The sequence below is a fragment of the Pyrus communis genome, chromosome 8 (assembly GCF_041283825.1).
Source record: "Pyrus communis isolate YQ-2024b chromosome 8, ASM4128382v1, whole genome shotgun sequence".
Classification (NCBI taxonomy): domain Eukaryota; kingdom Viridiplantae; phylum Streptophyta; class Magnoliopsida; order Rosales; family Rosaceae; genus Pyrus; species Pyrus communis.
In genome coordinates this window covers 15,516,706-15,584,919 of record NC_142572.1, presented here as the reverse complement: position 1 = coordinate 15,584,919, position 68,214 = coordinate 15,516,706, and the positions used below count along the sequence as shown (strand labels likewise).

The following is a 68,214-nucleotide window of genomic DNA, read 5'->3' as shown; positions in this document are numbered from 1 at the left end:
AAAAATACACTTATTGGATTGGAGGTTGACCAAGGGGTGAGACCAAGAATTGGAATACACTTATTGGATTTGTCTTTTTATTTTTTTAGCTTTCTTGTCCCTATATTTGTTTTTCTTCATGTAGTTAAATTTCCATGAAATGATTTGGTAATTTGTCCAACTGTAATGGTTGGATACTTGATTTAGAATTTTCCAAATCAATTTACAGCTCATTTGGAAGTGTTTTTAAATGGTTCAAAACTTTTTTATGAAATTGTTTTTGGAATCAATTCTTAGTAAAAAGGCAAGTAAATCGTAAAAAATCACTCAAAGCGCTTCCTGGAATAAGCACATAACTACTGTTTCTTGCAGAGCAGACAGCACTTCATGTGCTTTTGGAACCCAAAAACATTTTCTTTAAAAACGTTTTCAATCATTTTAAAAGTATTTACAAACGATCCCCTAGTCAGTAAGTAATGATGCATATTTCTCTCTAGCTGCTTACTTTTCAATTTTTTTCATAGTATACATTATTTAACTAAAAATAATCGTAACACACTTCAATTTTTTTCTGATGCAACACACTTTTATTTACTTAAGGATTTAATAAGATTAAAATAGCATTACCTTACATTATTTGCTACTAAATGCCAAGAAATACATGGATCCGACAGCAAGAGGAGGATCAGATGATATTCATTTTCATACAGAAGGTACTGGACATACACATTGATCAATCAACATCTCGATGTTTGCATGTCATGGCGTTCCTCCCGAAGTCGATGTCTCCACTAATTTCCTATGAACTTTACCTCGGTACTATTCTTTGATCTTTGAACACGATGATATATAATTTGCATGCCAATTATAAGCCAAAGTCTGTTTCATTTCGGTCTAAAATTATTACTTGGATCAATAGTTTTGTTGACTTAGACCATCGGTTAAATGAGATATAATCGATTAAAATAGTTTGAATACGTAAACCGAAGATTTATAGATAATTTGGTTAGAAGATGCGATTATGAGACGGAGACTTAGGGTAAAAGGAATAGAAGAAGACCGATGAAGACTTTGAAAGAGATTATAAGAAAAATACGGAGTACTTGAAGCTAACGAAAGACTTGATGCATATGAGCGCAGTAGTTCTAAAATTCATACAATCAATCCTACGTAGTGAAATAAAGCTTGATTGTTATTGTTGTAGACCACATTCAATTTTGCTGAGGGTTATCAGCTGGAGATGGATATACTTACGTACCACCTAGTAAGGCGATAAAAGCATTCAACAAATTTATAATGTAATGACTGTCTTATGGGACGAGCCATTATTGGCATAACCTGAAGAACTTAGCTCTATTAATTGCTAAGTATTGTACTTAAAGAGAAGAGACTTGTGCAGTTTTTTATGGCTTTCGGGGATGATTTTGAATCGCTTCGTAGTTTTATTTTGCATCGCATTCCACTTTCTTCTGTTTGTTTTGTGCTTCATAGTTACAAACTAAAGAAGTTCATTTGCAGTCACATGCTAGAACTAGGCTCTATTCATGGACAGATCAAAAACATGGATTTCAAGCATGACAAACTTCTAAAACTGCAATTGTTTCTTCTGCTTGATCGGTAGAAGAATAGAGCCTAGTTTCAAGCAATTAATTGCAAATGAACTTTTTCGGCTTGTAACTCATGAAACACATAACTAACAAAAGGGTTGCTTGAAAGAAAAAAAAAATGTAAAGAAGGGCAGAGTGAAAGTACAATATTGAAGAAAGGATTCTCCAGGTTCAAAAAGAAGTTTTGTTACTGGGCTTAGAAGAAAACTTACAAAACACATTTAATTGACTGAAAATACCTGAACCGTAAAAAAAATGAGTTTATGCACTTATAAGTTGGCCTTCTAGGATCAATCATGAATGGCCAAGTCCTCTGCCAACCAAACTACGAATTCTCATTTCTTTGACCGATAGGAACCTCTTTATGTGATATTGCACTAGAAAAATAAAATATCTCTTATAGGATGGGTAGCATTCATAGGAGAGAGAATGTGGGTAGCAAAAATGCGATCCTGTCTTTTAGGCATTCCTCAAAGATCATGTCTACAAAAAATCATTCAAATTCGAAATTATATGATCGTTGAATTAAATGATTGTCATTTTAGTGTTTCTTTCGAAAACCGTATTCTTTCATTTTCTTCACTAAAGATGAATTTTTTAATAATTTTGGATTTGTCTAATTTTTTACAAGGATAATCTATAAATGATGAATTGAAATATATACGGCTTTAATTCTTAAAAAGAAGTACATAACGGGCCCTACAAAATATGATATATATATATATATATATGTATGTATGTATGTATGTATGTATAATTGTGTGTGTGTGTGTGTGTGTATTGGGGAATTTAAATTTTGGTATTGTGTTTTTGCTCTTTTGAACATGTGTGTATTCCTACTTTCATTTTCATCAATTTAGAGCATAACTTTTCAAAATTCGTCAATCAGGTGCAGTCATCAGTTCGCCGGTCAATAAGGAGATAATTCTTAACGTGGTACGCGCTGGAGGATTTTTTTAGCGTATTGAGAATACGGCCCGATACATCAAGTATCATAATGCAATTAGTTGAAATTTTTTTTAAGTGTCTAACCAATTGTATTATCACTTGATGTATCGAATTATGTTTTCAGCACATTGAAAAAATCTCTCTACACGCACGGCTCACCTCCTTATTTTATCTTTTTCCCTTTGATCTCCCGCCCAAACTCATTTGCCACACAGCACAGAGCCCATTTTATGACGAGTTTGGACAGGCGAAATAACAAGGTCATGGAATTTTGACTCTCATAAGTCATAACATCAGTTCCTAAGTAAAATTTTAAACAAAAAATTTGAATCTCCAGTTTTGTGTGTAGAAAGTAGAAACTGAAGAAAGATATGCAAATTAACCAGAATTATATGAGATTCAGAAATCACTTGTGTGTGGGTAGGTGTGTAGAGAGAGAGAGAGAGAGATGTGCTCATCTCTTTCAAGTGCTTGATAGAGATGAGGCAAAATCTTATTCTCAAATCACTCACATAACAGCAGCATGCATAGTCTTCTTTCACATGTTTTGGCAACTACAGAAATTACAATTTCAAGTTTTATCCATGAAAATAACTCACCAGTACGAAAGCCATCTTGTCATTGCGAAAGTATGACCCCGAAAAACAATAACAAGATTTGATACAAAATCAACAGCACGGGCAGGTCAAGACATATGAAGGCTATATACAGGCCTTAACCTCCACCCAGTATGACTGCTATAAACTCCGCTTCCCAGCTTCCGAGTCTCTGACTAATATCAGCTTACGACTACAACTTGGATCCTCTGTGAACCTTATTTTGCGGTAGCTAGCTGGGAAAATCTTCGCCTGTTAAAATAAAACAAATTAACCCCAACTGATAAATTTGTGAATTAGACACGCAATAAGAAAACATTGTATACCAGGCAGCTGAGCAAAGAGTTCTGGTTCGAGCACTTTAGCTAATAAAGGATTATACAATACTACAAGTAAAGATATATCAGGAACCTCATCAAACTCATTGTTGTGCGCGTCCTTTTCCTGTAGTCTGTTTCCTCTTCTTCAGCTGCTTGTTCTGATCTACTTGCACGAGGCCGTGCCTCTGCTTCCCAACTTTTAAGTCTTTCCCGCTAATCATGTACTCATTGCCATCTTCTGGCAAGCTAAACTCAGCTGGGTTTTTGTTTATAGTGCAGATTAAAGAATTGGGACTGCTCCTTGGAGGCCTCATGGCCCCATTAGCTTTATGAGTATCCAATTTCTGCAGCATTGGATATTCAGTGTTGTGGTGGTCCTGGGGAAACATCGTAGAATCAGCCAGCGTAGAGAGTCCTTTGTGCATAACAGGGATAGTTCCGTGATTTTTGCCCAAAACACCACCTTTAAATGCAGAATTCTGGGATCTGGAGCCTCTATTTTCTACGGCAGCCCTTTTGAATCCTTTAGGATAAGAAGAGGTAGATGTACCACCAGGATTCATAGGAAAAAGGTCAAGAGACCTCTCAAAAATGTGATTTTTGCCGCAACAACTGGATGATTGGTGCTTCATGGTATCAGTAACCTTATAACCACCAGCATCCACCACAGAATACTCCTTGGAGTAAAAATCAATGGGCCTCTTGGAAAATTTCGGGTTTCCAGCAATGCTGAAGGGCGGACTTGACTGCATACCTGCATCCATGAGGCTGAGCAAATGCATTGCTGGTATGGTTTCATTGGAATATAGATCAAAAGAACCCGCTGAACTCTTAGGAGGCTCAGTCCCATTACGTTTGCCAGTGAATGAGTACTCTGCATTTGTTCTGCTGAAAGGTTCAGAACCAACACCTTCACTATGCTTTTCCAGGTTGGTAGCATTTAAATTAAATAATTTCAGGCCATAATCACCATGGAAATTCCCCTTATGCAGCGAGCCTGGAGGGTGTGAAAGCATATCGACATTAGACGGCTGAGCTGCACACTTTTGAGGATTGTAATGCGTTAAGGGAGTTTGAGCTGGCATTGCAGGTGACCATAAGCGAGCTGCTTCTTCCTTTGATTGTGGAACAGACGGACGCAAGCTAGAATTTGACAACCCATGGCTCATCATATCTCCATTCCATTTGCAATTTTGAGCACAACTACAGCTGCTGTAACCAACAGCAGGAAATTGCTCTCGAGTACTCATCTTCTTTTTAGGCTGACTGAATGCATTAAACCCTGTCGGGCAATGCATTTGGTCAAGACGAAATGTGTCTTTTTCGGGGATATAAGTAGAAAAGTCAACTAACTTTTGTTTGGAAGGTCCCACATTTTTTCTTGCTGTTGCACCATCTTTTGCCTTTCTTGCCTGAGGTTTTCGTTTCTCACCAGTTTCCTCTAATATTCTTAAGTTTCCAAAGCCATAACTATGCACCTGAACATTCCTTGAATTAATGCCTGCTTCCAAAGCTTTCTGATTTCTCTCATAATGATTTTTTGCCATGAATTCAACAATTTCCATCGGTATGTCATCTGCAGCTCCCTTATGAGACGTCTTTTCAGCTCTATGGTTGCTATCTTTCCTACTAACAGTCACAGCTGAATTTTTCGGAACCTCAATGATTTTGTCCTTGTTTCTTGCATGAGAAATATCCTGAAAAGGAAAATGAATCATCATAGAAAGAAATTGCAAAACAAAACTAGAACTAGAAAAGATAATTACGCATATTAGCGTTTACAAATTTACTACAGATATGAGAAACGTGCAATATGATTCTAAGGGCTAGCTAATATGCACATTATCAACATAGGCAACGGAAATACAAGGATAATGGACTTGCTTCCTTATTTCTTTGAACTTGAGCAATGCTGCTAATTTTAGCATATCAGCATAGGCAACTAAAAATAGGAAAACAAATTATTTAGACATAACACCAATCAGCAGGGTTCAAAGAAAAAAAAAAAAAAACTTACTAGTTTCCACAACTTAACTGTGTCAGTAATAATTTGAGACAGATGAGTGATTTATGATATCACAACAATTTTATAACAGCACAGTTGCATATAATAAGCCTTAGAAACAGAAGAAACATGCATTTGCTGCGGACATATATCATGCAACCATCAAGATGAAGACATTCATCCAGGGAATTGTAAAAAGAGAGTAAAGCTCTTACCATTTGCTGCAACAAACTCCCTTCAACCTGGGAGCGATAGTTTTGCTTCTCATTCGGGATAGGCATGCTGTAGGTGAAAAAATTACTACTGCGATCATCATGTCCTATTTTCCCAGAAAATGCATTTGAAACAGGTTTAGGAAGTCTGTTCAGATTTGCGTTGGCTTCCGCATTTTTCCTAATAAACTCATCTAGTTTGCCGGTGCCATCTTTCCGAGTTGACCAGGAAGGAAATCCATCTTCAGATTGAGGAATAGATTTCCTGTCATCTCTTTGAGCAGACAAATAGCTGTTAAGAGAAAGATCCAACCCTTTTTCAGCGGGTGAGTCCTCTGCCCGATGAAATGGATGCCCAGTTTGCATGAATTCTGCATCTTTCCTTGTATTTGGGCCTTTCGTGGGCCAAGGAAATAGAGAAGCCAGTCCATTATCAACTTCTGGCATCTTGTCTTTCCGCTTACAGGAACCAGACTTTCTACCTGCTTTTGGGGCAGGCAAAGAAATTTGATCTTTCTCTCTAACTGTGGATGCATCATACGCAGGAATGGAAAAAGCAATTGTAGTAGCATTACCTTTACTTGAACTTCCAACTTTGTCTAGCGCTTCTATTGGCGAAACATCTTTGGGTGGGACTAAGGATGAACATACACCAATATCATTGGATTTCATAATTTTCTTCTTACCAACAGCCAGGATTCGTTCAATTTCAGATCTATTCCAGTTGCTCCTCATATCTGCCTGCAAAGATATTCTGGCAACTGCATCTTCTTCTAATTCAGAATCCTCAACGCGTCTGGTGGTTTCTTCATCTCTCTTGGAAGTCCTAACTTTTCTATTCAAACTTTTTGGAAGGCTCGTCCCTTGGCTTCTCTGTTCCTCTTCCTCAGGCAATTTCCTTTTGTTATTCTCACCAAGATCCACTCTAGCACTTTCTTGGACAGACACCTGACCTTGGGAAACAGTTCCTGCCCCAGATGTTTTACTAATTCTGTTGGATGGAGAATCTTCTGTCCTGAAGCAATCAGGCTTTGCATCACCCAACTCACTCAGCAGACGCATACGCACCTTCCTACCATTCTTACGATTCAAACTACTTGACTTATCAAGATTTTCAGATGATGCATAATCACACTCATGCAGAGGATGATTAATGTTGGTCTGGTCCTTGGTAGCATCACCTGCCCTGTCAACAGTTCCGACTATCTTACATGTCCCAGAGGCATTCATTGACTCCTTGTGATTTTCTTCTGCAGATGGTCGGTGCTCGGCTTCACTAGTCTGGGTGAGGTTCTTATTCCAGAATAATTTGTTGTTCGAGAAATGGAGCTTAATGTTGGTATCATCACGAATTTCACATCCTGATTTCCAGACTTCAACAGATCCATTGCCCTCCAAATTTACTGCTTCTGCTTCAGAAATCAAAGACATTATGATTGTGAGATACCATATGGAGTAAGTTGTACTGTAATTTTGTTGTTTTTTCTTTGCAAAGTAAATTTACCTGTGGAAATTACAGATAAACTTTTTCAATCACAGATTCTTATTTTATAATTTTTAACAAAGGGAAAGAAAACCTGTGTTACCTTTATGTCTCTCCTGCGTCCTTTTTGGGTCAACTTCTGCCTCAACAGAATTGAGTCTCGGCATTTCATGACTCGCATAATCATCTAAGACATTCTTATTCACTGGATGAAGCACAAAAAGTAAATTAATCAAAAGACTATAACATAGCCAACAGTCTATTTAGTTGAATTGAGCTTGACTTTAAGTATACCTGTGATGGCAGTGGGTGCAACTTCATGCCTCCCTTCTTTCTTATCAAAAGGAGATGACGAACGATGTTGCTCATTGACAATTCCATCGACAGAAACATGAGCTTCAACTCTTTTTCCATCAACAGTTTTTGAAATTGAACCTTGCTCAGAATCTAACAGAAGCAGTGGAGCATCACTGTGGTGTGGGACCTGAGCATACTTGTTATTGGAATCAGATCCAATACGAATGTCTGTACCATGATCTCTTGCAATACTCTCAGAACCACTTTCCAGCACGCAATTCTGGCAAGACCACCTTCTGAATTTTGGAGGATCCAAAGGAGGAAGCAAGGATGTTGGCTCCTGATCAAACTTGTCCAACTCACCATCCAGAGGAAATGGACAACAAAGCTTCCAATTCTTTTTGCGAACTTCAGCTACATAACCACTACATCCAAAACATAAAACAGAAGTTTCAATAAATAAATAAAAAAAAGAAAAAAGATCCATGCGTGAGGTAGAAGTCAATTATTTACTACATACAATTTACTCTTGAAAAATAATGCTCTACACACACACACACACACATCCTCCCCATTGTTTATGCACTTATGTCTTTTCAGACACTATCTTGTTAAATTAGCAACACGCATACTAGCTAGGTAGTATGCCATATGATTGCTGATGAAAACCTTTGCTGCATCAAAGAGTCCAATCCCAACAAGTGTGATATTACAGTGAACTAAAAAGTAAAGAGGATATACTTCTCTAACCATATATAATATACTGCTGCAAAATAGCATAATATATTACCTTTAAAGATCAATCTATATCCAAATTAGAGCTTGAAAATTGAGCCAAAATAAATGACAGCTTCCAACATTGAATATGAAGAAATATAAATCAGTTAATATCAGTAGCAAAAGATTCACATTAGTTTATTATGAACAAGTGAGTAATTAACAGCACATAGACATTGAGAAGGATAGGTAATTTCCCTCAAGGGGGTACCAATTAGCAAGGCTCCAAGGCTTACCGTATAGTGAAATGCTCGCAGTTTCCCGCATGGCTGCTACTCTTGTCATTAGCATCAGGAAGATCTATAGATATTGAATCAATTTTAACAAATGATCCCACCGTCTTGGAAGCAATAATAGGATCATTCCTCTTATGATTATTGTCGATCAGAAGACCCTTCTCCATGTTATAGCATCTATCCAGATCACAGTGTTCTTAATACAGTACTTCCTATATTCAAACAAATGAAACAATTAATTGAGTGATATCATTATCGTATGATAATTAGAATAGCAAAGAAAGCACCATGGAGGGAGAAAAACCGAGGAAAGTGTAAAGAAAGCATTGACCTATACCATGCGAGAGAAAATCTTTGTCCAAGTAAAAAAAAAATTATTAGGGTTATACTCAACCGCCAACAATTCTCATGCGCAACGAATTATCCAGTGTCAAAATTATCATAGAAATAAATGACAAGGTGCAACAACTCATCCTACACTGACATTGCACATAAAATAACAACCTCCATTGATGTACAAGCATAGATATATACATGTACAGCAACCCAACGAAAGAAATTACAAACCCTAGCATTCCATGAATCAATATAAAGGAGGATGGCAGCTAAATGTATTACGATCGATGAAATTATTCGCACAGCTAAACTCACTAATAAAGATGCAAACTCAATCACAAAAATAGGAACAATAAAGCTAAACCACATATTAGGGTTTTGTTTCAATTAGAGCAATCTAGGTCGAATGAATATTCCAAAATAGCAACAATCGTACAAACCCATTTCAGGCTCGCCCTCGGAAACTCCGAATTGGAAAATAAAAGCATGCCAATCAACCAACTTAATAGAAAAAAAATTAGGGTTCTTTCATTATATGCCTTGTATAAATTCACAGTCACTAGACAATTAACTGAGTCCAAGCACATCAAAACGACATGAATAACACCTTAAACGCATAAAATTGTTTATGCTGAGCATACCAGCAAACCCCAGGAAATGAAATGGAAAGTAAAGCCCAAAACTTGACGTACTATACACAGTAAAACCCAGCTCAGAAAAATATTTTTTTTTAAAATATAAAAATTATTAAGCAGCTGAAAAAAATCAGCTCAAAGCTTCAAACTTTATACTAATTAAATCCAAAAAATCATCGATTTCAAAAACCCAATTGAACAAAAGAGTAAATCGAGCAGATAAAAAAAAAGACCTGAAACCTCAAGGCAAATCGACAACCACCGGAAACGACGTCGTAAGAAGCTCAGCTCTCGATTCTCCACGGCGCGTAATGAGCACGACACTGGCGGATAGAGCGGCGGAGGGGGAAGATCGGGAGGCGATTTTTTAGCTGAGATTCGAAGCTGGATGAGTGGAATTTGAGTGCGAACAATCGTAAAACCCTAGAGAGAGAAAAAGGGCGAGAAGAGGTTTCGAAAATGTAGAGAGAGATCTTCACCAAAAAAAAAATGTAGGAGAGAGAGAGAGAGAGTGAGTGAGGGTAGGAGGAGAGAGAGAGGGAGGGTTTTAATCTTTCTTTTGTCGTCGAATGTACTTAAAAAAACATCACCATACATGTTACATGTCATGTCCAAACACACACATTTTGTACAATAAATTACTTCAAGATACGGTGCCGGAGCAATCCCGTTTCCGCCACGTGGCGCAGTGTGCGTCACTTATCCCTTCGACAAGGAAAAGGAAACCCTAGCGTGGGTTAAAAAAAGCTACTGTTTCCCTCGCGTGTTATGTACGCTCTGGTTCAGGTGAGGGGGGAATAGTTTATTTATACCTGTCGTGTCAAGGAGGGCCAAAGATGCCTTTGCACATTAGTGGATTCTGATCGGTTCGTGTTGCTCAGGTGAGTCGTTGGAGAGTGTGAGTGCGGTCCAATATGAAACCCTAGGTTTTTCTTGCGGGTAATCAAAGGGCATCTATGTATCTTAACCCTAGCTAGCAACAATTCGATGATTCACGAAAAGCGGGGGAAATAAAAATGGGAAAGAGGGAGATGGAGGAAAATGTTTGGGGTTTGATTTTTTTTTTTTTTTTTTTGGTGCAAATATTAATGGAAAATAAATTAAGTATTATAGGTGTTATGTCCTGCCGTATTAATTGGACTTACGCTAATGACATGTATTAGCTAAGAAATCTAATTTCCTTATGATATAGATTTTGTACAATTAATAATTTTGAATGAGGAACAACTGGTTTCGATGTGTAATGCATGATACACTCGTGTCTCATTCTGTGGACGGACACAAATTATATTAGCTGGTTTCAGACGGTATACACGTTTTAAACAATGGGCTAATTAAAATTTTACCTTTGTGGAGCTTCGTTACATATGCGTCTTAAATTTTTCAAACTTGCAGAATTAGAATTTTACTTTTGTGGGGAATTGGATAAGTTATCTAGTGGGCGGACCTCGAATTTTACTTTTGTGGGGTCAGAGTTTTACTATTTATCCATATTATCTTTGATGAGTTTCATACAGTGGTAAATCTAGAATTTTTTACCAGAATTTTACTTTTATTGATGATCTTAATTGCAATATGTAAGACCCAAAATTTTAAATACCTTGTAAATCCAAATAAAATAAAATAAAAAAACACACACACACACACTATATGAAATTGATTCATTTTGCTTTCTTACCTTTGAGAGAAATGAAGAATTATATATATAGAGAAAGTTGTATAGTATTACAATGACTAATTAAAAACATAGTAGAGGATCAACAAGACTATTAAATATAATGGGCTTTGACATCGGGACCGCCATGGATTCATGCAGATTATTGAAGTAAAAAGTGATCGGATTCTCTAAAAACAATGGTGATTGCTAGACATGGCAAAAACATTGAATGCATTGCTTACATATTAGAAGGATGTTGATATAAACCTATAACAAAACCAACAGGCCATATATATCATTTTGGTTAGGTCGCTGGCTAGGTCCCATATATATGTGTGCGCGCGCGCGCAAGATTATTGGTTAGAGAGGAGTATATTAGCCGATTTGGCTGACTTAATTATTTTAAGTGTGATTTCTATTGGACCAGATTCATTAAGTTAAGAAGGAAGACAAAATTAAGAGGAAGTTTGGAAGGAACATATGCCTGTATGCATGGCAACCTCATTAAGTCAAATGTAGCTAATGTTAACGCTGATTCAAGCCATGCAATTCTATATTAATTTGTATAGCGTCCACAGGTAAATAATATGGGCTACTCGATGGATCATTTTTTGGCTAGCTAAATACCTCGTAATCTGCAAACTTGAGCCTAGTTAAGCTCACAAAAACAGTGTTTTTCTTGCATCAAGGCTCAAATCTCTTTTTTAATATGAAGGTATTGTAAAATATTGCCTGTATACCCTTCGATCTCAAATATAAATAGGATTGCTTTGGCTCCTCGTAGAAAAAGAAGGTAATGTTCTGCTCATTTTCTTGGCCAAATACACTTTCCAGTATGATTTTGTCAATTTGTAGTTCATACCAACAGTGACCAGGAAACAAAAAAGAATGAAAAACGGTGATCCTAAAGCACTCGCGTGTAATACTCTTCTCATAACAAAAAAGGTAATTGTGTACGTATACACGTCATTTTATAAAGTAATGGAAAACGGTGATCCATTAAGCTAGCCCACTGTTAAATAAAGATCTATATATATCCATATGTACTGCTACAAAGCTAGGGGCGCAATGTAGAGGAAACTACCGGTTCATATACGCATTGAACTTAGCCGTATTTGTAAGTAATGCACTGCTCTATTGCATTCAAATTTAAATTCACTTATCCGTCGTCGTTAGGTTGAAAATACCAATCACATGCAAATAAATGAAAAGTCGAACTAAGTTCTTTACATTAAATCCTGAAAGTAATCCCTGTAAAATGTTAATATGGGGAACAGTACACTCCAATAATTGACTGTGATGTGCCATTTCTGGTACCAGCAATAGACACGATTGGGTTATGCCTAACTATACCTGCATCGATCAATGTTGTCGACCGAAGACATTAAGATTATGATTTGTACAAAGAAAAGAAAACAAGCACATTCCAGATCTATTAACTTTAATTTCTTCTTGTTTATATGGAAATAGTCCGGCCTCTATACTATATATGAAGAGAGTCAAAAAATACAGAATAAGAAACCGATCGAAGGAGAAGTGAAATATATATATATATATGCTATATATAAATGTATATGTATGTATCATGTATGTAAATATATAATATACATACATATATATATATATATATATTATATATATGAATATATCAGTGATTGAAGGCACTGGACCCATTTAGTGATGCGTGTTGAATTGATGGCTAATATTTGACACAAATTTTAAGAGATTGTTTTTTTATTGCAGGAAATTGTGCAAGTTAATCTGAAGGCTGACAGAGATAACCTCACCCTCTTATTATGGAGATCGGGGCCCTCCCTCTTCAGATTTCCTTGTCATCATGCATATAGATCTAATTAAAAGACCTCATCAAAGAAGTGTATTAACCTAATTAAATATAATTAAATTAACAAAGTGCCTTTCTCGACCCAAGAACCCTGTCTGCTCCTTCTTAATTTGTTCTTCGGTTTCTTTTTCTTTAATTCGGGGAGCGTTTGAACTGCAGACTCGGCAAAAAATATAAAAACCCCAAGCACAGGCAAAAAAAGGAAGAAAAAGTCTGTAATCCACGAACAGACCAAAAGGAACTGCAATGACCCAAGTATGAATTAATTTATGTGCAACCAAAAACTGTTTGTGTTTGTAATAATTACAGAACTCAATATGAGTTGTTTGTGTTTATAGTTCGCTTTAGGCGAGTTTTTTAATCTCGCTATATGCTATATGCTATATGCTATATGCGAGTTTGGTTGTTGTGAGATCAATTTAGTAGGCTAATTTTGCACTAGAGTATTGGAAGTGAGCTGGTTGAGTTTGTTGGATCTTTTTTTTTTATTTTTTTTATTTTTATTAAACGATATTATTTATACTAAGAGAGGAGGTAGACTAAGCTTCACAATGAACTAGTAATAATGTGGTTCAAATTCGCCTTTGGCAAAAATCGAACCTAAGACCTCTCACTTACAAGTGAAGAGGAATACCACTAAACTGCAATACTAAGTGGTTGTTGGATCCATTATTAGATGGTGCTTTGAGATCATGAGGAAGTTATAGTCTTGATATCCTGCATCTTGTGCCCAAATAGAGCTAGCTCAACTTAATAATAGTTGTATTACTTGACTTGCTTACTAGCTACAATTTTTACTAATATATAAATTTAGTTAAAATGACATTTTTAATAAATTGTTAAGATTCTAAAAGACATTAGGCGCTAGTCGAGCGGCCGGCTGGGGCATAGTGCCTAGGTGGATTTAAGTAAATATATTGTATTTCGTGTAAATAAGTATCTATTTATACTTAAAATTTATATATTTTCATCATAACTAGAAAATAGAATGACATATATATTATGAAGTATTGGAACATAATGAAAATATGGGAACAAACATATAATGTGTGTTTATTTAAGTGTTCAATAAGTCTTTTACAATTTATTGGAAACAATAAAATGCAAAGGGAAAGTTATCTATTTTCTATCTAAGTGAGTTGCAACCTAGACAGGTGTCTAGGCGGGTCTGTGCGGGCTAGGTGAGTGCTAGGCAGTCTAGGCGGCCACCTTAGTAGGCTTAGGCGCCCTTTCTTAATTTTCAAACACCTAAGTATTAATCGGGTCGATGGCCAACCGCCTAGCGCCTAGGTGGGGATTTTTAGAACAGTAAGTTTTTAACATAATTAATCTTACAACATTGGATGTATTAATTGATTTCTATGGATCTTCCTCCTTTTCAAAGACGTCCAACATTTAGATTATTATTTTGTATTTTTCAAATTTTTTGCTTACAAGTACCCTTCTCTTGGTACATTTTAAAATCTTCGTCTGATTGTATTGTTAAACAAATTTATGGATTTAGATTATTTAAAAAAAATGCATTTAATTATAGTATATACCCATTAGCAAAAAAATAGTTTTTGGATGTCTGCTATGTAGTTCGTGTGTCACTGTGCTATTTTTCTTGAGAACCTTGCCTGCAGCTCAGTCGTTTGTGTGAATAACAGCTACAAATCATACTTCTTTTTCTTAATGCAACTCATTAATTTGATCTTTGTGAATCAGGAAAAGGTCCTTAGCAAAGGTAATTTGCAGAATAACCATGAATTTTAATCATGCTGTTTTTCTTCTAATTAATTAATTCACTAAATTGTTCATATATATAAGTAAGAAAGGAATTGCTGCGTAATCGTACTTCGATTTATTCGTTTGGGTCGGAGCAGAACCTAATGATTCGGTTTATAAGAATCAACGTGAATTTAATTAAGAAAATGAACTGATTCTTGCGCACAAATTTAACACTTATATAACAAGTGTTAAAGTATTTCTTTTTTAAAACTAATTGACACTCCTATTAAATTTCTAATTACGATACCCAAATTAATTTTAAAAGTACTTAATTAATTAGCCATTCTTACTTATGTGAGACAAAAACCATAAGTTGCAGAAATTAGTTTTGTAGATAGTGTTTCGTTTAACCAAGTTTCTAGGGTTTTCGATGTATTGACCCTTTGTGATTGTGCTAGGGGAAAGACTTTATAATTCTAAATTTTGTTGGTCTTGAATTATAAATAACACCTCCACTTTAACGAAAAAAAAAAAAAAACTTAAAATGAAATAAATTAGATTTGAACGAAACGAAAGTAAATGCAACAGATCATAAGCCTTGTAGATATATACAACAACAACAATAATAAAAAATCATTATCCCACTAAGTGAATTTTATTTTATGAATCATAAAACGTCATTAATTCGATTTTATGTCTTATTCATCAAAATTTTCTATCAAGGCCATCACTGACCCTAATGTACATGGTCCCCACCGTCAACCTCTGCCGGTACGTTTTGTCACAAGCTGGGGAGTCAATCAAGTGTTATTTGTAGGGAAGTGTACTGTCCTCTTCTAATCCAAGCCAGTTTTTCTTGATAAAAAAACTCCTTGCTTTTAATTAAGTGTTAATTCTGATCAAGAAATATTATCGGTGACGACACCAGTTTTGAGTCTGAGTGGTTGGCCAGTTTAAATTTCTGATCCACACTGATGAAAGTGACAAGGGTGAACTGCGAATTTCAAAGAAATCTTCTTTTATAACAAAGTATGATGACAAAGTGTGGCACAGTGGTAGCTAGGTTATACATGTATACGTTAGAAAATTTGCAGTGTATACATACATACTACTAGCACCTTTATTTTGAGGTGGTGCTATTTACATACCTTTATCGAATTAAATAAATTGAAAAAGTTCAAATAATGGCAATTAACAAGTGTGAAAGATAAAAAGAAATATGTGAATATCATCACCCTTATTTGAGAGAGAGAGAGAGAGAGAGAGAGAGAGAGAGAGAGAGAGAGAGAGAGAGAGAGAGAGAGAGGAGGGGGTGCAGATAGATGGGTCTCGCACATGATCAGCAATGCATGATGCTTAAAAAGAAGAAGAAACAGAAGTACCACGACCCAACATAAAATGCATGAGTACCAAGTAGGCCAAGAGTGAGTATAAAAGTAGGAAATGATTCTACACACTTTTTTCTTTTTCATTTGTACATTTGATTATTTTTGTTCATCGATTTTTATTTATTTTAATCGATTTAGTTGTCAGAAATAAAAATATTGTGTACATGTGAAAAAAAAATGTATTTAATCATTTTTCCTAGAAGTAAGCATTATATTTTGATGTTTTGGATTAAACCAATATTAATATGAGAATAAATGTGCTCATTATTTATGCATTATCACCACATTATATGTCCTTGGAATTGTGTGAGTACGCTTGATAATGTTTTCGTTTTTTATTTTTATATTTTTTGTTAGTGATAAAATGGAAATGCACAAGAGATGAAGGTTCGCGGAAAATATACAAGTAAAGACATAATATAAAAATTAAAAAGAAAAAATTATATTAAATTGTTTTCACTTTCAAAATTTTGTTTTCATTCCTTTTTGTTTATTTCTTCTATATCCCTCTCATCAGCTTCTTCATACCTTCTTTCTCTAGTGCGTTGATATATATATCTCTCTCAAGTACAAAAATTGGAAACAAAATTATTATTGAGCGCTTAAATTAAATTTTGAGATTTATGTTGCGTGTACTTAATTTGCAATGTGTGCAAGTTAATTTGTTTTCTCCATAACTATTGCAAATCCTGGTATGTGTGTACGTTTCTTTGTTGTCAAAGCATTGCATGTCCAATATATCAACACCTCTTTTTATCGTCTCATTCTCATAAGAGCGCCTGAGGTATGGAAATAACAAACTCCTTAAGTTTGAGGGAATGGCTGATCATATCCTAATTAGTCATTCAGATTAGACCCTTAATCTGATAGTCACACTTATTAGTCGTAGAATTAATTTCCTTGATCCAGATCAGTTTATGAACTAAACTATTTCATTTTATTCCTAATTAATGGCTCCATTTTATTCACTAAGAATCAATTAGTGAATACGTACAAGTTTATGGGTATTTAATCAAGATCTTAAAAGAGTTATAAAGTTTTATAGAAATCGGAGTGTATTCATTTTAAATTTAAAATAGTTCATAAAATTTTATTTGTATTCAATTAGAATTTGATTTTTAAGTATTTTAAAAGATAAATAATTTTAATGGATTTGGAGGGAGTTATAGTCATTTTTAAGCTTTAGGAATCAGACATTTCTCTCTAAGATTTTTAATAATTTCACCCAAGATTCAAATGGTGTCTATGAAACTCCATTAAACTCCATAGATTTATAACTCTTTCGAAATCCTTTAAACTCCTCCTTCAATACAATACAATACACCCCCCCTAAAACTAGGTTTTCTTTTTTTCTTTTTCTTTTTTTGGAAAATAATATCACCGCTTACACTATCACTTCCATACACGGCAATTTTTTTGCAAGAAAATGAGAAAACTAAACAACTGGACTTGAAAAGTATGAAATGATTCCTTGTTATTTCAAATTCACTCTCTCTCTCTCTCTCTCTCTCAATATTTTCCAGTATTTGCTGTAAATTTGGCTTTCTTGTCATTTAAACTACTCGGTCCCCCGGAGCCCTTGAGTTTTTCCAATTTTTTTCTTCGTGTGCAGGTTAAACTGCTGGTGGGCAATCACATTTTTGCTGAATAGTTTGTAGGGTTAATTGGTGGTGCTTTAAGTGGAGGGCCGGCCGTCGGTGGTGGTGGTGGTCCCGGTAGACTGGTGGTTCTCTCTTTCTTAATGGGTTGGTTGTGTGGGAGAAATAGATCGGTATAATTGAGCCACTTTGGCAGATGTGCGGATAAGGCAATCTAATTGTGGCAGGGATATATATCATAAAAAAGAAAGGGCTATCCACACATCTCTTTTTACTTCTCACATACCTTATTAATTTTCGGTCATCGTATTGAATGAATTAAAGAATATTAATAGACTAGAGATGTGTGAGAAGTAAAAAATGGGTATGTGGATAACATAACCCAAAACAAAAAAGGTGGGGTTTGGATATGTACCTTTGTTTTAATTGATTTTTAGGAGAAAAAGAAACTTTGGATGTTAACCGATTCAATTATCAACTTTGTAGCGATTTAGTATTATAGTCTAATGGTATTTCTCTTTAACTGTAAGTGAGAGGTCTTAAGTTCAATTATCGCCAAAGGTAAATTTGAACCAAATTATTGGTAGCCCATTATGAGACTTAGGCCACTCTCACACCCCCTTAGTATAGGTAATATCGTTTGTTAAAAAAAATAAATAAATAAATAAATAAAAGAATTATCAAACTTGTAACCAAGTACCTATTAGAGCATCTCCAATAGTCATCAATTGCCCTTGTAATTGGGTGAAATTGCCTTCTTGCCCAAAGAAAGTTGCTTAATTAACTGGTGGGAAATGAGAGGGCAATTGTGGGAAAGGTAGGTGCCCAGCCAGTTGCCCCGCTGATAATTGTAGGGGGTTATGCTCGAGTGGAGAAGCAACAGACAGGGGGGCCACCTCACGTGAGGAACATAGAGCCCAACGGCTTAAATTTGATGCAACAATGGTTGGATTTCCTACGGTCTATTAGAGCACTTCCAGTGTAGGAAGGCTCCCAATGGCAATTGGCAATTAAATCCCCTCCAATGAATAGGAATTGTCTTTAATAAACAGTAATTGTCTTTTGTATCTTTACCCCTAAACCGAATGGTCATGGCAATAGGCAATAAAATATTAATATTTTTTATTTTATAAAATAATAAAAAGTAATTTAAATTTAAATTTTGAATAAGATGTTTAATCGATCTCGTCATGCCACATGTCATTATTCGAAAGTACGATTTTTGTGATCAATAGATTTCGATAAGATTTTTAATCAATTCCGTTGTGCGACATGTCCATACCTATTTACAACACACAGCCAACAATACTCATCACACTCCCAGGTCTTTCACTCTCATTCCCTTTAATCTCAACTGTTGATCTCTTCCCCCCCGTCCATGAACCTCAAGGTTTCCACCATTAATTTCACCCCAATCTTTGCCACTGCCACCATCATCGCCGTCCATGTCGTTGATGGCCAAGATCACTCACCCCCACCAACAGATCAATGGCTAGATTTTGCCTCATCCTTGTCCTCACGCTGTAGCTCACGCTTTCTCGATGCCTTCCGGTCATGAGATTGTTGTGGATGTTAACCGAGCAAAGCTCTTCTGCTACGCGGGTAAAGACCAAGTCGACAATCGCGACTTCGACGCCTCAGTCATCCTTGCTCAGACCACCTTGTCGATGCTGGCCTCTTTAGCCACGTCAGCAGTCCAACAGTGTGCACCGGAGAATCTCCGGAAGCGACACCATATTGACAACAAGTCGTGGATACCGAATATGAGAGAGCAATACTTGGTGGCTGACGTCATATCCCCTCAGGCACTCGGGCCTTGGACTCATGCCTGCCCTCTCCCACGAGCTCCCCCTTAGCCCAATAGCCCAAATGGGATGAAGCTACTTTGAGGGGCAATTGGATTGGAAATGAAGCCTATCCACCAGGGGGAATAGCACGCTGGAAGTGCTCTTAACGGTAAAAAAAATTTAAAATTTTGGGATGCACCATGTGGCGCTTTGTAGCACGTGATATTTTAAAATATTTATAAAAAAAATTTAATGGCCAAAATTAATCTAACTCTAAAAATTTACCAAAAAATTCAAGCTCACACTTAAAAAGTTGTAAACATTTAAAATTAAACACGCCAAAATATAATAAATAAAACACAAGTAGATATTGTTATTGCTGATGTGGAGGATAAAATAATCTACGACGATAATGACATTTGGAGGATAAAACAAAGAAAATATTAGAAAATATATTTGTGAATAGTAATTACCATTGCCCTTGCCTTTTCTCCTTTAAATGGGTGGACTTGTACAAAGGTAATTATGGTTTAGAGTGAACAGTAAGGACAATGAAACAGCTTGCCCTCCAAAAATGGGTGAAGATGCTCTTTGTGACGACCCGTCCCTAATTTTCCATGTAATTTTCTTCCCAAGTGTGTAAAATAACGTTTATGCCCTTATTGGCAAAGTGGAACATGACATGGACGTAGTTATTCAGCTTTTAATTTATTTTTTCTATTATTGTAATTAAATAGTACTTGTTGTTAGGAATACATGAGTGTGAGTTAGATCCGAATCGGATTTGTAACGAAGAAATTACGCTTAGTTAAAATGCGTTAAAAATGGGTAGAATTGTACACGTGCATGTTAATTATTTAGTGCTAGAAATACTATTTTTGATAAGGCGAGCCGGATTGTGTATTTTTATATTGCACAAAATTTGATCTTTTTCCCTCTTTAAAGATTTGTCCCGTGACCACACTTCACCACCAGTCAACTTTTCTCACATTTCTTCTCACCAATCACTTCACTTCCCTCATTTTTCCAACCAATCAGAAATTGTCTCCTTCTTTCTCTTTCTTCTCATTCTCTCCTTCACGTCGAGCTTCATCCCTCAGCAACAACTAAGGCCCAACATCAAATCTCATATATTGGACCTCAAACCACCACCATCGTACTTCTCTCATCCCCATGAGTCCATCCATACAAATCAATCCTAAAATGGTTGAGTTTTGAGCTTCCAACTCAGAGCAACTCGGACCTCCGACTCGGGGGTGGGACCTCCGACGATTCTCAGTTCGTGTTACAAGGTTTTGGGAGATTTAGAAGCACATACTCAACTCCCCATGCCCACTAACCTAAGTTGGAAGTCAAGCTAACATGTAGAAGCATGATTTTGGGATGTTGGGGTTAGGGCTGAGAGTTTGGAGACAATTTTAGTCCATTTCCGTCCACCTTTTGGGCTTTTAAAGGTGCAAACTTGTTCTCCTCTTCTTGAGCTTCATTTCCATATAAAGTACGTCGAAAATAATTGAGAATTGAGAAAGTTAGAAGTTTTAAAAATTTTCCAGAAATCCTGCAATTTTTTCCAAAATCCGGCGAACCAAATGGCGGCGGAGCTCTATCAGAGAATAAGGAGGAATATGCCATTAGGCTAACAGAATATTATGACGCCGTTAAGGTATTTAACTGACGTTGTTAGATTTAATAGAATATTATGTCAAATCTAACGAAATATTCCCTAGGGTTTCTGCCAGTGCGTGTAGGCGTGTGGGCGCGATCTGGCGACGCTTGAGGGCGCTTGAGACCTCACGACGGTGAGTGGTTGACGTGTACAGGTTTGTGACATCGTGTAGAATGTTTTTGTATATTTAAACCCTCTGTTTGAGCAAACTATAGGGGATTTTCCTAGCCTTTTAGTGTACGTCCTAATTAATTAATTAGTATACTTGTTTCTCATATAGGCGAGAATTACCGTGAGGAGGCATGTGGACAAGCAAGGCTAGGAGATTACGATCCAACTACATATCAATGACTGGGCATTTGTTTTTATAGATAATATATATAAAGTTTTATAGTTTCCACAAATGCTTTTGGATTTATATTATGCCTATCATGCCATGATTCATTTATTATGACATTGAGATTTATATATTACCATGGCATGTTTATATACATTATACTTGCTCATCATATATACTTGTACTAGTGTAGAACTCGCCTCAGGCTAAGGCCAGGCTTCACGTGTATGTTCACATCGCACCGCACGCTCACCTTGGATCCATTGTAGGTGCCAGTCATGTCCTAGGTTGCAATAGGCAACTAGGACTCGTATGTTATGCGCCTAGCGCCAATCTTCACATGATTGTAGTACTAGAGCGTATATTATGATTACACCTAGTCCTGTTCATGGCAGAACTTATCTGCATGAACTCGTGTGTTAGCATAGATTGATGAGCACCTGATTTTCTTATGCTACGGTTGAGATATTATGATTGACGTATTTATGGAATTATTGTTGATATGCAATTAATTTCATACTTATATGTAGTATGATTTTCTGGAAGCTATACATGTTTTGCGACGAGGGGTTAGTATGTTCAAAAAAATAAGTGTGTATTATAAACCTTTGTTTTTGTCCACTCACCTTTCTGCTTTTCTCCCCTCCAAGATTTAGTTAGCTGATATTCTCTGTGGCATACGAGGGATCTCTGGCGGTTCTGATATTTCCATAAATAAATGTAGGGGTTTACTTCCGGTTGTGTAATAAGTACCTTAACTAGGTTTGATTGCTCTACTTATGTTGTACTGTCATCTATGCTCTGAACACTTGTGTTTTATGGGTTCTTCCCACTACTGCGCACTCTCTGTATTAGTTTAAATAATGTTTGCTTTGGTTTAACTTTATCCATATTTTTATGCATCACTTTCCTTTTTTGTTACGTCACCTTCGAGTGTCGGCCATCATACCTCGACTTCGGTCAAGATGTGTCACTCTTACGTGAGGAAAATTATTGAATCAAATTCAAGAGTGGCATATAGATATATGTCAAATTCGTAAACACCATCTGCAAACATGTTGACTTCTCTAAAGATATAATTAATCGTTTTGTTCAAAAAATAAAATAAAATTATTAATCGTGTAATATAAAATTTATCGCCTCCAATAAATTCTAAATATTCTTGATGGCGAAAGAAATATATTTAAATATTCTTGATGACGAAACAAATTTGTCACAGAATATATATCTCAATTTTTGTTTTATGTATTAAAATTTTGGAGTCGCCTTCATTATCAACCTTTGCAAAACGCATTTGTGTTGCCCATTATTTGCAGAGCTCTATGTAAGATGTAGCTTCAACCTGCACGAAAGAAGAAATTCCTACCCCAAAAAATAAACTTCTCCCTTCTTGTTTTTTATTTATCTATTTTTTTTTTATCAAATCAAATAACATATTTAAGGTCCTGCAGTTGGGTCCTACACCAAGTTTATTTCTTTTAAGACTTTGTAATTTTCTAATTTTAGGACGAAAATAAAGGATGTCTTACTTTATTTTTAGTGATTTTCAATGCTGTTTTAATCAGTATCTTGTTGTCAATTTAAGAATCCCATCCTGCATATGATTTATTTTTAGTCTTTTAATTATGTTCCAAACGAGATAATTTTCGGGAGTTCAAGTGGTTTTTTTAGGGTGAGTTTGAAATTAACGGATCTAATCCATGTATTTTTCCAAACATAACCACAAATTTGGCGATAACTTCTTTAATTGCTAGTTTGAAACTATGTAATTTTCCAAACATAACCACAAAAACAGATAAAAAAAAAGAGATCTAAGATATATTTGATGACAAAATTAAACTAAAAAACGATCACAAAATTGTTTGATTTGATTAGGTTAAACTGAACTAAATCGAACAATTAATGTTGTTACATCGATTTAGGTGTGTAGAAGCCTAAACCGATCGAACCAACACGACCACCCTAGCTTCATTTATATGGATCAAAAACAAAAAAATAAAAGGAAAAATCACAGCCAAATTATGATTTGGTTTATGTAATTGACATGTGTTGCTTTGAACAAAATATTTCCGATTATTTAATTTGACTTCTAGTTTAATGAACGTTGCAGTTCAAGGATGATAACTTAATTTCATCAGTTTTTAACGAAAATAGCACAAAAGTGGCATATGTGAGCATATGATTGACTCTTAAGAAGTGTAAAACACCTCCCCAATCCCCACATTGCCTTAATGTGCTCATTTTGTCAACAAAATTTTGAAAGAAGTAAGTGTTTGTCCTTGTAATATTGCAACAACTACTAAACTATGACGAATGGATTGCGATAATTCAAACTACAAAAAATCGTAGTGAAACTTTGTCCAATGTACGTGAACTGAATTTTTGACTTACCTTACTTGTAGTGACCCTTTTTTTAAGTACCTTATTTAGTTTTGTCTCTTAATATTTTTTTAATTTATTCAATCTAAAATTTTAAAATAAACAAAAATATGCGAAAATAACTAAAGAGGAATTGAAATCGCTTATTTTTATTTTATTTTTTTATAATTATATCATGTTGTGGCCTATTGTGGTAAATAATTAAGATTGAAGTGAGATCCATGTTTCCATTGTTTTCTGTGCCTTCAAAATTTTATTTTCGTTTAAATAATTTCGGGGCAAAATTAAAAAGGAGCAGCTATTTTTGTAGATAACGACAAACAGCCTTCCTCGTGTAGCCGCCGGGAAATACAAATTCCTAGTTCAAAAAATTAAACGCGTACTTTTCTTGCTTTATCGTTTTCAAATTTTGACCGTCCATTGTTTCCTTAGGTCAAGCAACATCCATTATCGCCCGTACACGTGTCCCATCCTACTGACCCCCCGATGCTTTCTGTACTCTAATTAGCGCCAAATTCCACTCGCGTCGCTCTCACAGAATATAACCTAAAGCTCCTCCAGATCCAACGGCTGGCCACCACTCCTCACTCTCCCACCCAATCGTGAGCGTCCAACCGAAATTTTAATGAAACCGTCCGATCGCCTGTCGCTCTCATCCAACCCTCCATTATTTAGGAAATTCAATTTCAAAAAACAACGAGGGGGAGTGAAAGAGAAAAAGACCAAAAGCTCGAAAGCTGCTCTATCTTCCCAACTCTTCCGATTCTCTTTAGTCTCTGAAAATCTCTGATCCGATTCGAGATTTTCAGCAGCTTTTTTTGTTTCAAAATTTTATGGCTGCTTTTTCGGTACGGGAAATCGTCGCGGAATCGCCGCCGTCGGTCCGCGACGGTCTCCGGTGATGATTGAGCTCCGAAACGACACCGTTTATCCGTTACCGATGGTGTGCGCGGTGGAATTATTTCTCGAAGGATTTTGATAATTTGTGTTTGGGAAATTAAATGCGAATTTGGGAGGCTGATTGTGCATGTTGGCGTTTGGATTCATTGGAGATTAATGGAGCAGAGCGAAACGGTCTCCGAGGTGGCGCCGAAGAAATTGGCGAGGCAATTGGATTTCACGACGGTGTACCGAGCGTCGGCGAGCGCGGCGTTGACGGACGTACAGCTACAGCTACAGACACCGTCACAGGCGCAGCAGCAGCCACAAATCTCACCGGCAAGACCGCAGTTGCATTTGCATTTACAGTCGCCGCAGCCTGCGGCAGTTCAGTCGTCGAAGCAGTTAACGCCGCCGCCGCCGATTCCGCAGTTTCAGGCTCGGCGGAGTCCGGCGCCGCCCGCAAACGTTCGGATTCCGCACCCGGTGCATAAGCTTTCGCAAGTGAGGTAAATTTCTATGAATTTTGATCATATCTGGAGTTACGGAGTTGAATTTCAAGTTTATATGGTGGATTTTGGTATTGAATATTGGCTTTGATGAGATAGGCTTTGATGTAGAGCTAAAATTTATGATATTTATCGTAGGAAAGCAGTGCAAAATTGGTAATTGTATGCTTGGATGGTAAAATGTGGTTGCTTTGGGAGTGTGCATTTTACATTTATGGGAAATTTTGTTAAATTTTTCAGATATGGTATTGATATTGGTAATGTCATTGATAAATTGTCGAAAAAACAATAATTTCCAACTATTGTAATCATAGAGAGGTGGAAGCTCTGCTTTTGAGAATCTATTTGACGTTCTGCTTTGGTTGTGAGATTTGTTGTATTATACTTCTCTTGACCTTTGTGTGCATGTGTGTCTCTTCAGAAAACAAGACTCTCCTGTATCACGCCAACGTGGGGATGAAAAAGATTGTACTCCAAAAAAGCAGAAGCAGTGCAATTGTAAAAACTCTCGGTGCCTGAAGTTGTAAGGACATTTCCTCCTCTTCGTAATTTTTGGCATTAGAATGAAAATGCTCCATTTGTGATTTGTATTTGTTTTTGGAATTTTGTCAATTTGAAACTTGGATACCTAAAACCCCTTTGTGAGTGATGTTTTCACTTCACATCTGCTGAGTGAGATATTCGCACTTTTGTTCCTGAGCACTTCAGCTCACCTTTTGCATATCTTGTCAATTCTCCATTACATTAAAACCTTGAAATTCATTTTAACCCTTTCATGTAGAGTCTGTTAACATGTTTTTACAAGCGAAAATGCCCAAGTACTTTATAGTGGAAACACAGCTCATGGTTCATTAACATGTAAACAAAGTAACAAACAGATTTTCTCAATGATGCTTAAATTTGCTTACTTGAAGCTGCAAGCTTGAATGTAATTCTCTGTGGATTTCATTCCATATGCATATTGGAACAAGATAATTTGTGGAATTAATGGAAATCCACTTTAAGTTAAGTTACTATTGATTGTCAGCTTTCTTTTCTAGTACTTTAATTATATAGTTTTAAATTAGCCCTATGTATGTCAGTATGTGGCTCATCGTCTCTTCTGCTTCCCCCACATTCTTTTTACCATCTAAAGTCAGGACTTGATAATCTTGTAGGTACTGTGAGTGCTTTGCAGCTGGAATTTATTGTGATGGTTGCAACTGCTCAAATTGTCACAATAATCTGAACAATGAAGCTGCTAGGCAAGACGCAAGGGGAGCAATTTTAGAGCGTAATCCAAATGCTTTCCAACCAAAGATTGCTAGCAGCCCACAAGAATCTCGTGATGGTAGGGTATGTAATCTGACTCATATATTGGTTCATCTACGCCCTTGGATTGACTTTTACCAAGTTCGTAGTGGAGACCAAACAAGGAGGTGCAAGCATAGTGACACTTAATTTCTAGTCTAATTATTGATGTTCTCATTAGATTGCATTTGGTAATTCAGGTCAGTGTACAATAACAGTTTCTTATAACAAATTCAGGAAGATGCTAGGGAAATTCAAGCGGCTGGAAAGCACAACAAAGGATGCCATTGTAAGAAATCAGGCTGCCTCAAGAAGTATTGTGAGTGCTTCCAAGCCAATATTCTATGCTCTGAAAATTGTAAATGCATGGACTGCAAGAACTTTGAAGGAAGTGAAGAGAGAAGAGCTCTCTATCATGACGGCCACAATACCGCGGCCTACATGCAACAGGCTAATGCGGTCATTAGTGGGGCCATTGGAACCTCTGGTTATGGGACCCCTTTGGTGTCCAGAAAAAGAAAAGGGTACGAACTTTATTTTACAACTGGAAATCAGTCCACTCATCCGATTGCACAACCTCAACAGGTACATTTTTCTTCAATTACTTGAATACATCTTTGTTAGGTTTTGGGCGTTATGAATATTTTGATAAGTTGTTCTTGTCAGGCTTCAAAAAGTCCAGTTTTGCCATTATTAATACTTGAATGACCATAAGTTCACATTAGCTCATGAAGGCTAAGATAATGCTCATTATTCTACACAAAATGCTGCTGAATAGGGCAATCCCTTCCAGATTAAATTCGGATCGAGTTCCTTACTTTTTCTTCCTTCCTTTCATTCCATCTATTTCTTAAGCAACGGGCTTCATATTAACCTTATTTCAGGAAAATCATCTAAGACCTCACATGGCCTCTTCTTCTCAGTTGTCTGTTCCTATTTTTCATGCTGCTAATGCAGCTGTATCAAGACCTTCAAAAACCACTACATACAGGTGTGCTAATTTTCTTAACATTGCTAATTTAAAAGTTTACTTTATTTTCATTCAAAATATTGTAATACTAATCATCATGTTTCATGACTGAAGATCTCCATTGGCAGACATCATCCAACCAAAGAATGTAAAGGATCTGTGCTCACGTTTGGTTGTAGTTGCAGGAGTAGCTGCTAAGGCACTTGCAGGTTTTGGTTCTATACATAAGTCAATTAGATTCCTTTCTTCTCTTGCCGATACCTGTGCATCTAATATCACTTTTAAGTTTTTAGCTTTCTTTTCTTTTTCCCTTGTTTAAAAGATTTTAAGGACACCGTAAGCTAGAACCCTACTGGCCTCAAAAGTAGGTGGATTTACAATGGGTTCTCCCAAAGTAACAAATTTTTAGCTAATCAGTTGACTGAAAAGGCTATTATTCCAAGGCATGGAACTCTGTTGGTTTTGGGAAGTCACAATTCTATTAAGTTTGGTTTCAGTAAACTTGATTTCCAACTAAAACTCCCTTCATAGGTTTTAAAAGAAAACGAACAAGAGGCTGTTTCTAAAGGGCCCAAGAAAAAGGAGCTCATCTCCTCATGGTTATTGACCAAAATCAAGTACTTGTTTTTTCTCTTGTATTTTCGTTCTCCTCCCCGACTTCTGCTTATTTCAGACTAATCAATAGATTTCTAGTTTCATTTTGATTTCCCTGGGGAGGAAAACTTGCTGTTTAGCTGGTAGCCAAAGAAGCATCTAAAAGATCATTTTCTCCCCCATTTTGAGTTGCTAGATGGATATTAGATATTCTTCATTTACCTTATGGCTTTTCAAATATGTGATTTGGTTTAGGATTTGCTAATTTAATATGTGCAGGAAATATGCAAGGAGAAACAATCAATACTAGTACCACTTCATCCACTCAAGAGGGGGAAGAACATAAAATGGAACATAATAAGCAGCATGACGACCAATTAGGAGTGAACCAAGCAGATAGAGAAGCAAGTACCTTTTCTGGATCAAATGGAGGTGATGTGCAAAATAGTAGGCCAATGTCCCCCATAACTCTTGCCCTGATGTGTGATGAACAAGATAAGATGTTTATGGAAGCTGGATTGCCAAGGGGTGCGGGAACTGATGATCCAAGTATGCCTCAGAAGCCAGCTCAGGAAATAGGTTTCACAGAGATTTACGCGGAACAGGAAAGGCTTGTCCTGACCAGGTTCAGGGATTTCCTTAACCATCTTATTACGCGGGGGAGCATAAAAGGTGAACTTCTTCAAGTTACAATTCTAACCTTATAATTGTCGAAACACAGAATGCCCATGTGCTTTGTGAATATTGTTGGGAACTTAATACCATGAGAACACCCTAAAAGAAAGATCAGTTTGGCTTTATTCGTATAATTTTCTACCTGTTCCGAGCATTGTGGTAAATTGGATGATCATGTCTTCTGTTACTGTAACTAGCAGACTGCAGTTCTAGAGTGAATATGCATTTTGTCATTGATATAAATGGGTTTTCGTTATGTTGAGTTCCCTACATCATCATGTTCTATTTTGTGACCGTTAATTGATCGTGTTCTTCATTCATGCATCCAGCTAATCTAACAAAAGTGAGTCCTTTGTCGTTGATTTTTGCAGAAACAATGTGTTCTCCCCAAGCCAAAACGGAGAGGTTAAGCCAGAAAGAATCCGTACAGGTTGGAAAAGCAAAACCATGCACTGAACCCGGGTACCAGAAAGAGGTCTACAGCAACGGCATTGTGAAATCTCCACTTTCATCAGCAAACGGTAAAATTCTTCAGTCAGTAACAACAGTCACTTCTGGTGACAATGATCTCACTCTAAAGGTTGGATTGCCCACTGAGAAATAATAACGAGCGCTAAAAGCAATACTGGTTGTAACTTAGGATTCGAAGTAGTTCAAATGGTACCACCGTGCCTCTTTCGAGACACTTTGGCTTGATTTCGTGCCACATCAGTCGATCTTTAGGTCTCGCAGTTAGAAAAAAGGAACTTTGAGAAACTAATGAGAGCTAGACCCTTTTTCTCTTGGTGCATAAATTAATTCTCGAAAGAGCTGCTTTCAGTTTCGTTATGCATTTATGCTGTGTACGATAAAAGTGCTTTTCTTTTGTTTCCCGGTTTTGGAAATTTCATTACAGAACTGTTCAAATTTTACAATGATTGTTGTTTATAACCGTTGGATCTCGTTGAATGGCTGGGATTGAAAACCTGGGACTTGGTAGAGGAGCTAGAAAATGCCTATCCCAGGAAAGCACTTTTCCAAAAAGCCCTCCTATTCGACAGTACGATTAGTCGATTACTGTATTGGCGGAGCTTCCTTGCATCTTCCTTAAACTGTATTTTCGTTCTGATTGGTTTGTTTGCTGAACGTTGCTTCCTACTGCTTTCATTTTTTGTTTTATTTTTCGTTCAAACAAAATTTGGCTCCATTAGGGTTCATCACCGCAAGGAGTCAAGCACATGAACTCAATCGGATCAGAAAATTTCTGTTTGGATGCTGGGAAATTTGAGAAAAGGATGTAAATACCAAATTAGTTTATTTAACTCACCGATTTGTAAAGAACTTGTAGCTCAAGCGATGTAGAGCATTTACTATTGTTATTATGTTTTTGATACTTCACTCCCCCATTATCGTTTGGCCGTATTAAACAAAACCATTGGACGACCATTCTTGCATACGTTATCTTCAGGGGAGAGATTATGGAGCGTCAATGATTGTATATAATATTGTATTTATTTCTCTCATCACGTTACACATATATACCTAAGGGGATCCTCGTCGGATCCTTCAATCACATCTGTTCATCGTAAATCATGCGGTCATAAATCATTGTAAAATTTTTTTATTTAAAATTAAATATAAACATAAAAACTGATCATACTATGTACAATGAACGAATATAATTGAAGAATTCCTAGAATCCTCATCCATCCTCTCCCCATATGGATAACGAATGATAGGACAAATTTCCGACCAGTAAAACAAAAGCACAACTCTGGTACGCAAGTGTAAAGAAAGAAAGACTGATTCCAGACGACTCTGAAATTAAAATAAACAGATCAATTAACCCAAATGACTTTCATCGTCATCTCAAAATTTTCTCAGCTGCCAATCACATCGATAAAGAAAATTTGGATACGATGAAACCATCGCACGCCCAAAAGGTTTTCATCGTTTGTGCAAAATTATATTATTTACTAATAATAATATTTGTTTCCGGAGGAAAAGGAAGCTGCATCATGAGGGCCCACTCACTCATCGCTGCTCGTCAACAACCTCCGCAATCCAGGTCACCAAGCACTACGCTCTCACAATTGGGACCTTCTCCGTCCCACACGTGTCTCCCCGTACCTCCCTCCCCGCCAAAACTGTCCTATAAATGCCGGACCAAGTCACACGCCAGAAGCAGCAGATCAAAACTCAGTGACTGTGAAGTGAGCGAAATGGACGCTCAGAAGCTTCGCTCGGAGTTCCTCCAAGTTCTGCGCAGCAGACGATCGGGCGAAGGTGAGTGAATTTGTAGACGTTTATTTGCTTAATTTTCTGTTTGGCTGGTGAGAAAATTTGAGGGAATCGGTGGAAAATGTCGAATTGAATACTTGCCTGTTTGGTAACGTTTTGGATTACTTTCAGTTCCAATGTTGGTTGAGCCGGCGAAACCGGTGGCGAATCCGTTGTTTCAGGAGGCTAATCCAGCAAGCTTCAGTGAGGTTCGAATCTGATTCCAATTTGGAAATGCTTTTCTCACGCAAGTCTAATTTTTTAATAAAAGCATCCAGAAATCACTTACTGCTTCGCGAAGAAAAAGCACATTCAAAGGATATGTCAAATATAATCCGTTAAAATTTTATTAGATAACTGACGTGGTAAATTGAATACAAGTGTTAAGTCTTTTTATTTTTCAATGAACGTGTTAAATATTTATTTTATTATTTTATTAGCCCTAAAGTTACAGTAACTATTAAAAAATAATCAAAATTAGTTTTAGTTTGTATTCTATTGGTTGTTAATGAGACTCATACATTAAAAAATTAAATTAAATATATTTGACTCTTTGTTTGCTGTCAAAAAAGTCAGCTAGAAAGTAAGAAGTCAAATGACTCACATACCAAGTCATATATAGCATATCCATTGAAGAACACTTGAATGTCTTTTAATCCTATTTGGCATATTTGACGTCTCTTTTGGAGATGGTCTTTAACTCTTTTTGGTTTTTTTTTCAAATGTTGTTAGAAACACTTCTGGTGATCTGAAAGCACTTTTAGTTATTCAAAGCACTTCCAAACAGGCCCATATGTGTTGAAAGTTGGAACTTGAAAGTTGTGATTTTGACAATTCCAAATTGTTGAATTTATGGTGTTTTGTGTTTTGCTTGCTAGGCAATGAACGCTTGTCCGAAAGCCAGCATCCCCGATTTCAAGGATAAGCTGCAAGAAGAAAACCTTTACTTAATTACTGAGGTGGTTGGTTTAAGTCTAAATAATCAAATTTCTCAAATTATTATCGTTTAAGTAAATTTGGGGTTGGAGTTTTATGGTGGGGAATAATGTTCTTATTATCCTAAGTGATAGGCAGGAGAGCAAGGGCGGTTGCCCGTGTTAATTTTGAGCATGAAGGAAAATTGTACCCAGAAAAGGCCTGCTGTTGTCTTTCTGCATAGTACAAACAAGAACAAAGAATGGTTAAGACCATTGCTTGAGGTACCTAATATTTTTGTGCGATCTTTCAATTACAATTTGCACTCAGTTAGAACGAGAATTCTCATGTTTGTATTGTTTTTCAGGCCTATGCTTCGAGGGGATACGTAGCAATTGCCATTGATTCCCGCTACCATGGCGAACGTGCCAGAAATATCTCCACGTACCAAGATGTATGTATATTTTTCCACGTTTACTTCGTTGTAATTATGTGATTTTGGCCTGTGGTTTGGTAAAAGAACAATCTAGATGCTGTTTTCAAGTTTTTTGGTTTATGAATCTCCTCATAGATTAAAGTGTCGGGTAAGTACCTATTGTGTGCTGTGCTGTGGTACTGTGAGTTCTAGACTAGTACTTCACCTGGTTTTCTCAAGAAGACGTGAACCGATCTTAGATTGAGCAAGGCGTCCTACTCATGTTTAAGCTAGTAAGCATTCCTATGCCATACAAACTGATCCGTGGATTTATTCGCATGCAGGCTCTCGTATCAGCATGGGAAAGAGGTGATACAATGCCATTCTTATTTGATACGGTAACTCCACTTGTTTTTGTGTGAATAAGATGGTTACTCAACTGGTACATTGAAGTAGGAAAATTGATAAGTTGAAATGTAGTTCGTCATTGGAAATTGTTATCTGATGATTGTGAGTGAATGAAATGAATTTCATTATCGCAGGTCTGGGACTTGATAAAATTGGCAGATTATTTAACACACAGGGAGGATATAGACCCTACTAGGGTAGGAATCACCGGTGAATCACTTGGAGGTTTGTGATGGAAAATTTTATGAGACGGAAACTTGAGAATACATTACCTCTTTCTGTGCAACTCCAAAGTCATCTTGTTATTTTCCGATGCAGGGATGCATGCATGGTTTGCTGCTGCTGCTGACACCCGTTATGCAGTCGTGGTTCCTATAATTGGCGTTCAGGTGCTGCATCTAATATCATTAGTTATAAGTTCACCTCTTGTGATTCTAAATTTCTAACTCAGTGCAACTATATCTGCAGGGATTTCGATGGGCCATAGACAATGATAAGTGGCAGGCACGAGTTGACAGTATAAAACCTGTTTTTGAGGGTAAGAGAAGTAGAAGATTGAAGGGTAAAGTACAAAAAATTATCTTAACTATTGGTGTCACGATACTTTCATACCTCATATTTTAAAATTGACAATGTCATACCTCATCTTACGAATTTGTACCAATGTCAGACCTCTTTCAATTTTTCTGTTAAATGCTAATGTGGCAAAAAAGGGGACCCATTTTTTTATTAAAAAATAATTAAATATTAAAAAATTATAATTAAAAAAACAAAAAAAACAATAAACATTAAACCAAAAAAAACCCATCAACCCGTGTCCCCCCTCCCCAAAAACCCAGATCCCCATCTTTGAGTTCTCCCCTACCCAACCCTCTCTCTCCCTGTAACCTGCATCCCTAAAATCCAAAAACCCAGAAACCATTCCCACCCGAGTCATCATTGCCGGTGAGCTCTCAATCCTTTAAGCTGACGATCACCGATTAACCCCAGACCCTTCCCCGCCACTCCCGTTGGCGTCAGAGCTCTCCTTCTGGCACCACAAGTGCTTCTGGTTCCCCCACTTCAAATACCATGACAAGTTGAAATTGTGTAGAAGCTTCGCCCGCTCAGAACCCATCGCCATGGACTTCACCTCCTCTCTCTCCTCCTCATCCGACCCGCCTATATACACCATTTATCGGAAACTTAGACCAAAGAAAGCCATTCTCAGATCACAGCTCTCTCTCTGTTTCTCGCACCTCCTCTGATTTTCTCGAAAAATCTCGGAATTTTTTGGGAAACGGAGAGTTTTTCTATTGGGATTGTTGTTGTTATTGTTTTGGTTTTCTCTCGCAAATCACCGGAGCGGCAGATCCGGGGGCGAGGAGGAGAAGGGAATGTTGTTGTGGAGGTTGTGGCTAGAGTTAGGGTTTGGGGGCGATTGGGGGTTGTGGCTGTCATCGATGGAGTCAATGATAGAGGTAGGGTTGTCGTCAGTGGGATCGGAGAGGAAGGTTGGGGGGGGGAGGACGGGTGGGAAGGATTTCTGAGTTTTGGGATTTTAGGGATGCAAGTTGCAGGGAGAGAGAAGAGATAGAGGGTTGGGTGGGAGAGAACTCAGATAAGGGGATGTGGGTTTTTTTTTTTTAATTTTTAGTATTTAATTAATTTTTTTTAAATTTTTATTAATTTTTTAATAAAAAATGGGTCCCGTCTCTGGCCACGTCAACATTTAACAGAAAAACTGACGGAGGTCTGACATTGGCACAAATTTGTAAGATGAGGTGTGACATTGTCAATTTTAAAAGATGAGATATGAAAGTATCGTGACACCAATAATTGAGGTAGTTTTTTGTACTTTACCCAAGATTGAATTATATATTAGAAAGTATACTTTTAGTTTCACTCCAACGATTAGTTTCGTTTTTCGCTCTTAGTTCCTTTCCAATAGTAGATTCTTTTGCCTCCATTTTTGTTAGTAATCAGTCTACATACGACTATAGAGTAGTGGATTCAAGTTTCTTCATAAATTCTCTTGTTCGATTCATTTGAACCAAAACCTAGCCCTTCTTTTAGTGTTCCTTGTCTTCGTAGACAGGGTTGTGTTTACTTCTCTGATTCTTTCGTTTTCTCGGTTGTACTGCAGAAGCACAAATTGATCTTGGGAAGAATGTGATTGACAAAGAAGTGGTGGAGAAGGTTCGTTACACACTTGACTCTCCGATACGAATTGATCTCGGGGAGTCTGGTCTATGCATTCGGTATTTCAAACTAGGAAGGGGTAATTGATTGTTATTATGAAGTTGGACGACAGCTTACAATTTACTTATCTGACCAGGTCTGGGATAGGATTGCTCCCGGTCTGGCCTCCCAGTTTGATTCTCCTTACTCGATTCCAGCTATCGCACCTCGCCCTCTGTTGATTTTAAACGGTAAAATTCTGTTTCACAGTGGAGCTACGAATCACAGACATAGTGATGACCTTCATGTTAGTTTTTGTCATGTTTCATTTATTTGTGAAAATATTAGGCGCCGAGGATCCTCGATGTCCACTTGCTGGTCTGGAAGTTCCCACATCCAAAGCATGCAAGGCTTATGCAGATGCGCACGCCATAGACAACTTCAAGGTACGGAGTAGCGCTGTCATACCCTGCAAACAATTTTCACCATCTTCAACCGCATTTAGAGCCTCTGATTTAGCACTTTCTTCTGTTCAAATCTTCCTTCATGCTCATGGCCGACGTTCATATTTGTTCATCCATGTTCATCCAAACGCAAACAATATCGAACCTTGGCATTTTATTTTCCCTTTGTAGATTAATCGACAAAGCTATTCAATGACCTTCATTTCATCGTAATGCAGTTCATAGCGCAGCCAGGAATCGGGCACCAAATGACCCCGCTCATGGTAATCGAGGCCAGTGACTGGTTCGACCAGTTTCTGAAGCAGTGAGGCCGTGGTTGCAGTCCTTCCGTTCGTTGTTTCTACCCAATCTACTTTCCCAATGTTCATATGTAATTAGATCCAATCGGCTTCTGGGCTTAAGCAATGTACCCTGTGATAATGTATCGCTAAGACCAAAATAATGCATCGTGTTTTCAGCAAAATCATTTGGTAGTACGGACTTTTATTAAAACACCGTTCTTAAAACGAGTATGATTTTCAGTTACGTCTGTCACAAATTCACATTCAAATCATGATGTATAAATATCCCCCAAGCTAATATGTGTCAAGGTTTACATTATGTGCAACTTCGTGCATAAAATCAGACAACAGAATCACATACCAGCTGCTCCTAAAATTGAAGACAAAAAACTGGAGCACACCCGCTTCGTCAGCCTTTCTTGGGCATGGCTGCAAGCCTAGTGTACATTCGTGCCATGGAATAGTACCCTCGGAGGTCGCCAGAACGCAGAAGATTGCCTACCACACAAGCAAGACCAATTAACTAAAACAGAAGACGGAAGATAAAATTGACAGTACATTTCATATTAACTCAAATCTAGCACAGTTTAATGCAACATTGTGGAAGGAATAGTTAAAGATCTCTGTAGTTTAATTCTAAAAAGATATTTTTTGCCACGGCATTTTTTCACGGAATACATGGAATTGGGGATTCCAGGTGAATTTCATCTTCTAAAATGCAAATGCATCAATAAGGGAAAACCTATTGTCTTTGGACGGGGGATGCGCCCAAATTCTTTTAAGTTCTCTCCTTCATAACAAATGCGGATATGGAAAACTGGACGAACTTTCTTCCCTGTAGTGGAGGTAGTCCCAAATAAACTATGGTTCACTAGTCTCAGACGATTATTTATTTATGTCCTCCCTAGTTTCAGAATCCTAGTTCTTGCACATCCATGGGAACAAAGCTTAGGTGTCATAAGAAATGCCCATTATTGAAACAAAAACTTAAGGGGGTATCCAGTTGCTGGCTTAAGAATTGATAAAGACGACTCACAAAGCACATGGGATGGAAGTATAAATATTGAGCTTCTATAACTTAAAAATCCAATGTCAATGCTCATATACATAATATGCGTGCCAACTAACCGGAATCACAGTTCAATGGGCTGTCAGGTTCTGGATGGGCCATTAAAGCGATTATAGCCCTACAAACAGATTGAAGTGTCCAAGCAGGGCTCCATGCATTCTTCAAAATATCAAGGCAAATCTCTCCCGTCTGCATAGAAAACAACTTCAGAAAAATGAAATAATACTTGATGTGTTTAGAAAAGTACATTAAACATATGGTTTCCAATCCAATTTTCATTTAGGCCCAGTAGACCGAGCAATTAACCAAATGAAATCCTCAGAAAGCTTTGATGCACTATTCAGTTTCAAGAAGAGATGCTATAAATGAAGTTTGAAAACTCTTCTACATTTCCGCCTAGGAAAAAAAATTATAAAAGAGCTTCCAGTAGTCTTAACTCAATAAAACGATAGTTAAAGAAACTTTTGACTCCTAACAATTGGTGTCAATGAGCATCCCATATTAGTCCATCACTATTCCATCCTGGAAAGATTCAGTCAGCTCCCACCCACTTAAGTTTGCTAATCACAATTTCACCCAGATTCCTCAGAATTCCACTACTTCATTGAAAGTTTTGATAGAACAAATCCAGGCAGTAATTCATATTCAAACAGAGTAGATGCAATCATACAAAGAGTTCATACCTTGAAATGTACATTTGGATGGAATATTTTTGTCAAGAACCTGACTTGTGGAGGTTGCAAAGGATACTGCTCAGGAACCGCAAAAGCAAGCTGGAATATGCCGCCTTCAAATGGGGTCTCTGATGGACCCTACAGGCAAAATTTGGACAGATGAGGGCAAACAATATAACAATATACCCTCAGAAGTTTTCATTGTAATGAATGAGTGTACCTTGATGAGAGCAGTCCATTTAAATATGTTTGTGTCATCACAAACTAATTGAATATCTGGATCAGCAACTTTCTCTCGCTGCACCTCTTTGTATTCCTTGAAAAGCCGTGCCCTTGATGCCTGCAAAACTTACGTCTTCAAAATCGTTTCACCGCATGGTTTAAAAAAGTTATGCATTACACCAATCGAAGACCAGAAGCAGAGCAAATGCTGTACAAATGCAACACCCAGCTAGCTATTAAAGTTCACCATTCACATTGGATTCACTTCCATCTTAAAGATACGATTGTATTTCACAATTTTATCTTTTCAGCGTGGTATGCGTAATGCTTCCACACTATGCAATACAACACACTAGTCATTCAAGTTCATCATTATCGCTCCATTCGGCCTCACAGTCTCCTTCCTCTCCACAAAACAAACCATGCTTTTTCCTCATACTCAAATCCATTCTCCCTCCATCTGTCACCTTTCTAGCTTTTTTACCGCATCTTTCGACAATCCTCCCTCTATCCCAATCCACTTTCAGCCATAAAAGTTTGACACATTTCAAACAATTAACAAGTTGTTAACCAACAGCACTCATATTCCAATATCCTCTGAAGCTAAACAGAATTCGGATAAACAACCTATCGAAAATAAACCCGAAAAACAATCTAATGAATTCTAGCTATAACCTGACTGGCCAAAACAAGAACTTGAGCTAACCTGCATGCTGATTGTCGCCTTGGAAACTCAAAACGCAGCACTTCACCACAAAGCCCCACTACCTGGACAGAATCACAACATTTTCACAAAATTAACAAAAAATAATAATAAATAAATAAAAACTGAAAATTTCAGTTGATTGGAAGTTTTGATTTCGCCACACGCATCCAAAAGCAAAACCTCCAGAAAACCGAATCGATACAATTCGATTGAAAGGGGCTAGATATGCAATTTAATGTAACTCAGGGGTGTAAAACTTAAAATTCCATTTGTGCAGAAAATATTCGAGCAATCGATTGGAATTCCAGAAGCTTACCTTGCAGAGAAACTTGCTTTCTGCGGGAGAGATGAATATTGACGATCGATTTCTTTTCAGGGGCGTTAGGAATGGGATTTGTTAGACGGTGCGTAAAGTGACATGGAATGGGGAGCCCACCACCCAATAAACAGCCGCCACGTTTCAAATTATATTTTGTTCACCAAACAATAGTTTCCTTTTTGAAGAGAGATTTCATTTTCAACACCAAAAAAAGAACGTGGCACACCATATGTCACACTATAAGTAAACAAATGTTAAAAAATATAGAAAATATATTCTAAAAATACAACAAATCAACTTATTATATACTTGTATCATAACATATGATGTATTGCTTTGTGTTGTGTGTATACAAAAAAATTCTCAACGCTGAGACACCTTTCCTTTTTCTTTTTTGTCAAACAACTAAATTATCTTTTTTAAATAAATATCAATATTTGAGAATATTTTTCCGATTTTTCCCTTGAGCTCGTAGCTAGAAGACCGATTTTCCAATTGTTAGAAATATCACATTTGAAGAAAAGAAGAATAACAAATCACATATAATGGTCAGAATATGATTTTTCTGAATGAAATACAGATAAACAAGAGGTGAAATTGATCATATTTATAATTGTTCAAGAGGTAAATTGGGCAAGGACTAGGAAAACCAGCCAATGGTCAAGGAGAAATCAACAAAATACACTAGTACTTACGTTCACAATCTAACCATCTACTTTGCAAACGAGTTTGTAATTCAATGTGGTTAAAATCGTTTACATCTGCACTCAAGGTGGTTATGTACTTGACACGACCGACTCTAAATAGAACTTGTATAAAATTTCCCGATAGTGGTTAATAAATTTTTATAAAACAAATATGGAATTCTACCTGAAAGACTAATTAAATACGAAGAACTCTAGAGTTGTACAAAGTCAAGCAGGCAAGAGGCATCATTTCTTGCATTCAACATTAGGCTTTGTACACTGGTCGTCTGGTAACTTGTTGGATTTATGTCACGTCTAAAATCCGACAGGTCTTGAGTTCAATTGGCAACGAATAAGTTCAAAACATAAATCGAGAAAATACGGAAAAAAAGAGAGGTTAGAGTTGGAGACTAAAACTAAAAATACAAATCTCATAAAATTCAATCTCTAAATCACATGGAGGAGGTCTCCCAATTTTATCGGCCTTTTTTTTCTACAAAGAATATACATGTTCCCAATCACAAACCCAGATTACGGAGCCAAATGCCCATAAAATAATAATAATAATAATAATAATAATATATTGAGAAAAAAGACCAAAAAATGAAAAAGAAAACGAAATGAAACAAAAACAAAGGGGGAAAAGGGTGAAACCAATAATAACTTCAGACGCTACCAGCTGCACCAGACGTCGGTTTTGTTGGCTTGAGTTTTGCAAAGTCAACGAGGTCTCCGAATAGTTTATCCTCTGGCCTCGATGGCCTGCTTGGAGGAACATAAGATGGTGCGGAAACCTGGTAGGGGTTTTTCAGACCATTATCATTAACAGAAAGACCGTACATTTGCTGCTGAAGGGCATATTGCTGTTGTTGCTGTTGCTGAAGGGCGTACGCTTGTTGATGTTGATATTGCTGTTGCTGTTGTTGCTGAAGGGCGTATGCTTGATGCGGATGCTGTTGCTGTTGTTGATCGTAGCTGTAGGGGACAAGTTGATTACCACCATACATTTGTTGAGGATACATAGATGTCATCTGGCCTGCTTGAATAGCTTGTGGAGTCATACCCGTATATGGCCCTTGGGCCGGTTGAGAGGGCAAACCCAAATGATTGCTCGGACCAACTTGGTTATTGATTGTTGACAAATGGGTGCTTGTAACTGGCTGGATGTACATACCTACAACCTGGTCGCCTTGAGGACCCTGGGGATGGAAACCACCCGGTGCACTGACCACCACCTTGGTGGTAACTTGCAGCGGGGGCGGAGAGAATCGAGAACCTGCTACTGGACTGCCATCATCTATTGACTGAGCTTCCCAGGGAGGTGGTGGCAATGATCCACTGGTTGGTGAACCTGTCCAACCATGTGAAACATTAGAGCTTACCGTATTCTATAAAGTATAAACCACATAACATTCTTCCTGGTTCATGCAATCACCAATAGCAGGCACATCACTTGCACTAGCTGGGATTATAGAATTATACTTTGATTCATCTTCCTATATGCAAAAGAATGTAAAAGAAAACAAACAATATGGAGACTGAAACACCAAAAATGTAATGAAAAGCACACCATAGCCTGGCGAAAGCGGCTGCTGCGACTGCACCATCTGACCATTCCATGCAGGAGCAGCACCTTGTGCAAACGGAGACTGCTCATACTGAGGGACCCCCATGATTGGGGCATTTCCATTCGGGAGAAATCCTCCTTGTGGAGATTGAAAATTCTGCTGCTGTGGGAATTGTGGGGTTGAAGGATTGGGTTGGCTGGCTGCATTAGCAGGATGGGTATTCACAGGGTTTGGGACACTCTCGGTGCCAAACATGTCCATAAGAGCAAGGGCATTCTGCTGAGAAACAGGAGTAGTTGGCTGTTGTCCTCCCATGGGAACAAGAGCCAGTGAAGCATCTGCCTTTGGTAAGCCAAAGTCATCCCCACTAAGAAGATCCATCCTGGGATCAGCCTTTGCAGTAGAAGTCGAAGCATTAGTAGCTGGAGGGGCAGTAAGCAATAACTGATTAAGAGGATTAGCACCGGAACCAGAACTTGAGACGGATCTGCAAAAAAGTTCTGGCATTACTATTTTCAATGGATACACTGTACACAAACACCAATGGATTAGTCACAATTTGTTGCGGTGACTGTGAGTGCATTAAGATCCTAATTACCTCCCATCAGGCTGTTTGTTGTCATTTCCGGTGTCCACTAGAGGACCACCAACATCTACAAGCGCTCCATTTGCTGCAGGCTTGGGTTTATCTGGCTGAACTGGATTTCCCGAAGCAATGGCTTCATGCTTGGCTAGAAGACGTTGCAAGTCATCATTCAGCGCTAGTCCTTGACATAGAAGTGATTCATCCCTAACAAAAACCTTTGATGAGTAAAGAAATAGACAAAAACTGACATGGCAGTTACATCTAAAGAACAGGAAACATATCAATAAGCATGTATCATTTATCATTCGAGCAAATCTTATATGGCTGATATTAAAGTTCCCGGATAAACATATACATCATATCCAAACTTCACTTTAAAAGAAAATTTCCAAGATATACATCTACATCATGCCTATAGGGCTTGTTTCTCTGTTGTTCGTTTAGACTGTTTACAGACCCATGCATCTAATACTCGGACCTAATTTCATGTTATTTATGGGCTTTTTTTTTTTTTTAATTATTATTATTAAGGGGAGGGGGTGAATTCAAAACTATTACAATAATTTAGGGGAGGGCGGAGTTTCAAACACAAGACGCATGGGGTGGAACCCAACACCCTATCCACTACGATATTGGACCACATGCACATTTTACATATGAGCTTGATTGATGATATCACAAATTCACAATATAACATACCAGACTGTTTTGCAAGACAATACCCTATATTTCCTACAAATAAAAGGAATATTAATCTGGAATTTTGTGGCATATTAGTTCAAAGATAGCAACCTCTATCTTGGCATAAAATTCAAGTCGCTTTTTGTTTAACAGTCTTTCTAAAACGTCTAAAAATACCTAACTTCTTTTTCTCTTACTTAACCAATATGAATGGATAATACACGTGCATACACGGTGCAACAAAAAGGGACAATACCGAATTGGCAACCGCCTTTTTTCGTGAAAAAAGAAGAAAGGTAGCGGTTAATGAAGTTATGGCCTTACGAAGTCGAGTTTACAAGGTGTACCACTCTCTGCTTATATGTACGGCACTGGTCGACCAAATCAATAATCACCTCCTGCCTAAGCCCCTGCAAATTGAAAGAAAACTACTTCAGCAACAAGCAAATGGAGATTGAAATTATGATATTCAAGCATCTTCCTCAATGTCACATTTCCTTATAGATGAAACATCCAGTGCGATAAAGATCCAAGTAGATTCAGCTAAGGGGATTTAAATTTTTTTTCTTTATTAACATGTTGTATTACCCAACGAAGGTTAAAGTAATATTACTTCAGCTGTCATCATTAATCGATATCCCACTGTATATTATTTTCTTGATATCATAAATCGATAGATTTACCTCTTTGTTATCTATGGCACTTAGCATTTCTGCCAGGACATCCATGATACCCCGTGCATTCTGAAGTTCCGTCAAACTAACAAAAAAAATCAGTTAAAATATGAAATAATATTCTGCAAAATTTCAACTGTCTTCAAATTATAAAGAATTAACAGTTTCCTGCTTTCATTTAGACTACTTTTGTCCTTGGAATTTCTCACTGCTAAATTTCTTAGAATAAATCATTCAGAGCATTAAAGTGGGATACTCCCAGTATACAAGTTGAAACTTGATACATCTTACCCATCAACGACGCAAGCAGAAGCAACATCTTGTTTTTTCCATCCAAAACCAAATTCCTCACTTGCATTAATGTCTCATCAAGGATGAAATATCAGATGCATTGAACCACAGAACAGCAAGACCAAAACAATACAGCAAATCCCCTTTCACCATAAATACCTAGTATATTCATACTTCCACCATACCATTGTATATTCATGCTACCATCATAGCATTTACTCTCAATTGCATCTGTCTAAAGATGTCAACAGAGCCTGCCATAGGTAGCAAACTTCCTATGTGATTGGATCACTAACACATGCAAAAAAAGAATTCTCATTGAAGTTTTGACATCATTCAATCAGAAGAAAGAAATTAAAGAGTAAAAAACATGCAGTACTGTACAATAAGAGTTCTGAACTTTAATCAGTCCAGTACGAAATAAGTATCATCTTAAAGCCAGAGAAACTGCTCTACTAAATATATTTAAAGCTTATGTTCATCGGGAGCAAAGAGGAGTTCCATGTGCACCTTAAGGTTGGGAACTCAGCCTCTGCAGAAGGCTCAGCTACATCTTTTGGACGATCTGGATTTTGCAAATTCTGAGGATATGCTGTCAATGGCTGTGTCTGGGGTGGTGTGAATACAGGCGCAGATGACTCGGATCTTTGAGGGAATACTGCTCCAGAACGCTGAAGAAACATTTTGACTCAGAGAATGTTGAAGAATCAAGCACTAAAACAGAATATAAGCAATGAATAACAATTTCATACTAGAATGTTGAGGAATCAAGCACTAAAACAGAATATAAGCAACGAAATAACAATTTCATACTGATTATGTTATATGAATGCTTCTCATGTTGTATTTTAACAATGAAGCTGGATTATTAATTGACCATTGCTCTTAATGTACATACCAACAAATCCTGGTATGCAGCATAGTATTGTGGATATCTTGCTCTCGGCCCCCCAAAAGCTTCTTGCCAGGTATCTATCAGGATCAGTATCTTATCTTTGACATGATAGTCCGGCTACAATTTGCATCATAAATACTATGAGAAAACTTAAATAGAAGTGGAACAAGTGATATTGTAGAACAAACTATCAGATGGCTGGACGGGGATATATTACCTTCTTTTTTACTATTCTAACCATATCATGGAGGAGATCTTTCTCTGCTACATGCATATGAACAATATCTCCACAATTCTTTATTATTGTTTCCAACAGCTAGAATGTAGAGAACAGACCAAAAGAAAACCAATTTAGACCACTGTAATAACAATTCGTTAACAATGACAAACAGTGTAAGTATATAAATGGCCTCTACAGCATAAGGGACTTGAACATCAAATTTCAGTGAGATTTCCAGTAGACCATCATCAACTAGTTTTTTTTCACGCATATAAAGTTTAAATCTGCCAACTCTCTAGAATGATGGATCTAAGCCGTTCATTTCTTTCCACTTCTATGAACTGTGTATGAAGTATAAACACATGAAAGTAATCCACACTGACAACATGTCCATCTTATTAAAATAAATTCTCTGTTTTCACATTTTGAGAAAATTTTACCATTATTTTTTCCATATGGGAGTAGCATTGGTATTAAGGATCCACTATGCATACAACAAGAAATGAAGTAAAGATCTAACGTAATACATCGGAACTAATTAATTAATAGACCCAAATAGTGAATAACATAAAGCGCCGATAAAAAAATGACAATACATAAATAAGGTACACCATGCTACAAGCAAAGGCATTGCTCGTAAATATAAAAAAAAAAACTTTTACACACACACACACCCACAAATATGTGCCTCTATTGACAAGTTCTCCTGTAAGCTGAACAAAACACTAACACAACTCAACCAGTAAATGAAAAAGAATGTACTGACAACAACATGGACTGGTAAACAAAATGGCCACTTCACTTAATTAAAATGAAAACAGTTCTGTGGAGCTTACTGTAAGTGCAAGAAGTTGAACTTTTGAATTCTTACTTCCAAGGCGCTTCTTTATACCTTTAACAACATCCTTCGCTTGCCTAATATATGAAAACCAAACAGAGAGTTTAAGTCTAGGTAATCTTCAACAAAAAGATTCAATCTTGAGAAGTAGGCATACATCTAGCTAGCTCGTAACAAGAATTAAAATCAGAAATACCAATGCTTGCTATGCACACGAGAGGGAGAACAGGCATTATCGTGTCTATCACGTCTCACATGTTTTGTACATCCTAAATAATGAAAAAGCATTATCATTCAATTCCATCTTTAGCAGCTTTGGCCTTCCGAACAATCGGAGCAACCTCTATGGTTTGTTTACATAAACCACATCACATCACATACTTATTACTAAGAACTTAAGCATACTAAAATATACGACGAGCGTTACTAACCCTCCTCCAATTGTAAACATTGGGCTCAATTATACACAGTGACCAATAATCAGTAAAATAACCATTAAAATGCATCAAACTGATTAACATTTCAGCTGACCAAATGCAGAAAGAACCAGCTTTTTCCATCATGCAAAACCAAGCTCACAATCGAACCCACTAAATTGCACAGCTCGAAACCAGATCCAATTATTTACAAAACCAAATCGTAATGAACCTTAAAATTCAGACTTTGTTCTTTTCTTTTACATCATTTCATCTTTTTGCATTTCTATCCTCAAATTTTCTCAGCAACCAAACACAAAGTTAACAGTTCGATCAAATTCAACCACCATCATCACTCCCTCATTGATTCAAATCATACATATACACATTAGACTCGATCAAAAACATAATGACACTATAAAATGCAACAGTGATCAAACTAAACAAGAAAGAGAGTTATAATCGAGTGCGACGCGTACACAGGGTCGTGGTTGCATATGTCACAGATTTCGATGTTCATGGCCCAATCAGGACCGATGAGCATGTCGCTCGTGGCGCGTTCCACCAGATAATTCACCATCCCTCCTGCTCTTCCTCCGACAGAAAGTCGCCGCGGCGATCCGAATACCACACCCACCCGCCTCCGATTGCCGGCAAGATCGCAGAAGACTCCAAAAATAAGACGCAGTCTTTCTCCCGGCGACTCTCTCTCTCCCTCTTTCTCTCTCTAGAAGCGTTCCTCTGTGAGAGATCGCTGGCTGCTGCTGCTTTTCTGTTGAGGAACCGAACTTTTTTCCTTTTTCTGAGTCGTTTTTGGGGGTGGGACTAGATTTGACGGGCGAATCAGGTGAGGACACGTATTGGAAATTCGGAGACTCGCGTGCCGCGGTTCTGTTCTCTGTGTCACCGACTTATATTTGGTCCTTTTTTTTTTGTTTTTTGTTTTTTGTTGTTGTTGGAATTTGACAAACAACTTCAAAAAGAAATGTTAAATATGCTTATGTAAGATGGCAGCGAGTTTATGAAAACTTCTATTTTCAAATACTCTCTTTTAACATGTCCGACTTCAAATATCCCATAATTAAAGTGCGTGTGAAAATTTTAAAAATTAAAGGAGAAAGGAAGAGAGTGAGAGAGAATTGGGTAGAGAGGGAGAGATGTTTATGTATTTATTTCTTTATTTTCTTTAAACTAGAGATGTTAAAATCACTTTAAACAAAAAAACAACAAAATTTTATTATATCAAATTACATTACTATCCTTAACATTTTTGTTGTAGTGGAAGACAGTAGTTTAAATTCCTTTAACTATCCTGGGTCCACTGCATGTCGACAGTAGTTTATGAGCCCAATGGCTCTCTGATTTAATCCAACCGCTCTGACCACTGGACCGTTGGTTGATCCAATGGTCCATATTCATATGTATTCAATATTTAGTTTTATATTTATAAATTCATTGAATCCAACGGTTGAGATCTAAGACGATCAAATCTAATGGTACAAAAAGATCTAATGGCCCAAAATTAAATCCATTGGCTAAAATAATTTTTAAAAAAAGTTCTCTATGCGTTTCATGGAATCGGTTTAGTAATTTTTTAATATTTATTGAAATCTAAATATTTTAAGGTTAAAATATTTATAAAATAAATTAGAATAACCTACATAATGTTTTTGTTTTTTTTTTTTTTTTTTAAGTTACTTTAAAGACAAATATTAACTTTTTTTTAATAGTACAAGACAAATATTAGCTTAAATTCATTCTTTAATAATGTCGGGCTAGAAATTTAACCCAAAAGGGTTGAAGCAGAAAAACTGTTTATGGGTTAATACCTAAATTTTCTAAGTTAAAAATTGTAAATTTTAACCTAAACGTTGGAGATGATCTTATAATTTTGTCAAACTGAGGCATCACAAGTTCCTTATACTCTGTAACAAAAGCCACATTCACGTTAGGCCGTTCTGCTATGAATCCATCACCATCCAGCCAAATGGTTGCGAAAGCACCATTTTCTTCGGCTACATCTTTGAAAACACATTTGGAAGATAATCCACACTATTCATGGTTGCAAATTGAGGGGGTTGTATTGGGATCGAAGAAGTTACTACTTTAATTCCTCTCAAACTAAAGGGAGACTAGTTAGGCCATCTCCAACCGATGGCTAGCCAGATGACTCGTTTTAGCCATCTGGCCCTCAAATATCCTCCAAGATATTAATATTTTAATGAACAGTACATGGCCATATTTGCTTCCATCTCCAACCGAGGGCCAAAGGGCCAGATGGCTCGTTTTAGTCCTGTCACAAAAAACCGTATCCAACCGAGGGTCATAGGGCCAAACATAATTTATTATTTAAATTTAAAAACTACAACAACTTAAATTTAAAAACAACAACTTAAATTTAAAAACTACAACTAAAATTTAAAAACGACAAATTAAATTTAAAAACTACAAATTAAATTTGAAAACAACATTAACTTAAATTTAAAAACTACAACAACTTAAACTTAATATCCATAATCAACATCATCTTTATCATCCCCCATCGTAGGAGTATAGTCAGAGGTAAACAATTGTCGTCGACTCATAATTTCTTTTTTTTTCTATCAAAATAGGCCTTACTCATTGGAGTGTAATTCGAAGTGTTCCTTTCCATATTCTTATCATCCATCTCTTCTTGTATTTGTTTGGCCCGTTCTTCATGCCTACACTTCCTTTCTTTTGCCTCAAGGGCATTTTGATCCACCAATAATCGCAATGAGGCCACCACTTCATGTTGAGCGGCATAATCATCATTTGTCTTGCCCTTTTCCTTCAACCTTTGCGCCTTGTTTCGTCCCATAGCCCTAGGTATGAAACCTTCACCCGAAGACGGATTTTCTACCCTTGTTTGTTGAATGGTTGGAGATCCATCTTCATCCATATCTGCAGCTGATGATGCAGTTCCGAACACCGGCATAGAAGCTCTCTGTGGTGGATCTTTAAATAACACCCACCCTTTACAAATTTCCCAACAACTGTGAAATTGAAAGGGTTTCGAGTTGCTCTCCATATACAATTCCTCCGCTTGGTGTACCTAGAAAAAAAAATTAAAGGAAATTAATTTATGAAATTAAATGTAATATAATTAAATATTTAAAATAAATTGTGAAAACACTTACTTCATCGTAGTAATTAGCGCCGCTTTCATGTCTACTTGCGGCTACTAACAATGCTTGATGTCATTTGTTCAAACTTGGCTGAAGATGTTTCTTCCATCTTGAAGAACAACTTTCGTGATTTCGAATATTCACTGGAGTGGTGCCTTCATAGAACTCTAAATATTTTTTGGACAAACGAGTCCAAACACTGTCATTTGTTTGACAATTCCCCCTCACACTATCTTCTGACACCCATCTATAAGCCTTGCAAAGAGCTTCATCTTCTTTTCGGGTCCAAGCCTTACCTTTCATTGTAGACGAGGCCATTTCAAAATTATTAAAAAAATTGAAGGATAGGTTTTTGAAAGAGGAAGGAAAATATGAGAATTGAAATGGTGTAGGAGTGGTGAAATTTTTTTGAGGAATGGTTTAGGTATTTATAGGAAAAAAAATAGAATTTTTTTTTTTTTAAAAAAAAAGGCCCAAAAAACCTAAAAAAAATTGAATCCAACGGTAACTGGCGCCAGCTAGCCGTTGGATTCAAAATTATTTTTAAGCTTTCCTGTCGGTTTACCTCCAGTCCTATCTGATTATGTGGGGCTCTCTCAGATTCCACAGCCTTCTGACCTAGCCTTCAGTTGGAGACGATTTTCGGGCTATTTTCGGCCCTCAAGCCCTTTAGACCCTTCGGTTGGAGATGACCTTACCTTCAAAAGATAAATCATCTAAGCATAAAAAGAAAAATTCACATAATTCAAAATCTCCTTCCAAATGCATCATAAAAAACTAGAAGTTATAATGAGAATCCGGATATCCTAGGTTGCCAATTATTTGCTCCGATCACATGTTCGTAAATATGTTATGATGTGTGCACATGCACAATTTATAAAATAATCACTTAAAATATAAGAATATAAAACAACACATCTTTGAGGCGCGTAGTTCCTATGATGCAAAGCGCATGCAGCGAAACTAGTAAAAAATTATAACCTAGGCAATGAACTAACTGGAGTCTGGAATAATCATTGGAAGTAAATATTGTCCATGGATTAAAGAATAGTTCAAAAGGTTAAACTACTCGGGAATTTCTGGATCTACGTTTATTTTCAACTCCCTGATTCATTTCGTCGTTTATTACGTCATTTCTCGCCTCTGGTTGCCTAGTATTTACTATAAGTCTTTTCTCGTTTGAACCTTGCCGTTAAATAATTTATATTTCTTTGATGATTGGCCCTTTTTATTTATAGAATGAAAAATCACAACGATTTTCTTGAGTTTTCAATGTGCAATTATATACTTAAAAAATGTATCGACAATCAAAATATGTCAAGAAACCAACTGAAACTTCTTGCTTTGTCTAATAGATTAATGCCATTTTTTATGGATTCATGTCAATCTAACTTTTGTTTGTTTACTTGTAACCTTTGTATTTTTTTTTTCAAAAAAATGAACTAGTTAGTGGCTTTGCTACACCAGTCCAATTTTTAAGAGTTAGTGACACATCCCGACCTAAATCAAGGCGTGCTGACAGTCACGTGAGAGTGACATAACCATGTGTACAGTGCGGAAGCTATAATGATATAGAGAAATACAAGTGAATAAAAACCAAACTACTAAAAGTACTAGCTAAAATAAGGTGTTAGTGCGAGATTAAGTGTGAAATACACAATCAGAGCATAAATAGCCTAAGTGCAATCCGATTGGACAAGTACTAATTATATAACACCCAAATGTGATCCTACATTTGTGATGTTTTGTTAGTTGGTATCAGAGCCACTCTACTGTGTGGTGCGAGTATGCCGACGAGGACGTCAGGCCCCTAAGGGGGTGGATTGTGACATCCCACATCGCCCAGGGGAGTGAATCCTCTAAGCCTTATATGTATATTCTCATCTCCACCTAGCACGAGGCCTTTTCGGAGCTCACTGGCTTCAGTTTCCGTAGGAACTGCGAAGTTAAGCGAGTAGCGCGCGGAAGCAATCCTATGATGGGTGACCCACTGGGAAGTTCTTGTGTGAGTTCCCAGAAACAAAACCATGAGGGCGAGGTCAGGGCCCAAAGCGGACAATATTGTGCTACGGTGGAGTCGATCCCGGGATGTGGTAGGGGCTCGGGCCGGGCGTGGTCAGGGTCCAAAGCGGACAATATCGTGCTACGGTGGAGTCGAGTCCGGGATGTGGTGGGGCTTAGGCCGGGATGTGATAATTAGAAAGACTTATGGAGACATTTTAGCATCTCCTAGCCATCATTGTGTGGTTCACACAATGCCAGGAATTGATCTCAGAACTTACTGTATAGAATACAAAAATTCGTCCCCAATTACTGAATCATCCCTAGGTGGTTTAACCTTTTGTTTTAGAAGTGTGGTTAGTGGACTCACCATTTTGCATTGGAGTATGATTTTCTTCCCCTATTTCCATCCCCTTCCCTGTCCTTCCTCTCACATATTATTTTTTGTCTTATTGTATCTATAAAAAAAATCAATATAAGATGTTAACGCGGCTAAACCGTAACTGTTCAAATAGGAGAGGAAAGAGGGAAGATAGATTAGTAGGGAAGAAAATCTTCATCCATTTGCATTAGGGGATGTGTCATGCACCTAATTAGACAAATTACAATCATTTTTCTATAATTAGGCCAATCATTACTTAACGGCGGCGGCCCTACCCAAGTAATAAAATTTTCAGCTAACCAAAGCGGTTGTGAAGTGTACGCGCCACCGCACACCAAAACCCGCCAAATCCCGAAAGCTTGCGTGAAAATTGGTGCTGAGTTACTGATCATATCTGGAAGCAACACCACCGACTTCTCTCATACATTTCACACGCGAATTTTCTAGGGTTTTGGATCAGGAGCCCCAATATTTGGGGCAATTGAAGAACCTAGGGTTAGCTAATCAGTCCAAGAAGCAAAAACCCAGTTCGTTTCTGATTCGATTGAGCTAGGGTTTCTCGACCTTGGTTCAAAAATGGCGATAATCGGCGACGCGCTTCGCCAGGCGTTCATGCCAAAGCGCGAGTACGAGAGCCTCCGGGAGGAAGACAGGGCGTGGGAGAAGCTCCAGAGACCGCTGTTAATGGCTTCCGTGGCTTTGGTCTGCCTCGTTGTTGTTGTGTGCACGGTTATCAGCTTGAATATTGTGTTTCCGGCCGACCCGACTAAGCGACCGTTCTGTGGCGACCGGAGGCTTAATTCATTGCCGATGAATGTGAGAGGCGGGGATTCCGATCTGTTTCCCGGAGCTTTTTATCTTACAGATCAGGAGATTGCGGATTACTATTGGATGGTTGTGTTCATTCCCTCCTTGATCATTTTCTTGGCTACTTTCGTGTACCTTGTCGCGGGTAAGGAAGCTGTTAAGCTCTACTTTAGTTGTTTCCAATTTGAAGTTGTTGCTTGAATGCTAATAAATCTAAGAGGGTGGTAGTTAAAATTTTGATTTTTGTGTTTTTCATTGATTTGGGTTGTGGAAAGGTGGAAACTTGGTTAACTAAGAGTGCATTAAGATCGAAAATCTTGTAAAAAATGATTATTATTAGTGATTACAAGCCGAAAGATTTGGGGAATCTATAGGTTATATGTTGGATAGTTGTGAAGTCTTGCTATACTTGATTAGAAAAATTATTAGAAGTACTATAAGGAAATGGCATTTCTAATCGGGGATTTGCTAGCTCGGATAAATCATGGTCTAAGTATGTCTAAATCGTAGGTTATAGTGTTGGCTTGGTGGAATAGATTTATGCTTATACTACCACAAGTTGATAGCTTTATAGAGGATGCAAGATGATTATGATTCAAAGATGTAAGCAGGGGTACATTTTAGTATTTTCTTGTATCAATAAACCCAATCAAAAGGAAAAGGCATCAAACCGAAAATGGGATTTATACGGTTCAGCAAAGGTTGATTCACACCTTGTGGCCAGCTTCATGTTAAGGCATAATCTGCTTATGAAACGTAGAAATGGGTATTAATTGGCTGTGCATATAGCATGGTATAGAATTTGTAGTTGAAAGTACATTTTTCATTGGATATTGTCTCATTATTCTACATGGATGATATCTAACATTTTTCAGTGCAATAGTTTGATTTCGATATGCTAAATGGTTCTCATAGTTTCAATCTGGTTGCAGGAATCATTGTTGCTTATTCTGCTCCAACACGACATGGATGCTTAAGGGTTGTTGAAAATAACTATTGTGCTTCAAAAAGAGGTATCCTCCCTTTCTTTCTCTCACTTTCTCTCTCTGTCAAGCTCTGATTTTCCTTTTCTTTAATGATATTTAGTGGGTCAAACTCATTTACAATTTGTTTTTTCATCTTGCACACACGATAGTTTGCCTCAATTGTTCTTGTTTTAATTATTGTAATGTTTCAAAGAATCAAATGAACTACTGTATCCACTATACGTCAGTCACAGCTATCTATTGTTTATCACATTTCAAAATCTTGCTTGGCTGTTTTGAGTTTTTACACCTGGTACTAGTTATATGGAGCTAATTACTCCTAAACAATGAAGTTTTCGATGTGAGTTTAGTGTGGCAGATTTTTGTTTTTTTTTTCATACTTTGTTTAGTTGCCAATGAGTCAGGGTAAAGAAAATACATGAGGATCTTACATCTATTTAGCAGGCCGGGCAATGCTTTCTTTTGTTGTTTAAAGGTAGATCTAAGTGATTGATTGCATTCCTTAAGATTTTGCGCACTTCTTCTTGGGGTGGGCCTTGCCAGAACAGGCATACAAAAATTGTGGCCTTGGAAGTTCGTCTATTTTATCACGTCATTTTTCTTTAATAACACAAAATGCAGCATGTCCTTTTAACCTGGCTTTCATATCCTGGCATCTTTGGTCAAAAGTTTAGTTGCGCGACAACCTCTAGTGAGGTTTGAACTCTCATTTGTAATCTGCAGGTGGGGTTCGATGTCTATCGATTCTGAATGCCGTCTTTGCTGTCATATTTGGTCTACTTGCATTGTTTCTTGGTTCAAGCCTCCTCACACAAGGAAGCTCCTGCTCTGTGCCCCTTTTCTGGTGCTATGAGGTTGGTTCTTGGGGAATGGTTATTTTATATGGAGGAACCGCCTTTTTTCTAAGAAGGAGAGCAGCGGCAATCCTTGATGAGGGAGACTTTGGTGGTCGAAACCTGGGGCTAGAAATGTTGGAGAATCCTGTAGAAGTTTCACCAGAGGTGGAAAGGCGGGTTAACGAAGGGTTTAAAGCATGGATGGGGTCATCACTCCTATCGTCTGATGAAGAAGATGAACCTGGCAGTTATTAAGAACTTTCTTACATACCTCCGTCAACTCTAACATGCAAATGGTGTGGTATTTACGTGAAGCCTTTCAGAACTAAACAGCTTCCGGCAGATTTTTTGACAAATTCAAGAGTGGATAGAGTAGTTTGAAATTCAACGTTGGCTTGTTGAAGATGCCAGCTTTGAAACGGTTCTAGTGATGATGTAACAGAGATTGAAAGCTAATTTTCGGACATAGATTCATGTTGATTTTGTAACCTTTGTTGCACATGCCCTCTTTGGTAGCCTGTGAATATCTAACCAGATCTCTCTCTCTCTCTCTCTCTCTCTCTCTCTCTCTCTATATATATATATATATAACAACCAAGTATCACTCTGATTCACGACTTCTCTTATTCTAAGTGAACACGTTCTGAGTCTTTTTATCAAATTTTCTTTTCAACCTATTCTTTTGGATGTGATGACCTGGCGCACAGGGCATTCGTATCATGCGACAAGCGATGCAGCAAAAAAGTAAGGACTTGTAGCTTCAAGGATGCGACGGAATTGGAATTTATTTTACATAATTTTTTTGTGCATAACGTCTCCTGATTATTAAAATTTTCTATGCAGGACGTGCATATAGATAGTCTGTTGTACGTTACATGTTTAGCCCAAGTAACGCGTAATCAAAGGCCCGAATAAAAAGGCCCAGCCAACTCATAGGCCCAAACAAACCCAATCCAAGCCCAATGAAATGCGTTCGTCAGTTAGTGTTGCAGTTGAACTGAAGAGCGTAAAACCCTAATCTCTCTGTCCTTCTCTCACCGAGCTGTGGCTGAGCGGCACATTCCCTTCTCGGCTCTCTCGACATTCGAATTCCCAACAGCAACCACCGCCAATCGACCATGGCCGCATACGACTACGACGATGCAGGCACCTACGACGAGACATCGGCGACGCAGCGCCAACCGTCGTCCGGAGCCCCGCCGTCTTCCGACCTCGGTTACGACCCCAACTTCGTCCCCGACTCCGTCAAATCCTTTGTCGTCCACCTCTACCGCTACATCCGCGAGAAGAATGTCTACGAGATCCACCAGATGTACGAGACCTCCTTCCAGACCCTCTCCGATCGCCTCTTCAAGGACACCCCCTGGCCATCCGTCGATGCCGTCGCCGACTACGTCGACAACGACCACGTATTCTGCCTCCTCTACCGCGAGATGTGGTTCCGCCACCTCTACGCCCGCCTGTCCCCGACGCTGAAGCAGCGAATCGACTCCTGGGACAATTACTGCAGCCTCTTCCAGGTCGTCCTCCACGGCGTCGTTAATATGCAGCTGCCGAACCAGTGGCTTTGGGACATGGTCGATGAGTTCGTCTACCAGTTCCAGAGCTTCTGTCAGTACAGGGCTAAGATGAAGAACAAGAACGAGCAGGAGATTGCTCTTCTCAGGCAATTTGATCAAGTAATCATCGCTTCCAAATTTCAATTTCAGAAATTTTGAAACCCTAAACCCTCATTTGTGTTCTCAACTTCTCATTGTTGATTTTATTGCAGGCTTGGAATGTGTATGGTGTGCTCAATTTCTTGCAAGCTCTGGTTGAGAAGTCGATGATCATTCAGATTCTCGAGCAAGAGAAGGAAGGGCTCGAGCAGTTTACTGCCAATGATGGGTATGATTATAATGGTGGCAGTAATGTGTTGAAGGTGTTGGGGTATTTCAGCATGGTGGGTTTGCTTCGAGTTCATTGTCTTTTGGGTGATTATCATACCGGTCTGAAATGCTTGCAGCCCATCGACATTACCCAACAAGGTGTTTTCACCACTGTTATTGGAAGCCACATTACCACCATTTATCATTATGGTTTCGCCAATCTTATGTTGCGGAGGTACATTGTTCATTGTGTTTTGATCTTGTTTTCGCTTTAGATGTGTACGTGTATCAAACGTTGTTTAGGGAGCCTTAGGAGTATTGTTGGTTTTGTTGCAGGTACGTGGAGGCGATTCGTGAATTCAATAAGATTCTGTTGTACATCTACAAGACCAAGCAGTTCCATCAGAAATCTCCTCAGTATGAGCAGATACTAAAAAAGAATGAGCAGATGTATGCCCTGTTGGCAATTGCTCTTTCACTATGTCCCCAAGTGAAGCTTGTTGAGGAAACTGTGAACTCTCAGTTGCGCGAGAAGTATGGTGAGAAGATGAACAGAATGCAAAGATATGATGATGAAGCATTTGCTATTTACGATGAGCTCTTCTCCTATGCATGCCCTAAGTTCATTACCCCATCTCCTCCAAGTTTTGAGGAGCCCCTTGTTAATTACAACCAGGTATGAACCCCAACTAGGTAAACTGAAATAAGTGGTTTAAAAGAATTTCAATTCAGAAAGCAGTGGTATAACTTTCTGCAATGGTATAAAGCCAGCTTCCAGGACAAAAAATATATAGTTCCCACATAAATTTTACTAATTTAGTACCTTCCATATATGATACGATGAATATTCGAGGACATAGAGTTGTAATTATCTGTTGTTGAGAGTTTCATGCATTTTACACGATTTGATGATTGGCTTGATACATGCATAGTATCAGTTCATGAGATATTTGAAACAAACACTTAAGCAATAAGAAAATTTCATAGGCTTTCTTTGCACCATACTATAGGAAAATTGAACACCGTCCCTAGTCACTCTGTGTGTTATAACTTATAATGTAAAAACAGTTGTGGAAGGAAAGCTAATGAAACTCTTACTTTTGTATTGGGAAAATGTCGTTGTGTTAAATTCTCTATTTGGGGAATTATATTATGTGAATGAATTTTCCGGCACGTGTGCTTGATTAATCAAATTCCATTTTAACCATTGCAGGATGCTTATAGACTTCAATTGAAACTGTTCCTTTATGAAGTGAAGCAGCAACAGTTATTATCAGGCGTCAGGACCTTCTTAAAAGTCTATTCATCCATCTCCGTTGGAAAGCTTGCAAGCTACATGGAAGTGGATGAAGCCAAGTTGAGGTACTTAATGAGGATAGTCTAGTAGTTATGTTGCCTAAAATTCTTCTTTTGGATTCTTTGCTAATGTTTTGTCATTCTGTCTTGTAGGACTATCTTGTTGACATACAAGCACAAGACACATTCCGTTGATACTGAGGGAAAAGTTATTTCCAATGCTGATGTGGACTTCTATATTGACGATGTATGTTTTCTTCTATTACCTTATATTTTTGTTAGTGGAAAACTGATCTAAGGCCAATTCAAAGTTCCAAGGGCATCTTTGTGAGTTGACCTTTTGTAAGAAACTAGAACTCCTTCAGCACTTGGTTCATGGGACTTTCTTTGAGGTGATTATAAACCTGCCTCAAAAGATCTAAAACAATCTTAGCTCAAGCAAACATGTAATTTCTGTAATTAGTTTGACCTAACTATGTAATTTAGTGCCCCGAAAGGCAAAGCAAAAAGAGTGGGTGCTTGTCATTGGAAATGGGTTCAGTTGTTCTGAATCTTCTGATATGCCCTTCTCTTACACTTGGTGACCTGCCTTCAATGATGATTTATTTACTGGGAAATTGTTAGCCTTATCAAGTGTAAATTGGGCTAGAGTTAATCTAATAAGCTTAACATGCAAGAACTTTAAAGTTATATGGTTCAATCACTGTTTTGGAAAATGGTAATTGATGACACATACGTTTTATTCATTTAGTAGTTCTAATCTACTGCAGGACTTGATTTCTGTCGTCGAATCAAAACCAGTAAAACGATACGGTGATTACTTCTTGCGGCAGATCGTGAAGGTATTCATAACTCATTGTTTTCCCATCTTATTTAGCAACATTAGGGAAATGCTTAGTTAATCTCTTTTTTTTAATATCTTGAACTTTTTTCATCGCAGCTTGAAGGTGTGATCAATGATATGGACAGGGTAAAGCTTGATTGATTCATCCATCACTTTTTCAGTTTACCTTCCTCTCCTGCAATTTTTGCTCGTTTAGATTTTTCGACAATGATGTCCTGAGATGTTTTTTCTTCATCTTTCGAATAACTTATATGTCTCATGTTCCTGCTCCTTTGAATTGGCGGATGTGGTTTTTAACTCTTCAAATTATCGAAAATGTAATTTTCACCTGTTGAATTTTTGCAAGTATTTTTTTCCTTGAATCCAAGCAATAATTGGGTGTGTGGTATATTGTTCAAAACACGTGTCACGTGATGAATGAGACATTAACAGTGTAAGTATAGAGAGTTGGGGTCGCTTTGAATATACTGTGGATTATTTACCCGTGTTACTTATTTTATGAAACTCGTCAAAAGAACCAATTCTTACTCTATTTTCGCCCTCATCTCGTGTTGCTTTTCGCTTATATTCCTTTGTATAACGCCTCATGTAGTTATTCTTTCATGTATGAACTTGGATTCACTTCACATTGTTTGCAATGGTAGGGTTTTTATTTTTTAATTTTTTTTAAAACAAACAATATTATTCACACTAAATAGATGATGAGTGGGCTCAGCCTGTGCAACGGTTAATTTTGGAGTCGTACTCATCTTCGAAGGTTTAGGCATGAATTATACATCTGTTTTGAGGTTGGAGGGATAAACCCAATCATCGTGCACTAAATGCGATTAGGTCCCCACATGTGGTCACCCGCACTAATTTGACTTGAGGGGAACGCGACAATTTACGACAGCACCAATTACGTTGATTTCCCTGTCGTTTTTCCATTCTTCTATGTCAATTCTCCATTGTCTTTTTCTTGGTACCATTTTTCATTCGACAAGTATAAAACTTTTTGCCCCACTTATTTATTGTTTGTCCTTCTAATTGATTTGATATTTTATTTTCAGCAACGGATTTATAACTCAATTAGTTTTTATTTTTTATTTTTTTGTGAAATGATAGATTCGTTAGATTAGAGAGCTGACGAAGTTTGAATCCCGTGTTGTGGTGTAAGGGCAATACTTATCTCTACCATTGTGATAGAGAGCTACTATTAACATTTGCACCTGATTTTTCTTTGTGACTATCATTTGTTTCGAAAAGAGAATAATGTATAGAGCCATAATCTTCTACTTCATAAAATGCATGATTGTATTTTTAGAGTATCAATAATAGCTCAAAAAAAATATATATATATATATATATATATATATATATTCGTTTCGTATTGAACATCTATTGTTTCACTAAGCAAATAGAATTTGAAAAAGAGTCAAATTTGGTGTTGTTGTATGTGCAATTGCAAGGTGTGGTTTTCAAAATTTGTAGTCGTTGAGAGTGAATTTATGGATCAATAAGAAAATATAAAACAATTTAGTCAGCTTTTGAAAATCATCTAGTTTAAAATGGATAAAGAGAACTGGAGGTTTTTTAAAGATATTTTTTATCGATTTTTTGTCACTTCATGTTTTTGGTATAATATTAACACGATGATTGACATTAAATTAAGAAAGAATAAAAAATCTATAAAAATCTCATTTTTAAGAAAATGTTCTTAACATTTCGCATGAATAAAATTAATATTGACTATTTTTTTGAACCGAAGTACCAAAGTGGTCAAAATAGAAGCATTAACCGGCCAAGATTTAGTCAAATTTTATATTGTGTACTTAATTTACCTTTAATTAAACGATTATAAGTCCTTAGGACAGATTTGGTTGACATTTTATGGACATGAAGGCTGCGTCTTTAGTGTTTCCTCGTACTTGGTTGAATGTTAGGTGTGCGGTTTCAACTTGGACATAGATGAGTGTGCTGTTCATCTAACATTCAAGTTGGATATGTTTTTATCCTAAAAATTGACTTAATTAACAACTGGTATTGATAGAAGTGCGTGATAACTATTTTGAATAACTAATAATAATTTTTTTTTTTGTAATTCTACTTGCTGGTCAATTATTTCATCGAAGACTTACATACAAGAGGGACTCTAGTGCGGTGGTATTTCAACCAATTAGACACTGTCATGTTTTATTGAGATAAACTCAAACACACTGTGAGTCGGATTCTGTTTTTATTGTTGGAGAATAGAGCCTTATATAGAAATACAACAAAATAATTGGGAATTCCACACCTAATATCACCAATGCCTTCTGTGATACCAATGATGTAGGTGGTGGATCATGTTGATCTTAAAATGTTTGACACCTACGATGAAATCACAAATCAATCACGCACTGTCACGTTAAAATGTTAACTAAATTGAGGACCACCACAATTTGTAAGTTTCTCTCCATTTTATGACATGTGAGTTGGGAATGTTGCCCAACCCCCTAACAAGATAAATAATTCCCACATGCACATCCTCCAGACAGTCACCAAACCCAATCCCAGCAACTCTCCTTCAAGGGCTTCAACCCCCATGGTCTTTTCTCAAGAAGAATGAAAGGTTGAATATTATATAATTGTTGTTTGTCCTGCGATATATATGTAATTGCTAAGTAGCTAGAAATAAATGTGGGTCTGGTAAATAGTACCGCTGACTGAGAAAAATGGTAGGCAGTGCAAGGCTTTGCTTGCACAACTCCATGAGAGCTTTGAATTTATTTGTCAACGTTTGTGGAGTTGGAGTCATCATCTACTCCCTTTGGCTCATCAAGAAATGGCAAGTTGGAGTCTCTGAGCTCCCTCCCGTCTCGCATGTCCCCAAGCCATGGTAAAAAAATTCACATTTCTGCTCTTTATCTTTCTATGGTACTGCGTTTATCCTCGCGTCCGAGGTTCTCTGTTCAAATCTCTCGTTCTTGAATATCGCTTGTATCGAAGAAAACGAAAAGCGTTTTTGTTATATCGTGTGATGGACTGATAGGCAGAGGCAATCTGCCGTTTTTTCTTTAATTTTGTTATATTTTTCTTTTGTTAGAAAATCATCGGTTGCAATTTTGTTTGACAGGTTTATCTATACATGTTTAGGTATGGGAATTGCTGTCTGCCTGAGCACCCTTTGCGGTCATATGGTTGCCAATTCCATCAGCAGTTTTACTCTCTTCATTGTATCCTTTCTGGTGATTACAACTTTTCTATTAATTTTCGGCTTAAAATCTTTGTTATAATGTCCAAAAAAAGCTTGGCCGGTGATTTTCGCACTCATTTTAACCTCCTGCGCTCCTCCCTTCGAGTGCAAAATGAGTGTCAGAATCGCAATCCAAAAGTTTCCGTCCTTTTTTCTTGAACTTTTTACCAGGTTTAGCAATACCAATAATTTTTTAGGAGCCTATGCTCTTTGCAATTTGAATCTAGTTTATGAATGTTTACACAAATTTCATCGATCTGGTTTGTCCTTAAACAGTTCTAATTAGTACATAATCTCCATCTTCTGTCTTCTTTGCCTCGAAGTTGGAGTGATTATCAACATTTTCTATAGGATGGACTGGGAAGTGGTATGCCTTCCTGCACTTGTGATTTTTATGTGGTGCATTCAGTCATTAACTTAAAATCACTTTTTAAAGAAGCCGCTTTTTTGACAGCAATTTGTAAAGTACATTGATGAGGATCACACCGTGTTCAAAAATTTCTTGATGTTTCATCTAAACGTGTGCCGCCTCATTGTAATTATCATCTTGATACCACAGGTACCAAAAAAAAAAAAAAAAAAAAACCCTCTCTTTTTACTCAACTTCGAAAATTGTCTGAATCGTTATATCAGCATAACTCTATTGACCTAACGGTTTAGACAATGTTGGTAGGACAAAATTTCCCATGACTCTTAGCTAACGCAAGTTCATTTTGCAGATCAAAGCTATTGTGCTGGCGATCATTCTTTGGGCCATTGGTTCCGAGCCGGGGGCGGATCAATGCAACTATTCTGATGTCACAAACTTCAGATATTCGTTTCTGGCAGCGCCTACACAATCTTTACTAGATATATGGCGACATGGATTCCGAAACTATGAAGTTTCGTCAAGAGAATTCGAAAACCCGCCACGCCCGAGTTTTGTTTCAAATGCACAGAGATTTTTCAGAATGCATTTTCACAGAAGAGTCACTCTTAGTTAGGGAAGAAGTATATAAGTTTTGGGTTTAGGGTTCCCCTGCATTTTTGTATTTTGGTGAAAGGGGAAGTTTGGGAGAGGTTGAAAAAGTAGCATAGGAGATAGAATGAAATGGATTAATTTTACAGAAACTAGTAATTCTCTCCAAAATTAATTACTTGAAAAGCATTTGTTTACATCGTTCATTTGTTTACTTTCTGTTGATGTCTCTGTCGTGTTGAGAGAGGAACTGTGTTTTAGGGTTTGATTTGAAAGGACAAGGATTGTCTGCCATCCCACTTTCTGTGGCTTTTCTGTTTTGTGTGGTCAAGTCACGTTAATATTATATATATATATATATATTTATAAAGATAATAAGACAAAAATGAATAGTAATATAAAATGTTGACGTGGTTTAACCGTGACTACACAAACAATAAGGCACAGAAAGTGGAAGGGCAGACCTTGTCCGATTTGAAATCCAAGGGTCTGAACAAATTGGGTGAAGTAGCATATTTATTTTCACGTGTTGGTATGTATGCCGCATCTTCTAAAAAAGATTTTTTTAGCCAAAATGCTCTTTGAGATTTGCGTAACTCCTCACTTTGGTTCCTGAGATTTGAAATTAATAGAAGTGGTTTATGAGTTTGTCTACTATTAATCATTTTGGTTCTTCCTAGCAAAATTTCCATTAAATAAAGATAAAATAACAAAAATACTCTCAATTTTTATCAAATCTTTTTGGCCTATTGTCTATTACATTGAGGTTATTTTTGTTATTTGGTCTTTATTTAATATAATTTTTTAAGTAAGGAGCAAAATGATTGATGGTGGACAAACTCAGGGATTACATATATTGATTTCAAATATCAGGAACCAAAGTGATGAGTTACACAAATCTCAAGAACTATTTGGTTAAAAAGCCTCTGAAAAATATTATTGTTAAGGCTGTGAACGAAGGACCCGGCTTCTCTGCCCTCTCAGTTCTCATACACTCTCATCCTCTCCTATTTTGTACGATCACGGTTAAACCACGTCAACATTTTATATTGATTTTTTTATAGAGATAATAAAAATATATATATATATATATATATATATATAATATTAATGTGATTTAATCGTGACCGCATAAATAAAAAAAAGATAAGAATGTATGAAAACAGAGAAGCCAAGTCCGTGAACGAATGGGTTGACGCCTCTCATATAGTGCACCAGTGGACCTATAGCGCAATTGTCTCTAGCTTGGGACCCGCCTCCTGCAAGGAAGGCGAAGCTTAATGTGGATTGCTCTCGGCTCAGCACTGCTGGGAATATAGGTGTTGGGGGAGTATTACGAGATAACAGTGGTGATTGGCTTGGGTCTTCGATCAGCTTGGGCAAAGGGCAATTGGTTGAAGCTGAAATTTGGGGGCTTTATTTTAGTCTATAACAGTAAACAAAAGTATTTCAACTCTTTGTGTGGAGATGGACTCAGCTATAGTGGTTAATTTAATTAAAACTATAACTAATACCAGTTTTTATCTTCTTACCAACATTATTGATCAACGCAAACAATTTACGGTATGGATAGTGGATTGCTAGTTGGTTCTTGTCTATTGGGAGAAGAACATTGTGGTGAATGACTTTGCCAATTGGAGTTATAATATGAATCTTGGGTATCATCATTTTGAGAATCCACTTGAATGGATTGAACTCATTTATTTGATGACATGGTCGGAGTCTCTACAATTCGAACTCTTTGTAAGAATTTGTTGAGTTAGTTTTGGGTTGTTCTACCCCCTTATGTTACAATTGTTTTTTAGTACAAGCAATATTCTATACTAAAGTTACATTATGGAAAAGGGAGAGGGTTTAAACCTCAAACGCAGTGGGTTAAAGAAAAATATCCTAACCACCATGATAATCCACTACTTGTATTGAAAAAGAAATTTAAACATATCAAAATGACGTGCATGAGTAGACACATTTAATTACTTGAATACAAGTCGTTTGTATCAATATCTTTGTATTAATTCCAAATTCCAAAAGCTTCCTAGTCAGTACTTGCACAAGTGAAATATGAAGACTGCATGAGCAAGCAGTCACTCAAAGCAACCATGAAACCTTCGGGGATTTGCAAATCAAAATGCCCAAGACCAAGGTCGTCTCCAATCCAAAACTCAAATTCCTGGACTCAAATCAAATGTTTGGGTCAAAAGATTGTAGCGGGTAAGAACCCATTAACTTTTTTGCCTCCAAATCCAAATGTTTGTGTGTTGTCATAAGAATTTTTTGTATAAATTTTGCTCACTTTCCTCGCATACAACATTAGTGACAATCAAGAGAGATCACAAATACAGCGAGTTAAGACAAGATAAGTAGATTTTCAAAATTTCAATCACTGTGAAATTTTTTAAATTTTCAATCACGCTGCCACTTAACATTATATTCTTCTTTACTTATAATAATAAATGAGAAGTCGTAAATTCCAACCTAAATGATGAGTTCAGAGTTTCATACTCATTTATTGTGCCACCTTGGTATAGATATTATGGCCATTGAGAAAATCACAATCAAAATGAAGGCCACCTTCAAGTCTGCTGTCGTTTCCCTATCATGGGAGGCCACTATCTGATTCTGATAAAGCGCATTGTCGGTTATCTAAACTTGCCAATGCCGTTTAGTTCAGGTGTTGGTGGGTCTCCGAAATAACAAAAACCTTCACCGTAGGAACCCAACAAACACTTGTCCGAAACTCATAAGCTCAGCTCCACCACAACCAGCCTGCTCCACCACTCTCTCAGCGGCATTCATGGAGTCCCAAGCCGGCGGTTCCGTATTCTCCCACGTCCCTCAGGTCCCTGAAGTCCCACTTTACGCGGTAAAATAAATTGATTACCACATTTTTGCTTTAAACTTCGATTCTTATATGTCTAGTTTATATGAAAACATGAATTCACGGGTTAGGCCAGTTGATCAGGACAGCATGGCCGCCTTCTTCACCCTGCCATCCTCTTAAGTTAGAGTAGTTTAAAATAGAATATCGCCTTGTCAAGAAGTAGAGAGTTTTAAAGAATCTTTTGTTTCTTTTTGTTTTGAGAAAAACAGATGCAGGCTGCTTATGGGAAAGACTCGAGTCCTCAGAAGCTGAATTTGGGCATTGGTGTTTACAGAACTGAGGTGTGTTTTCGTATTTTTCACTTCAAAATTCTAGCGATTTTCAATTTTTTCGGCGCAATTTCACCACTTCAAACAATCGATTACTGTTTGTGAAAATACTTGTGATCCATTTAATTGTGATTAGTGACTAACTAATCTTAGCTTAACAGAACTTACAATCACAACTAACTCTTAGCTTGTTGAATTTCTTGCTGACTGGACCCATCAGGCTTACTTGGATTATATTGCGAAACAATGTCCTTGAGGACCTTGACAAAGTTGTTAACAGTTAATACATCCTTGTTCTAACTTAATTTTTATGCAACAACAGGATGGGAGACCTGTCCTTTTAGATGTGGTTAGTCGAGCGGAGCAGTTACTAGTCAATGACTTGTAAGTTGTAAGGTGTCTCGTTGTTCTTGCAATTGTAATTTGCTTCGAGTAGCGATTATACTCCGGTTTGGATGATTTTCAGGTCCAGTTTTAAGGATTATCTTCCTATTACTGGAATGCCAGATTTCAACAGATTGAGCGCTGCACTCGTTTTGGGTGCTGACAGGTATTGGAGTCCCGGCCTAATCCACATTATACCATGTTAACGAACTTTGCACCATATGGATACAATACGGGTTTTTTTTGCTGATTGCATGCGCATTTCAATTTTTTTGGAATCAGCCCTGCTATAAAGGAGAATAGAGTGACTACTGCCCAGTGCTTGTCTGGTAGCGGTTCAATAAGGATTGGAGCCGATTTTTTAGCAAAGCATTACGGTCAAGTAAAGCACTTATCCTTTTGTCTTTAGCATTTTCGTGTGCTAATGGATTCGTGTGACATGGACTGATTATGTACCTTTCTCAGCATCATATAGTGTACATGTCCCAGCAAACATATGGAAACCACCCAAATTTTTTCTCCGCGGCAGGGATAGCTATTAAGACTTACCGTTACTATGACCCAGGAACGCGTGGACTGGATTTTCAAGGTAATTTTCTGAGTATAAATGCTACCTTCGCATTCCTACCTTATACCGTAGATTGTGTATTCTGTAGATTCATCTATTATTTCTGTCAGAAGATCAATAAGAGCTGTTGTGAAAATATTTGATTAAAATCTATAATTTGTTTGCGCCTAATATTCTATCCACAGTTTTCCAACCGTTACAATGCTTCAATGTTCTTTCATTTTTCAATTTTGGTGATTGACAGGCATGCTGGAAGATCTTCGTTCTTCCCCAACAGGAGCTATCGTGCTTCTCCAAGCATGTGCGCAAAATCCCACTGGTGTTGATCCAACTATGTCACAGTGGAAGCAGATAAGACAGTTGATCAGATCAAAAGGGTTGTTACCGTTTTTTGACTGTGCTTATCAGGTAAGGTACTGTTTCGTTAAAGGTCGAGAACACCTTGCATTTTTCAGTTTGCTAGGGTCCCCCAAGCGTTGAAGCATGCGGGTTCTTGCACCTGAGAAATAGGTGCAAGTTTCTTTACATACCTTCATCTAGGGTATCTATGTAGGGTTTTGTCAGTGGAAATCTGGAAGAAGATGCGCAATCGATTCGCCTTTTTGTTGCTGATGGTGGTGAATGCCTTATAGCCCAGTCATATTCAAAGAATATGGGACTTTACGGAGAACGTGTTGGGGCACTCAGCATTGTAAGACACCAATTTTTCCTACACTAAAAGCCCAAAAACTTAACATAAAAAGAACCTATTGATGCTTGCTTGTATAGACATCTGAAAAATCTTGTTTTTATAGTAGTTCATGTATTTATACTCACTCTTTCTTCTATTTTCTGCACATATCGGCTTCAACGGATTTTCCTGAAACTAGAAATCATAAAGCTTTTTGTTTGATAGGTTTGCAAGACAGCAGAAGTGGCCTGCAACGTCGAAAGCCAGCTGAAACTCGTGATCAGGCCCATGTATTCTAACCCACCCATTCATGGGGCAGCCATAGTGGCTGCTATCCTAAAGGACAGGTATTTGATTATACGAATGTGTCTGCCTTCGTGCAGTTTAACTGAGAGCACTGGAATCAGGAACATGTGTCTGCCTCTGTTTGCAGGGATATGTACAATGAATGGAGTATTGAAGTGAAGGCAATGGCTGACCGCCTAATGAGCATGCGCCAACACCTATTCAATGCGCTGCGTGACAAAGGCACTGCAATCTCTCTCTCTGTGGAATGTATTTTACTAGCAGAAGGATTAACATGACTAAAAGCGTGATTAGTCACCTATAGATACCCTTTTGCCTCCGTTGGTTCGAGTCATTTTTTCAAGCTCTCGGTTATGATTTGGCAGGTACTCCCGGTGACTGGAGTTACATAATCAGGCAAGTGGGGATGTTTACTTTCTCAGGATTGAGCCCTGAACAAGTTGCCTTCATTACAAAAGAGTACCACATCTACTTGCCATCTGATGGGTAACACCCCACACACTACAAACTTAGCTTTTTCCCCCAATGCATGTGCATTTCCGCATACGTAGTTACATTTTTTGTTTCGGGTATGGATTACGCAGACAAGAAATGTACTCTCTTATGCAATCCAGTTTAAATATGCAATGCTAGGGTCCGGAGCATGATTTGTCAGTGCACGTCAAGTCTTCCACCGGAATTTTCATTGATCGAACACATAATTTTACTTTGCGGCACAGTTTTACGGCATGACGATACAATATAATTTACTCACTCTTGTTGTTACCGTGCAGGAGGATTAACATGGCAGGTCTTGGTCCTAAGACAGTTCCTCATCTTGCAGATGCAATACACGCAGCTGTAACCACTGCTGTCTAAGCCAATGTTGAAATGCATAAGAGGGCCAAATTGAAATTCCTTTGTAATCCAAGGGCCACACTAGAAATGAATTATTTTCCATTGGTATTAAAAATAGAAAATGTGAAGGAATGAATAATTGTCAATGACATTTATATCCGTCCACTAATCGGCGTTGAGCCAATGATTTCTCAATTGGTTAGGCACATTATTGTTGGCCACGATCTGATAACGCATTGTCGTTTCATCAAAACTTGGCAATGCCATTAGTTCACTCTCGTTAAATCCTAAAACTCGTAAACACGAAACTAACACTTCTGTCGCTGAAATGGTACAGGCTTTTACCGTTAAAACCCAACAACCGCTTGTCCGAAACTCCAGATCTCAGCTCAGTTCCCCCGCCATTCAGCTCCATAACTGTAGGGAGATTTCCTGCTCTGCCACTCTCTTGGCGGAGATCATGGCGCAAGATGGTGGTTTTGCATGTGCAAACATTCCTCA

General features: G+C 37.5%; 9 protein-coding genes and 1 long non-coding RNA gene across 22 annotated transcripts; 7 read left to right on the top strand and 3 right to left on the bottom strand.

Annotated features, from left to right (window-relative positions):
• Positions 1 to 2,983: 2,983 nt before the first annotated feature.
• Positions 2,984 to 10,004, bottom strand: LOC137717840 (protein EMBRYONIC FLOWER 1). Of its 11 annotated transcripts, none has more exons than XM_088699094.1 (8): positions 9,665 to 9,948; positions 8,461 to 8,672; positions 7,445 to 7,872; positions 7,254 to 7,355; positions 6,243 to 7,076; positions 5,671 to 6,149; positions 3,542 to 5,147; positions 2,984 to 3,382 (listed from the first exon to the last, which is right to left on the bottom strand). In XM_088699094.1, exons 2-7 carry the CDS (start codon positions 8,625 to 8,627, stop codon positions 3,552 to 3,554), a joined length of 3,606 nt encoding a protein of 1,201 aa, XP_088555220.1. In that variant the 5' UTR covers positions 8,628 to 8,672; positions 9,665 to 9,948; the 3' UTR covers positions 2,984 to 3,382; positions 3,542 to 3,551. The 11 variants fall into 11 exon arrangements, 9 of the variants coding, with proteins under 9 accessions (XP_088555220.1, XP_088555221.1, XP_088555219.1 ...); XM_088699095.1 differs by having other exon boundaries at positions 9,672 to 9,805; XM_088699093.1 differs by having other exon boundaries at positions 6,243 to 7,079; positions 7,245 to 7,355; positions 9,665 to 9,803.
• A 14,446-nt stretch (positions 10,005 to 24,450) lies between these two features.
• LOC137717813 (protein tesmin/TSO1-like CXC 5) lies at positions 24,451 to 29,545 on the top strand. 2 transcript variants are annotated; one of them, XM_068457298.2, is made up of 8 exons: positions 24,451 to 25,184; positions 25,606 to 25,707; positions 26,342 to 26,519; positions 26,712 to 27,059; positions 27,359 to 27,465; positions 27,559 to 27,653; positions 28,318 to 28,710; positions 29,085 to 29,545. In XM_068457298.2, exons 1-8 carry the CDS (start codon positions 24,853 to 24,855, stop codon positions 29,315 to 29,317), a joined length of 1,788 nt encoding a protein of 595 aa, XP_068313399.2. In that variant the 5' UTR covers positions 24,451 to 24,852; the 3' UTR covers positions 29,318 to 29,545. The 2 variants fall into 2 exon arrangements, with proteins under 2 accessions (XP_068313399.2, XP_088554983.1); XM_088698857.1 differs by having other exon boundaries at positions 24,495 to 25,184; positions 27,398 to 27,465.
• A 903-nt stretch (positions 29,546 to 30,448) lies between these two features.
• On the top strand, positions 30,449 to 35,797 carry LOC137717538 (alpha/beta-Hydrolases superfamily protein). Its single transcript, XM_068456934.2, has 13 exons — positions 30,449 to 30,978; positions 31,105 to 31,181; positions 31,851 to 31,931; positions 32,043 to 32,171; positions 32,255 to 32,341; positions 32,647 to 32,700; positions 32,845 to 32,935; positions 33,029 to 33,099; positions 33,179 to 33,248; positions 34,836 to 34,888; positions 35,028 to 35,121; positions 35,219 to 35,316; positions 35,553 to 35,797. Exons 1-13 carry the CDS (start codon positions 30,612 to 30,614, stop codon positions 35,640 to 35,642), a joined length of 1,362 nt encoding a protein of 453 aa, XP_068313035.2. The 5' UTR covers positions 30,449 to 30,611; the 3' UTR covers positions 35,643 to 35,797.
• On the bottom strand, positions 35,786 to 38,713 carry LOC137717539 (ubiquitin-conjugating enzyme E2 PEX4). Its single transcript, XM_068456935.2, has 6 exons — positions 38,603 to 38,713; positions 38,287 to 38,348; positions 37,579 to 37,698; positions 37,368 to 37,496; positions 36,744 to 36,873; positions 35,786 to 36,113 (listed from the first exon to the last, which is right to left on the bottom strand). The coding sequence occupies exons 2-6, from the start codon at positions 38,290 to 38,292 to the stop codon at positions 36,025 to 36,027; spliced, it is 474 nt and encodes a 157-aa protein (XP_068313036.1). The 5' UTR covers positions 38,293 to 38,348; positions 38,603 to 38,713; the 3' UTR covers positions 35,786 to 36,024.
• A 989-nt stretch (positions 38,714 to 39,702) lies between these two features.
• Positions 39,703 to 46,234, bottom strand: LOC137717805 (TOM1-like protein 9). Its single transcript, XM_068457290.2, has 10 exons — positions 45,940 to 46,234; positions 45,043 to 45,121; positions 44,204 to 44,302; positions 43,990 to 44,103; positions 43,602 to 43,762; positions 42,810 to 42,885; positions 42,451 to 42,536; positions 41,458 to 41,649; positions 40,862 to 41,346; positions 39,703 to 40,642 (listed from the first exon to the last, which is right to left on the bottom strand). Exons 1-10 carry the CDS (start codon positions 46,038 to 46,040, stop codon positions 39,957 to 39,959), a joined length of 2,079 nt encoding a protein of 692 aa, XP_068313391.2. The 5' UTR covers positions 46,041 to 46,234; the 3' UTR covers positions 39,703 to 39,956.
• A 4,972-nt stretch (positions 46,235 to 51,206) lies between these two features.
• Positions 51,207 to 54,166, top strand: LOC137718487 (uncharacterized). The gene is made up of 3 exons (XM_068458050.2): positions 51,207 to 51,941; positions 52,729 to 52,809; positions 53,506 to 54,166. The coding sequence occupies exons 1-3, from the start codon at positions 51,566 to 51,568 to the stop codon at positions 53,871 to 53,873; spliced, it is 825 nt and encodes a 274-aa protein (XP_068314151.1). The 5' UTR covers positions 51,207 to 51,565; the 3' UTR covers positions 53,874 to 54,166.
• Positions 54,167 to 54,605: 439 nt separating this feature from the next.
• On the top strand, positions 54,606 to 58,026 carry LOC137717431 (uncharacterized). The gene is made up of 7 exons (XM_068456802.2): positions 54,606 to 55,297; positions 55,390 to 55,721; positions 55,823 to 56,162; positions 56,700 to 56,848; positions 56,936 to 57,029; positions 57,553 to 57,624; positions 57,723 to 58,026. Exons 1-7 carry the CDS (start codon positions 54,737 to 54,739, stop codon positions 57,765 to 57,767), a joined length of 1,593 nt encoding a protein of 530 aa, XP_068312903.2. The 5' UTR covers positions 54,606 to 54,736; the 3' UTR covers positions 57,768 to 58,026.
• LOC148695174 (uncharacterized) lies at positions 57,043 to 57,411 on the top strand. The gene is made up of 2 exons (XR_015965323.1): positions 57,043 to 57,174; positions 57,269 to 57,411. It is a non-coding gene; the product is annotated as an uncharacterized LOC148695174 (long non-coding RNA).
• A 2,118-nt stretch (positions 58,027 to 60,144) lies between the features above and the next one.
• LOC137718324 (tetraspanin-19) lies at positions 60,145 to 61,995 on the top strand. Its single transcript, XM_068457848.2, has 5 exons — positions 60,145 to 60,483; positions 60,721 to 60,820; positions 61,127 to 61,207; positions 61,295 to 61,399; positions 61,560 to 61,995. The coding sequence occupies exons 1-5, from the start codon at positions 60,320 to 60,322 to the stop codon at positions 61,821 to 61,823; spliced, it is 714 nt and encodes a 237-aa protein (XP_068313949.2). The 5' UTR covers positions 60,145 to 60,319; the 3' UTR covers positions 61,824 to 61,995.
• A 2,110-nt stretch (positions 61,996 to 64,105) lies between these two features.
• Positions 64,106 to 67,908, top strand: LOC137717529 (aspartate aminotransferase, cytoplasmic). 2 transcript variants are annotated; one of them, XM_068456921.2, is made up of 12 exons: positions 64,106 to 64,661; positions 64,889 to 64,960; positions 65,271 to 65,332; positions 65,415 to 65,498; positions 65,615 to 65,714; positions 65,798 to 65,921; positions 66,145 to 66,308; positions 66,454 to 66,591; positions 66,796 to 66,917; positions 67,004 to 67,098; positions 67,242 to 67,362; positions 67,650 to 67,908. In XM_068456921.2, exons 1-12 carry the CDS (start codon positions 64,593 to 64,595, stop codon positions 67,732 to 67,734), a joined length of 1,236 nt encoding a protein of 411 aa, XP_068313022.2. In that variant the 5' UTR covers positions 64,106 to 64,592; the 3' UTR covers positions 67,735 to 67,908. The 2 variants fall into 2 exon arrangements, with proteins under 2 accessions (XP_068313022.2, XP_088555204.1); XM_088699078.1 differs by having other exon boundaries at positions 64,333 to 64,661; positions 67,242 to 67,272.
• Positions 67,909 to 68,214: the final 306 nt, after the last annotated feature.

Bases quoted from the DNA above. Each gene is read 5' to 3' on its own strand.
- LOC137717840 (XM_088699091.1), bottom strand. From the start codon at position 8,627: ATGGAGAAGGGTCTTCTGATCGACAATAATCATAAGAGGAATGATCCT. The intron at 7,356-7,444 runs GTATACTTAAAG...TGCTTCATCCAG, and splicing joins TGCACCCACTGCCATCACAG to TGAATAAGAATGTCTTAGAT. The intron at 5,148-5,670 runs GTAAGAGCTTTA...TTTCCTTTTCAG, and splicing joins GGAGTTTGTTGCAGCAAATG to GATATTTCTCATGCAAGAAA.
- LOC137717813 (XM_068457298.2), top strand. From the start codon at position 24,853: ATGGAGCAGAGCGAAACGGTCTCCGAGGTGGCGCCGAAGAAATTGGCG. The intron at 25,708-26,341 runs GTAAGGACATTT...ATAATCTTGTAG, and splicing joins AACTCTCGGTGCCTGAAGTT to GTACTGTGAGTGCTTTGCAG. The intron at 27,654-28,317 runs GTTTTGGTTCTA...TAATATGTGCAG, and splicing joins AGCTGCTAAGGCACTTGCAG to GAAATATGCAAGGAGAAACA.
- LOC137717538 (XM_068456934.2), top strand. From the start codon at position 30,612: ATGAAACCATCGCACGCCCAAAAGGTTTTCATCGTTTGTGCAAAATTA. The intron at 32,936-33,028 runs GTTTGTGATGGA...TTTCCGATGCAG, and splicing joins CACCGGTGAATCACTTGGAG to GGATGCATGCATGGTTTGCT. The intron at 33,249-34,835 runs GTAAGAGAAGTA...GTTGTACTGCAG, and splicing joins TATAAAACCTGTTTTTGAGG to AAGCACAAATTGATCTTGGG.
- LOC137717539 (XM_068456935.2), bottom strand. The intron at 37,497-37,578 runs GTACACTCATTC...TTTTGCCTGTAG, and splicing joins AATGGACTGCTCTCATCAAG to GGTCCATCAGAGACCCCATT. The intron at 36,114-36,743 runs GTTAGTTGGCAC...CTTGTGTGGTAG, and splicing joins CCCATTGAACTGTGATTCCG to GCAATCTTCTGCGTTCTGGC.
- LOC137717805 (XM_068457290.2), bottom strand. From the start codon at position 46,040: ATGGTGAATTATCTGGTGGAACGCGCCACGAGCGACATGCTCATCGGT. The intron at 44,303-45,042 runs GTAAGCTCCACA...TCTACATTCTAG, and splicing joins TTCAACTTCTTGCACTTACA to CTGTTGGAAACAATAATAAA. The intron at 41,347-41,457 runs GTAATTAGGATC...ACTTTTTTGCAG, and splicing joins AACAAACAGCCTGATGGGAG to ATCCGTCTCAAGTTCTGGTT.
- LOC137718487 (XM_068458050.2), top strand. From the start codon at position 51,566: ATGGCGATAATCGGCGACGCGCTTCGCCAGGCGTTCATGCCAAAGCGC. The intron at 51,942-52,728 runs GTAAGGAAGCTG...ATCTGGTTGCAG, and splicing joins TTTCGTGTACCTTGTCGCGG to GAATCATTGTTGCTTATTCT. The intron at 52,810-53,505 runs GTATCCTCCCTT...TGTAATCTGCAG, and splicing joins CTATTGTGCTTCAAAAAGAG to GTGGGGTTCGATGTCTATCG.
- LOC137717431 (XM_068456802.2), top strand. From the start codon at position 54,737: ATGGCCGCATACGACTACGACGATGCAGGCACCTACGACGAGACATCG. The intron at 55,298-55,389 runs GTAATCATCGCT...ATTTTATTGCAG, and splicing joins TTCTCAGGCAATTTGATCAA to GCTTGGAATGTGTATGGTGT. The intron at 57,030-57,552 runs GTATGTTTTCTT...AATCTACTGCAG, and splicing joins TGGACTTCTATATTGACGAT to GACTTGATTTCTGTCGTCGA.
- LOC137718324 (XM_068457848.2), top strand. From the start codon at position 60,320: ATGGTAGGCAGTGCAAGGCTTTGCTTGCACAACTCCATGAGAGCTTTG. The intron at 60,821-61,126 runs GTATCCTTTCTG...AGTTCTAATTAG, and splicing joins GCAGTTTTACTCTCTTCATT to TACATAATCTCCATCTTCTG. The intron at 61,208-61,294 runs GTATGCCTTCCT...CTTTTTTGACAG, and splicing joins ATAGGATGGACTGGGAAGTG to CAATTTGTAAAGTACATTGA.
- LOC137717529 (XM_068456921.2), top strand. From the start codon at position 64,593: ATGGAGTCCCAAGCCGGCGGTTCCGTATTCTCCCACGTCCCTCAGGTC. The intron at 64,662-64,888 runs GTAAAATAAATT...TGAGAAAAACAG, and splicing joins CTGAAGTCCCACTTTACGCG to ATGCAGGCTGCTTATGGGAA. The intron at 67,363-67,649 runs GTAACACCCCAC...GTTACCGTGCAG, and splicing joins ATCTACTTGCCATCTGATGG to GAGGATTAACATGGCAGGTC.